This window comes from Chanos chanos, chromosome 3 (genome assembly GCF_902362185.1).
Source record: "Chanos chanos chromosome 3, fChaCha1.1, whole genome shotgun sequence".
NCBI classification, from domain to species: domain Eukaryota; kingdom Metazoa; phylum Chordata; class Actinopteri; order Gonorynchiformes; family Chanidae; genus Chanos; species Chanos chanos.
The window spans coordinates 18986969-19054678 of record NC_044497.1 but is presented as its reverse complement, the minus strand read 5'-3'; the positions used below and the strand labels follow the sequence as shown (position 1 = coordinate 19054678).

The window sequence follows — 67710 nt, the reverse complement described above, 5'->3', positions numbered from 1 at the left end:
AAAACACAATGTTCGATCAGCAGTAAAGTGCGATGCTAAATCAACTGCTGCACTTTAAGTGAGCGCCTCTCATCATCAGTACCAAGGACGCAACTTAACAGTCTGTGACTATCCCGCCTTCCTTACTCCATTCCTTACCTTGAGCTTGCAGAGCGATCTGAGCACACCTAAACATTTAAAGATGACCAGAGATCAATTAATTGTGAATCGAATTGAATGTTTGTCTTCCCCCAAGCTTTACTTAGCATATATTATAAGCATGTAAATATTCAGAACTGTTGCAGAATCACACACAACTCTTTATTACAACTTAATCCTTAGAATGATGCACAGTTAAAAGTGATGCACAGAAAAACATCTATCAATAAAAGTTGAAGTGTAAATGTAAGTATCAGTGCTCAAAATATGATCAAACAACTGTTTATATACAGCAACAACAAGTAATTCTGTGAAAGCAAGCCAGGAGCTACGTCAGATTATGCCAGTGTTGATTTTTTCAAACGTAATCAAGTTTGAAAACAGTTCACAGCCCTGTTTGCCTTGCAGTGTCTCCTTCATTTTGTTTTTCTCCAATATCAGCACACCTAGAGATCTGTTTCCAAAATCTGACCATAGCCATTTATGAATTTGGTCAGTGTTACTTTCTTAAACACGTGCAAATTAAATAAGAATTTTGTTTTGTATCAGCATAAAGCTATATCAGTACACCTCTGTAGGCAGAACAATACTTGCACATATTTTTAGTGCTGATATACTGATCATTAGCACTTATGAAATACCTCTTATCCAATCAAATTGCTCGACTGGAACTAAGTGTAAAAGAAGAACAAACAAAGAACAATAACAATAGCAACAACACACACACACACACACACACACACACACAACACGTTACCATTGCCATATCTTTATTTAACAAATAGTTTTAACAATCAAGGACATTGATGGAAAAAGTCTGTGAACTCTTGTATTTGGAACCATCATTATTGGCAATAACCTCAACCAAATGCTTTCTGTAGCTGCCGACCAGACCTAGAAGTATTCTGGGCCATTTCTCTGTAAGGTAAACCTCTTTTGAGTTTTAGATCACAGTGAGACACCCTGACGATCTGCTGAAGAATTTCCTGATAGAGCTTGAAACCCATTGGTCCCTCCATCGCTGCAGGCCGTCCTGGCCCTGCAGCATCGAAGAAGACCCACACCACCACACTCCCTTCACCGTGCTTCACAACTGGGATGAGGTGTTGGTGTTGGAATGCTGTGTTTCATTTTCTCCAAACATAACACTGTGTACAGTTACTAAAGAGTTCGACTTTTTGAAGTCTTTTTGATGGGGGCATATTGCACTGTAACAGAATTCTGTTATGAAGGTAACCAAAACTATGTTTTTCCCCATATATATGGCAGAGCAGGTCAAGCCCATACCTGGGTTGACTGACACATGTGACTCATCAGATGGAATACCTGAACCCAGTTACCCCAGTTGCCCAGTTTCAAGATGTCATTGTCCTAGAGATTCACATACTTTTCCATCAATGATCTTGACTGTTCAAACCACTTGTTCAATAAAGATGCAGTAGTGGAATATTTTTTGTGTGTTGTTTGTTAAACCAGACAGTCTTTATTTCATAATTCTGCCTTAAATGAAGATCAGATCACATCTTAATAGCTGCTCATGCAGAAATACAGATAATTCCTAAGGGTTCACAAACTCTCTCTCCCAATTGTAGATATCATCAGTGCTGGATTAAAAAAAAACTTTGTGAAAAAAAGTACTAAATATGCTAGCTTCTTGTCATCTTCTCAAGATTCAAGTTATCAAAATGTACCCACACTACGACAGAGTGCCAAAAACAAGGAAATGCTCTTCTGTCTTTGGATGTCCTTGACAAGTCCCTAAAGACACATTCATGTATGTGTTTTCCATTTGCATTCCCAGTTAGCATCAAAGCATGTCTTAACAGGGATCTGTGGGTGGTATTAAAGTGATCCTTCACCAAGGCCAGCTGACTTAGACAGTATGATCTACTGCACAGTGCACCCCAGTGCTTGTAAAGTTTACTCAAGGCCCTGCTACAGAAAGGGATCAGAAGGGATGAAGTGGTATTTTAGCAGTGACCCTGCTAAGCACTGTAAAAGGGACCCATGCTCCTCAGCTGGTGTTGAACTCTGCAAAAAAAATTTGGAGGCACATAAGTTGAACCTGCAGATACATTCTCATTGATACAGTTAAATTGGAGAGTTTTCATACCCTCTAAGAAAAATAGCTGCCCTAATTAAGCACACATGTTTATCAAAATTGTAATACAAAGCAGAAAGTATTTTTCACTTAGTGGTGATTTTATTTTCACTACTCATTATGGGCCTTTGTTCATCTCTGGCCATACATGTTTTTTTTGTTATACTCAATGTTTTTGCATTATATTCTATTATATCCAAATTTTATATTTAACATTGTCTGAGTAGAAAATGTTTCAATACATAATGTAATAGGTTGTTGAGTTTGAAGTGAGATATATTCCTGAAGGTCAGAGGAAGGGCACAGAGGCCCTGAGACCATTACCTTTTATGGCAAAGCAGCTATATATTTCTCTCACTCATGTTTTGATATGGGCAAGCTGGGCTCCCTGCCATGTTACGTCTATGACTGTCTCTTTGTTCTCTTCTAGAGCACTACATATTCCTGCTATTGATAGGATTTTGCTCTCACAACACTCATCGTCACTCAGCATCAATTCACAAACTGAAATTTGTCAGCGGTTGATAATGTTAGTGTATTGGTAAACCAATATACCTGCTAATCTCAATTTGTCAAGAGTCATCAAAACAATGACATATAAGTGAGGTGACAATGAAAAAGAAGAACGCATGTGAATTGTGTCCAGCAAATTTCAGTTGAAGTCAAGGTAAGATGGATGTCCAGTGATGTGGACTGTTCAAATATATATGTTTCAATGACACAAACATCATATAATGTCATATACTATACTATACTATACTAGTCGTATAAGCGTCATATATCTGATTAATTCTATATAGGTGAGGGGTTTTTTTCCCCCAGTATTTGCTATAATGGGAAACAGTAAACTGTGAACTGTATATTTGAGTGTTCTGTATAGTTTAATTTAATGAAGAAGCCCTCTGATGAGCTCACTTAGAGTGAAATGAGGTCAGTTATTACTGACAAAAAAAAAGGGCATGTAACGCTAACAACAACAGATAATTTACTAGTGATTTTCTACAGAGAACTGCTCTTCATGATCAACTGGTCTCAACGTGGACTCCCTGTGGGAGAAAAGACATCGCAAATAGACACAATACGCCAGCTGCATCAGAGACTGCAAGATCAAAACAACGTCAATGGCAGACTGCTTGAAACATTAGCCCCTGACATCCATTTGCCCTTTATAGCTGTAGACGGGGGGAGTCAGGTGTGTTCTGACAAGGCGAGTAATGGTGTAGCAACCTTAGTGCTCTACATAACCGTTTGTCAGATTCACAGCAGCCGCTCAGATCAGCTCAGTATAAAACAAAACGACACGGAAGTATAGACTCATACCCGTCATTAAGAAAAGGAGTCGATAAGAATAATCACAATGGTCATCTCAGCAATGTGTTTGCACAAAGTGACTAATTTTCTTTACGTTTCAACGTTAATTAACGTCACATTAATGCGTTGTCTGTGATAATGATTTGGATAGCCAAAGATCTCTAAAAACTAAGTGAGAACAATTGTTCCTATTAACAAGGTATCTTTATTTGCTGCACTAACATTGTTTGGATAAGGCCTAATGATGTGACTGCAGCTTTAGACACCTAGATTAAAGTAATGCAATACTGCTATTTGCAGTTGCTATTTATCTATTTTATTTATTTGTAGTTTAGTTTTACGTGTCAATACATTAAACCACCATAGTGTATAATCCAGTGTTTCCTATATCCCGACTTGATTCCTTAGTCCCGTACATTGTTTGTGAATAATTTTTCTCAAAATTCTTTAATCTCATATATCTAATTTGTTGCTCTCAATTTACCAATATTCTTTTTGGCACTTCTGTTTACACCCCTTTCGTCACTGTTGTTAAATGTTTTAACTGACGATGTTAATACTCTTAACAGGGTCCTGTCGGTCATCTATGGACTTAACAGCCTTCCTGAGTGATCCATTGCACCCTTTGAAGAGGCGTTGAGAATGGGAGCAATCTTCACACTCGTCACAGACTCTTACACCTTGTTAAGTAGCCTGACCTATGCTCCTTAGCTGTCTTCACTTGGCACGGTTCCCACATCATTTAGATTAATGCAACAGTGCTTTTACGTCTCACTTATTTTAACAAGCATCTGCGGCAATGCTGATATAAGATGTGACAGATTCCATTGTCTAATAATAATGCTGTTTCTGCTGTTATACGATAGCAAATCGTATGTGACACCATGTGATTGAGCGCTCAATGCCATATAATCTGAGAAGCATTGCTGTGTCGGGATTCAGTTTAGTATTCAATATTATTGATCATGTCTAAATTAGATTTTTTTCTTTTTACCGCCGAATCAAGATTTGTGGTATGAATAAGCCCTACATAGTATATATCCTTGGAACTTTAAAATATAGAATGTCCCTTAGAAATATCTAAAGGAGATATGCCTAAAACTCATTACATACATCATGACAACAGCGTATAAACCCCCCCCCCCCCCCCCCCCCACACACACACTTGAAAAACCACAGACTCAGAGGACCTTTTCACATTCTCATTTAAGTATATCACTTTACATTAATCTGTATGGTGGCATAACCATCAGAGCTGAAAGGGCACCCAAATGTATGTCAACACCCCAGTAAGACAAAACCTTCCTGGGTTAGAGAAACATACACTGTGAGATACCACACTGGTCCCATGACTGAAGGAGCATGCAGAGGATGGTAAAATGACACCGTCACTTGCTGATTACTCACGGCTCGAGGACTGTCTGAGTAGCGCTGACCTTAAAATACATTGAGGTGTTCATAACACTTGTCTTTATTTATATTTTGAGTTCACTGAGCCTTTCCACAGCCTTACATAAATGGAAGTGTTCCAGTCAACTGTGCAAGCTGTTCTTCCCAATCAAAGACAGGCACTCGACAGGAATTTCACAGGGTTATCTTTATACTCAAGGACAAAGGCAAGTTGACAGTCCTGTGTCAATGAGGAGAGGAGTAGTTCCACCAGCTGGCTGCTGACCTCCCAGCTATGATTGGTGATACATCTGCAGTCACTTTTTTTTTTTTTTTGGTCAGTCTTGCGCTGATAAAAACCCATGCTGACATATACTGTCAATCTGTAAAACTAAAGCACAGATTTATATGTGACACTTTTTTGAAAAGAACAAAAAAGTCCCAGGTCTCATAATTGTCTATCATTAGTCTGGTCAATCTTAGACTCGGTCTAGAAATAGTATTTTAAGACTGGTGTAGACTGGTCATGAAGAACATCCTGTATAACTGAATTTATTCTTTAGTTATTCATTTTTCATAGTGAGTACCCTATGTCCAGATGAACTGCAGTGAATGGTATGCAATTTAAACCTACTGATGATCACATTTGTCAAGGGTGATGAGCATCTCATGGCTTCTGTCAGACTTGCCTCACTGCAATGGTGTGAGAGACCAGTTAATAAAAAGGTTTCATGGGGACAAGCAACATGGTAGTGTCTAGTGAATAACAGGTATATTTATGATCATTTTTATAATATAATAGACAACGATTTGTAGCAACAAGAACAGTGGCATGTAGTAATACATTTACAATATAAAAGAAGGAACCCAACACTTGAGATTTTATTACAAATGTGATTTTATTGGCATTCCTCATTAAAAGAAAAACAGAAAACATCAGATCGACAACAGATCAATGTACAATAAAACATTGCAAACAAAGCACCCTAACAGGATGGTGGTCATTCCATGCACACCTGGTGTGATGATAATATGATAATAACTGATAATATGTCTGTATTTTGTCACTACAGCTGGATAACTGCAGTAATAGCTAATGGCTTGAGGTTATTATGGGTATAATACAAATATTTTTTTTAGTTAGTGTTGTTTTGTATGAGTTGACACATCAGAGTGATGTAAAGGTGCCTCTACATTTTATAATAGTAGTGTCAATGGGAAGGTCACCACTATGTAATTATGTCCCAATGCAGATCTAATGTACATCTCTCTGCCTAAAATCCCCTGCAGCAACCTTGCTCTCTTTTCCACACACTGAGAACAAATAAAATATTATTAACCCCACCCTTCTGCACTTCATCTGAAAAAAATAACAATGGAGTTGACAAAATGCCAGTTTCCTTATTTAGAGGGTGAGTGGCTTTATAAAAGACCAAGAGACGGGTGAGACTGTTGACAGGATCTTGAACTGCATCATCCAAAGGTAAACTGCTGCACAAAGGAAACAGCTTCTCACTCACTAAAGGCTGTTGTCTTTAGTTTGATGATTCTAAAATGGTCATTAAAATGACCCAGTAATATAATGACACTTCTATATGAATTTATACAGGAATATGGTCCACAGGAACTTAAACAGTTGAAGGATCTCATTATATGTAAATGATTTTTCAGTCTTCTTCACTGTACTATTTCCAGGGCTAAAAACATCAGTTTTCTCTGAAGCCGTGAACCACAGAGGTAAGAATCATTTATCAAAATGTCTCCTCACACAAACCATATATTTTACCTTTTACAATGATGTTCAAACCCATTACAGAAGTAGGGTGTTTAACTCGAAGATGTCCTTGTTCATTGATAAAAATCTAAAACATGAGAAAACAAGTTCACATGTAACTTAAAAAGAAATCTAAAGTTCAGCATAGCCTAAAATAACATTAACTCTCTTCTGGTAAAGATAAATTTTAGAAACTGAAAATATCTGTTTTTCAAAGAAGGACAGGATGGATGTTAGGATGTAGTCATATTTAAATTTTTTACCCTGTTCACCAATGACCCCTGTGGCAGGGTGAAAGATGGGGGATGTGGCGATGGAGGAGTTTGGGGCTGCAGCCCCATATCTGAGAAAGTCAGACAGGGAGCGTCTAGAAGCCCAAACTCGCCCCTTTGACATGAAAAAGGAATGCTTTGTTCCTGACCCAGAGGACGAGTATGTGAAAGGAACTATTATTAGTCGTGATGGTGACAAAGTCACTTGCGACACTGAAAAGGGGAAGGTAAGAGAGTGAATGAACTAATATATGAGAAGACATGAATTTAGCATGGAAACAGTTAAATCTGTCTCAAGCATTTAAGTATGAGTTCTGCATATCAAACACTCTACATGGAAAATGACAGATAAATGACAGTTTATACAGACCACTTTAGACATATGTTCAGTTTACTCTATTAACTGAAGTGCAATTCATTTTGATTAATTTGTGATTAACATGTATCCGTCTACTTTGTGCTGAGTTACCCTGAATTGTTAAAGGTATCTCTGAAATCTGGGATTTAATTTGTTTCAATAACCCCCTCCAGACAGTAACAGTGAAGGAAGCTGATATCCACCCTCAAAACCCACCAAAGTTCGATAAAATCGAGGACATGGCGATGTTCACCTTCCTGCACGAGCCTGCTGTGCTGTATAATCTCAAAGAGCGTTATGCAGCCTGGATGATCTACGTATGTTCAAACCCCCTGTCTCTGACTGGATATAATCATATAGCACACACACACACACACACACACAACCAAACCAACTATGTCTCTTTCCTCCTGCAGACCTACTCTGGGTTGTTCTGTGTGACTATCAACCCCTACAAGTGGCTGCCAGTGTACAACCAAGAAGTTGTCGTTGCCTACAGAGGCAAGAAGAGGAGTGAAGCTCCTCCCCACATCTTCTCCATCTCTGACAATGCCTATCAGTACATGTTGGCAGGTAAACACAGTATTGAAATGCCATCCAGAGATGTTCTAAAACTTTGTCCCTGTCAGCCAAATGACGAAATGATAGCTAATGTATTACCACCAGACTCAAGATGAACGTGTAAACAGACAAACTGAAAGACCTGCCGTGACCCAATACTTTTTAAAAAGCCCCCCAATGTAAATGTCTCGTGATTCACAACTGAGAACAGTCTGGATAAGCAAGGGACTTACACCAAAGCAAGCGTCAGTGTAGCCTCCACATGCCAACTTACCTCAGCGCATTCAGTCAAATCAACCAGAGGAGGGAGCTATTTAGAACTGAACTATAAAAATCTGAATAATATCTTAAGATGTTGAAATACTTTCATGAAATTAATTTTCACATTTAATTTCTCCTAGACAGGGAAAATCAGTCTATTCTCATCACGTAAGTCTTCATTATACTGTTGGCTACTTTAAATTGCTACATTAGGCTAGCTTTTATTTAACACTTGCGCAATTCTTTTTCCTCTGCCAAGGGGAGAGTCTGGTGCTGGGAAGACTGTGAACACCAAGAGAGTCATTCAGTACTTTGCCAGCATTGCTGCTGGAGGCATCAAGAGAGATCCAAATGACAAAAAGGTGGGTCACAAGGACAATAATGTTACAGTTCAGCATTTTTTTTTCTACATTAAGCCAAAGAATTCAAAGAATTGATACAAAGGCCACATATTTCTTTCCAGGGTACTCTGGAAGATCAAATCATTCAGTGTAACCCTGCTCTGGAGGCTTTTGGGAATGCCAAGACCATTAGGAATGACAATTCCTCCAGATTTGTAAGTGCTTCATATCATCATTAAGAAAATGTAATGGCTGCCATTTAAGCAACCTGATACAAATTTTTGAATAATGTGAACAGGGCAAGTTCATCCGAATTCACTTTGGAGCCAGCGGCAAACTAGCTTCTGCTGACATTGAGACCTGTAAGAATGTTTCTTAATCACTTAGTATAATTTTTTTTCTCGTACAATCTGTCATACATATCTATCATTTTTTCTATCAATTTTAAAAATATATCTGTCTGAGTATGCCACTATTGTGTGATAATTCATTTGATGATTCCAAATGCAGACCTCCTAGAGAAGTCACGGGTTACCTTCCAGCTTAAGGCTGAGAGAGACTATCACATCTTCTACCAGATTCTGTCTCAGAAGAAACCAGAGCTGCTGGGTTGGTAACATGTCTTATTATTAACAATATTAAAACACCAGGATTCAGACAGAGCAAATAACAACTTTTAATCTTCCTCTTACAGAGATGCTGCTTATCACCACCAACCCCTATGACTATGCCTTCATCTCCCAAGGAGAGACCACCGTAGCCTCCATTAATGACGGTGATGAGCTGATGGCTACTGATGTGAGTACTTGTTGAATTGTCTCTTTGGAGAAAAGTAAGGTGTTCCTGATATTCAAAAACTGTTCTGGAACACTGGCCAGTACAAGAACTTTGTAACAATGACTCACCTACCAACTGACAAACAAAAATATCACCACAGTACCACTATGTGTGTGGCACAAATTCAAACACAAAAATAGAGCTGTTATTTCACAAGGAAACTTACAATAGTGACTGCTGTAATGTCTAAATGAGAAAACAAAATCAATCTTGTAAACCCCCTTACAAGTCAGCAAGAATATCCCATATTTTCAATGCAGGAAGCATTTGATGTGCTGGGCTTCACTCAAGAAGAGAAGAACAGCATCTACAAGCTGACTGGTGCCATCATGCACTATGGGAACATGAAGTTCAAGAACAAACAACGAGAGGAGCAGGCAGAGTCTGACGGCACTGAGGGTGATCATGATTTAAAGCTTAATTATGTAATCCCAAGTCATGATATGACCCCATCTCACAAAGCGAGGGGTGTGGACGCACGGATAGAAAAGAACACTGCCGCAGAAAATATAGAGCCCAGAGCTACAGTATAGTGCACACCAGGATTAACTGGAATGCAAAGCTAAAGAAAGTTCATCAAATGCTTATAAAAGACTAATTAGAAAGGGGTGAAGGAAAATATCACTTGAAGTGCTTTACTTGAAGGGCCTTATTTGGTACTGAAATCTTTTTTCTTGAATTATTCTCTCTAGATGCTGACAAATCAGCATATCTGATGGGTCTAAACTCTGCTGATCTTATCAAAGCTCTGTGTCACCCAAGGGTCAAAGTAGGCAATGAGTGGGTCACCAAGGGACAGAATGTAAATCAGGTGATGCTATGTGCTGATATAGTTGTATGACAGATGAACAGGACTTGAACAAACACAATTACTGAATCATTTCTTTGTCTCTATCAGGTGTATTATGCTGTTGGTGCACTGGCTAAGTCAGTGTATGAGAAGATGTTCCTCTGGATGGTTGTGAGAATCAACCAATCTCTGGACACCAAACAGCCTCGCCAGTACTTCATTGGTGTGCTGGACATTGCTGGTTTTGAGATCTTTGATGTAGGTTTTTGATAAAACTGACTAACCCTTGGGGCACTAGGTAAAGTCTTTTGTTGAGTATTTACTACAATAATAGTGCACTCTTTTCCAATTATTTGATGCAGTTCAACACCTTTGAGCAACTGTGCATCAACTTCACTAATGAGAAGTTGCAGCAGTTCTTCAACCACCACATGTTTGTGCTGGAGCAAGAGGAGTACAAGAAGGAAGGAATTGAGTGGGAGTTCATTGACTTTGGTATGGACCTGCAGGCTTGTATTGACTTGATTGAAAAGGTGAGTATATAACATAAAACTAATGTAAAATGGTCTACAAAGTAGTCAAACAAATGTTTTTTTTTCACAGAAAAAAAATGTGGTAAGAATCATGGTGTATATTCTAAGCTAAATCTAATCTCCCTGTTTGTGTGTGTGTGTGTGTGTGTGTGTGTGTGTGCTTTGGTAGCCCATGGGTATTATGTCCATCCTTGAAGAGGAGTGCATGTTCCCCAAGGCCAGTGACACTACATTCAAAGCCAAGCTTTATGACAACCACTTGGGAAAATCAAACAACTTCCAGAAGCCCAGGATTATCAAAGGAAAACCAGAAGCCCATTTCTCCCTGGTTCACTATGCTGGCACTGTTGACTACAACATCAATAACTGGCTGGTGAAAAACAAGGATCCCCTCAATGAGACCGTTGTTGGGCTTTACCAGAAATCCACAATGAAACTGCTGGCCCACCTTTTTGCAAACTATGCTGGCGCAGATTCTGGTATGTACAAGTTTGATTTGTGAAGAAATTCAAATATCTCTAGAATTATTATTGACATACCGTAGATCAGTGTTTTCTAGTCCTTAGTCTTGGAGATAAATTCTTCAGTGAGGCTCCAAAGCTGAATTTGAAAAACAGCTGTAGGTCCTACTTGATTTATGTCTTTTTAAAATACAACTTGGTTTCTAAATGGTTGCTTTTACTGCTAATCAAATGAAGATATCACCCTCATGTGTTGAGTTTGAGCATAATCTCTGCTTATGTTTTAAACCTACGTTTTAAATTATCTGATTGATGAACTATTAGTAAAACAAACTTAATTTTAAAGAAGACAAAAGGGACTTTTCCAAAATAGCAGTGTTTTATAAAGCAAGAAACACATAATGGGAGTTCGACCAAATATCAATATTTTTTCCCCCTTTGTTTCTTTGTAGCAATGCAAGAAGGTACTGGTGGAAAGGGTAAAGAAAAAAAGAAGAAAGGGGCCTCTTTCCAGACTGTCTCTGCTCTCCACAGGGTAAGGCAGCACCAAAGCTACAAGATGTTGTACGAATTTTGAAGAGCCAGTACTCAATACAAGCACTGTACATGCAGAGAATAAAACATATACAAAGATATATCTCTAAAGTAGAGTGCTTCAATGTATCACAAAAGTTGTGAAATGTTCTGTCTTATCAAAAGTATATTACACTGCTTAACTCATTCTTTTATAAAATGGTTTGTGCTCACAGGAGAACCTGAACAAGCTGATGACCAACTTGAGGTCAACTCACCCACACTTTGTGCGATGCATCATCCCCAATGAGACAAAGACTCCTGGAGCCATGTGGAATCCTCTTGTCATGCACCAGCTGCGCTGTAACGGTGTACTGGAAGGCATCAGGATCTGCAGAAAGGGCTTTCCCAACAGGATTCTGTATGGTGACTTCAAGCAGAGGTATTACTTCTATAGTTTGAATTAGTTTAAAGGAACAGTTCACAAAAAATCCATGGAAAACATGACAAAGCTTTAGGTTTGATTGTACCTCTCTAATTTTTCCTTTACAGATATCGTATCCTGAATCCTGCTGCTATCCCGGAGGGTCAATTCATTGACAGCAGGAAAGGAGCTGAAAAACTGCTTGGCTCTCTTGACATCGACCACAGCCAGTACAGATTTGGACATACAAAGGTATGATTAAAAATAAAAAAGACCAGACTCATTTCCAAAAAAGCATAAGTTAGGTAGCCTGTCATGAACATTCTTATAGAGTAATAGAAAACAAAACGATGGACCAGTGCAGTTATTGGATTTTGATATTTCAAAACAAGTTAGCACCATGAGGTCTCATGTTCTAGTATTTCATTAAAGTAATTTCATATTCTGTTACCCTTCAAGGTGTTCTTTAAGGCTGGTCTCCTGGGTACACTTGAGGAGATGAGAGATGACCGTCTCGCTCTCATTATAACTGGAATTCAGGCTAGGTCACGTGGTCTTCTTGCAAGAATTGAATTCCAGAAGATTGTGGAACGCAGGTTAGCTGTATGGTTCCAGAATTTCTGAATATTTTTTGTATTGATAGCGTTAATTAATTTAATTTAAACCGAATATTTTATGTAACTTCACAGGGATGCCTTGCTTGTGATCCAATGGAACGTCCGAGCTTTCATGGGGGTCAAGAACTGGCCTTGGATGAAGCTTTACTTCAAGATCAAACCATTGCTGAGGTCTGCTGAGGCTGAGAAGGAGATGGCCAACATGAAGGAGGAATTCTTGAAGTTAAAAGAGGCTTATGCAAAATCTGAGGCCCGACGAAAGGAGCTGGAAGAGAAAATGGTCACCCTTCTCCAAGAGAAAAATGACCTACAACTTCAAGTTCAGACTGTAAGTTCTTAGTTAAAAGCAAATTTAAAAGACAAATGATTACAAGGATACAAATGAAGAGCAAAAACTCTCCCTTTTTTCTGGTGCATGTTAACAAAAACAGGAGCAGGATAATCTCTCAGATGCTGAAGAGCGATGTGAGGGTCTAATCAAGAATAAGATCCAACTTGAAGCCAAATGTAAAGAGCTGAATGAGCGACTGGAGGATGAGGAGGAGATGAACGCAGAACTGACTGCTAAGAAGAGGAAGCTGGAGGATGAATGCTCCGAGCTCAAAAAGGACATTGACGATCTGGAGCTAACTCTGGCCAAAGTGGAGAAGGAGAAACATGCCACTGAGAACAAGGTTCACCTTTACCATTATCACCGGCATGCTAATATATTATTATAGATTCTTTTACTGATATTTGACATACTTTGACTGTTTGTTTAAAGGTTAAAAACCTGACTGAAGAGATGGCAGCTTTGGATGAGATCATCGCCAAGCTCACAAAGGAGAAGAAAGCTCTCCAGGAGGCCCATCAGCAAACTCTGGATGACCTCCAGAGTGAGGAGGACAAAGTCAATACGCTGACCAAGGCCAAAGCCAAACTGGAACAGCAAGTTGATGATGTTAGTGTCTAGACCATAATTTTCAAACTTTGCATCGATCATATGTTTAATTTTAATAAAGACAACACAAAGTAAAAACTTCAGTGAAGTGAAGTGAACATTCTCATTCACACCTTCTTTTCCAGCTTGAGGGATCACTGGAACAAGAAAAGAAGATCCGCATGGATCTTGAGAGAGCAAAAAGGAAGCTTGAGGGAGACTTAAAGTTGACCCAAGAGAGTGTGATGGACCTGGAGAATGACAAGCAGCAACTAGAGGAACGGCTGAAAAAGTAAAAGAAAGTTCAGAGGAAATAATAATTAAGTCAATGCTTGTAACATATACTTACAAAGATTTTTTTTTTTTTTTATCATAGGAAAGACTTTGAAATCAGTCAGTTAAACAGCAAGATTGAGGATGAGCAGGCAATGGGAGCTCAACTCCAGAAGAAACTGAAGGAGTTGCAGGTAATGTGAAGATTACAAGAAGGGGATCTCTGCAGAAAATTTGCCGCGCAGAGCTAACAATGAGTGCTGTACTGTATTGTTCTCTTGTTAGGCTCGTATTGAGGAGCTGGAGGAAGAGCTGGAGGCTGAGAGAGCCGCCCGTGCCAAAGTGGAGAAACAGAGGGCAGACTTGTCCAGAGAACTGGAGGAAATCAGTGAGAGGCTGGAGGAGGCTGGCGGTGCCACCGCTGCCCAGATTGAGATGAATAAGAAGAGGGAGGCCGAATTCCAGAAACTTCGCAGAGACCTTGAGGAGTCCACTCTGCAGCATGAGGCCACTGCTGCTACACTGAGGAAGAAACATGCTGACAGTGTGGCTGACCTGGGAGAGCAGATTGACAATCTCCAGAGAGTCAAGCAGAAGCTTGAGAAGGAAAAGAGTGAACTGAGATTAGAGTTGGACGATGTGGTCTCCAATATGGAGCAGATTGTTAAGTCCAAGGTAAGAATAAACAGTTTACTCTCATTTTTGTTGGAATTTGTCACAATTGTGTGATGTCTGATTCTTATGATTTTTTTTTAGACCAACCTCGAGAAAATGAGTAGAACTCTTGAGGATCAAATGACTGAATACAGGACAAAATTTGAGGAGGGCCAGCGTAGCATCAATGACCTTACCATGCACAAAGCTAAGCTGCAGACAGAAAATGGTATGCTCTCTGATAAGGTGACAGTACATACGCTTTTTCCATTCTGATGAATACTGATGACATTTCACCTTCAATTACATTCTGCCCATAAAGGTGAGCTGGCCAGACAACTTGAGGAGAAGGACTCTTTAGTGTCTCAACTGACCAGAGGCAAGCAGTCCTACACTCAGCAGATTGAGGACCTAAAGAGACAACTGGAAGAGGAAGTCAAGGTACCTCTAGAACATGTTCATTCTCCTCCAAAAACCATACAATTAATTACATACACTAAGTATGTGCAATAATTTCTTTGTACAGGCTAAGAATGCATTGGCCCATGCAGTGCAGTCTGCTCGTCATGATGCTGACTTGCTGAGAGAACAGTTTGAAGAGGAGCAGGAGGCCAAAGCTGAACTGCAGCGCAGTCTGTCTAAAGCCAACTCTGAGGTGGCTCAGTGGAGAACCAAGTATGAAACTGATGCCATCCAGAGGACTGAAGAGCTGGAGGAGGCAAAGTAAGTATTTTACTTACCTGAGGAAATTAATCTCCTCAATGTATCTAAACAGATCTCTATATTTTAAATACTGGCTACAGCAAAAACTCCTTTCCAAAGCCCTTTTCAAATTTGTTTTGTAATAATTTTTTCTATAGGAAGAAGCTGGCTCAGCGCCTACAAGATGCAGAGGAAGCTGTGGAAGCTGTTAATGCCAAATGTGCCTCTCTGGAGAAAACTAAACACAGGCTTCAGAACGAAATTGAAGATCTCATGGTTGATGTTGAAAGAGCCAATGCAGCTGCTGCTGCTCTGGACAAGAAGCAAAGAAACTTTGACAAAGTACAGTTTGTCTCCCGTAACATGTCGGCAACAAAATCAGCCTCACAGTGGTTATGATATGAAACATTCTTTCGCATGTTTTTAGCACATTTTATATTCCCTATTCATTTCATCATGCCATACCGACTTCCCATGGTAATTAAAATGCTTTTTAAAAGGACCAAGACAGAAAATGTATTTGCTGGTGTGATTTTGACAGGTCCTGGCTGAGTGGAAACAGAAATATGAGGAATCGCAAAGTGAGCTGGAGAGTTCTCAGAAAGAGGCCAGATCACTCAGCACTGAGCTCTTCAAACTGAAGAACTCCTATGAGGAGTCTCTCGATCACCTAGAGACCATGAAAAGGGAAAACAAGAACCTCCAAGGTTATTTTCATCTTTCTTTTGGAGGAATTCAAAGCAGTAGTCATGTCTCTGTCCTCTACACATATTCAACAACATTTTTTTCCAACAGAGGAAATTTCTGACCTAACGGAGCAACTTGGCGAGAGTGGAAAGAGTATCCACGAGTTGGAGAAAATCCGTAAACAACTGGAGCAGGAAAAGTCTGAGATCCAAGCGGCCCTGGAGGAAGCAGAGGTATACTAATATTCCAGTCCTAAATAGTTTGTTATCCCTCCTGTAGGTCAGGAAAAGAACTGTTGGAGTCTCTTAATTTACAATATCACATTCTTTTAACTAGATGTGACTCTGAAAGCAAATTATTAGGGAATGTATTGCATATTCATTCAAAACACTGTCCAAACACACGACACATTATTATTTATACATTAGATATCTCTATATTTAGTGCTGAATTACTGAGTACTGCATTTATACGGACAGAAAAAACACATCTGCCATTTTGTACTAGTGTCATCATTTGGTTTCCACGAGCACTGAATGGCATTTCTTTCTGCAATCAAGGCCTCCCTAGAGCATGAAGAAGGAAAGATCCTGAGAGCTCAGTTAGAGTTCAATCAGGTCAAGGCTGATATTGAGCGTAAACTGGCTGAGAAAGATGAGGAAATGGAGCAGGCCAAGAGGAACCAGCAGAGAATGGTGGACACCTTGCAGAGCTCCCTGGAGGCAGAGACTCGCAGCAGGAATGAGGCCCTTAGGCTGAAAAAGAAAATGGAGGGAGACCTCAATGAGATGGAGATCCAACTCAGCCAGGCCAACAGGCAAGCAGCAGAGGCTCAAAAGCAACTCAAGGGTCTCCACGGACATCTGAAGGTACCATGAGCTAAAGTTATGTCAAAATGAATGTAAAGCTGAGTCACCTCATAAAATGAAATTACACCTTTACTTCATAAAATCCTTCTTTTGTAGGATGCTCAACTGCAGCTTGACGACGCTCTTCGTGCTAATGATGATCTGAAAGAGAACATTGCTATTGTGGAGAGACGTAACAATCTGCTGCAGGCAGAATTGGAGGAGCTGAGGTCCCTGGTGGAGCAGACTGAGAGAGGCCGCAAACTGGCTGAGCAAGAGCTGCTGGACGTCAGTGAGAGAGTTCAGCTTCTGCACTCTCAGGTGAAACTTTTCTTCCTCATTTTTTTATTAGTGCATAAGGAATGACTATCCAACGTGAAAATATCTTTATTCGTGTACAGAACACCAGCTTGCTGAACCAGAAGAAGAAGCTGGAGGCTGACACATCCCAGCTTCAGACTGAGGTGGAGGAGGCTTTGCAGGAATGCAGAAACGCTGAGGAAAAAGCTAAGAAGGCCATCACTGATGCTGCCATGATGGCTGAGGAGCTGAAGAAAGAGCAAGACACCAGTGCTCACCTGGAACGTATGAAGAAGAACATGGAGCAGACCATCAAGGACCTGCAGCACCGTCTGGATGAAGCTGAACAAATCGCCATGAAAGGTGGCAAGAAGCAGGTCCAGAAGCTGGAGGCCAGGGTAAATTTTGTTAATCTGAATAGACACTGGAGTAGAAAACACACAAGATATTTCTTGTTCATGTTTCCTTTTCAAAATGTCTATAGGTGAGAGAGCTGGAGGCTGAGGTGGAGATGGAACAAAGGAAGAGCGCTGATTCTCTGAAAGGAATTCGTAAATACGAGAGACGCATTAAGGAACTCACCTACCAGGTCTGTTCACTTCAACAGCAAAGTAGCTGTCATTGCAGTCACCTTCAAGATACTTCAAAATAACAAATAGTTTTACCCTGCATTTTACTTTCTAGACTGAGGAGGACCGTAAGAATCTGGCTCGTCTGCAGGATCTGGTGGACAAACTACAGCTGAAAGTCAAGTCCTACAAGAGAACAGCAGAGGAGGCTGTAAGTTCATTAAAGAGCACTTAAACTGATGGTTCCCAATATGATCGTGTTACATCTACCTCAGCAACTATGCAATATTATGAATCTTACAGGAGGAACAAGCCAACACAAACTTAGGCAAGTTCCGTAAGCTGCAGCATGAACTGGATGAGGCTGAGGAGAGAGCTGATATTGCTGAGTCTCAGGTCAACAAGCTGAGGGCCAAGAGTCGTGATGCAGGCTCCAAGGTGAGTGATGCTCACATAGAGACGACCTTCTTTGCTCAGGTAAGGTATGAAGATATTGGGCCTCTTGTAACTTACATGTTCTAACCAGTGTCTTCCTGACTGAAGAGATCTGTAATACTGAGGCTTCCTGGAGATCTGCTGCTGTAATATGGCACTACGGTTAAGGAAATTTAAAATTAGAATGAAACTAACAATATCAGATTTTCCTGTTATCTGCGTAATATAATACTTAGCTTGATTTATGTACAGGTATGTATAATCTTATTTACAGTGTAACATACTTTTTAACCAATGACTTGAGATGAAATAAGTTTCTGAAGCATGTAACTCCAGAAGAATTGTTCATTCACAGATTTTACAAATTTCCATTTCACAACATCCCTACATGACAAATACAGAAATTACAAACAAACACATAAATTACATACATTATGATATATTTGAGTGTCCTGTCAGAATTTTCGCTCTGTTTCCATAGGAATTCATACCTAATGACACAGAAAAAGAGAAAGAAAGAAAAAAACAACAAACAAACCCTCCTTGATGCTGAAAAAGCTAACTAACTGACACATTACTTCAGATTTCATAAGCTATAAATATAAAATAGATGTCCATAAAGTTGCTGCAAACATAATGTAAACTCTAGCTACTAAATATTTTAAATAAACACACACACACACACACACACACACACACACTTCTGTACAAAATTGACTTTACCAAACTCTGCTTTCTCTCCCACAGAAAGGGCTTGATGAAGAGTGAAGCTCTAATTTGGTCCTCTGAAAATTTGACAACTGCTGTGGTTTAATAATTTAATAATCATTGGTTCCCATCACTATGAATCAGTAGAATAAAGTGGATGAGCAAATGAATCCTGCCATGTAACGTTTTTTGTGTTTTGACAAAATGATGATATTGCACTCAATGTTGAAGCATTTGTTTATTAAAGCAAATATTGTGCAAATTTCTTAAAAAACAAAAAAAAAACAAGATATATGCTCAGATATTGGCATAAACAGTGACTGCTGTCAGTTCTATAAAACTGAAGCAAGTTATAGAAGAGCCCAGTGAAAAACAGTGCATTCAAGTGCAAGTCATCATTTTGCAATGGAACATGCACTGAAAAAGCATGGAATTAAAAAACAAAATAAAACTGAGTAAATAAGTAAATTTTACAGTCAAGCTGATTATATTCATCTAAAAATTTACATTGCAAAAATAAACAAACAAACAAACAAACAAACAAAGAAATACATATGTCTACCTGCATACACACTGGTCCATTATAGCTATGAAATCAAATGTTTTCTCCTTACTTAAAGCATTGGGGGTTCATCCTGTGGCTTCTATCATTGTTCTTACATTGAATTTTAGAGTTCCAGCTCTGACTAAGAAGGCTGTCATTTAAAAAACCTACCCATCAAATTCACTTCTACAATCAAAGTCACAACAGATGCTGCCACACTACAAATGTGATATTAGGTTACACCACTAGTTTAACAATATTAATTCTGAGAGCGTATTTTTTCAGTCTTACTCTAGATGAGTACAGAATATTATAAATGTCTAAAACTTAGTTTAACATTGGTGAATCTACTGTGTCCCTTCTTTTTAGTTGCAGTTACTCCTTTCATTGAATGGCAAGAAAACAGAGTTTAATAACTTTACATTTTAAATTTGTATATTTGAACTCTGCTATATTATGGAAGTTGCAAATGCACTGCATATATATAGCACCTACAAAGACTTCACAAAATTTGAACTCTTTCAACACTTCATTTAAGTGTTCCTACCCTTCTGTTTCTCAGTGCAGTAAATACACAGACACAATGTCTTTGGCCCACATCAACTTTGAAACATACCTGCACACAATCAGTTCTTCCTGATATTCAGCACTGCCATCACCTATGTAGATATCCTGCTAGTTTAACCTTACCAAGACACAAAAAGTCAATATACAAAAGTCTAATTTTTTTCTTAAGACAAACTGCTGACTCACCTTAATCTCAGTCTTCTGATACAGAAAAAATGGCACAGCAGTGCATCTTGATCATATCAAAAGGAAAAAGACAAAACATTTGATTTGTTATGGAGTAATGCACAAAAGTCTATGTGTGGGTGAGAGCTAGGGTACTAAAAAGTAGTGTGTGCTTAGGCATGCTGGTCAAGGTGATGAAGGTGCCAGCACGACAGCGCTCATAAGAGGAGGAGTCTGGGCCGAACAGCTGAGAATGGGGAGGGGGTGTTCAAAGGCTCATTGAGGACAATCAATTTGGAAACCTTAAACCATTGTACTTGAGCTATATTAGGAATTGTGTTGTGTGCTAAACTGAATCATTAAAACAGAGGTCTTTGGAAGGTCAAAGTTTAAAGGATCGAAATCTAACAGCAGCCTTTACAAATGTTAACGTACATCTTAATTGGTCTCAGGATCTACTCAGCATCTATTTTGCATCATGTCAGCAAACTGTGAGTTCAAAACTTAGTAAGAAGTATACCATAAAACTCATACCAATAAACACCCTTTCTATACCACTCCTTGAAGTGCCAATCACACCATTAGCATTTGTTACAAATTTTTCAAACATTATATTGGTTTCCATCACTGCCATTTGCTATTCTTCAAGTAAGACAATAGCCTAGTTAATTGACAAAGCTAATAATATAAGTAAACTTGTGACTGAGCATGCATTGTTTTCCCACAATTGGCCATGTAACTTAAGATGTCTATAGTCTGTAGGCAACAAGGGTGCCAAAATCTATGACCGTGTGCCTTTATTTATGCACACAGGGACCTTTACAAAGGAACATCTGCTGCTGTCTAGATCTCATTTTACCCTGCATGCCATCCCTCTCCGTCAGGGGGGCACTCGGTCGGAATTTGACAGGTTTATCTTTATACTCAAGGACGACAGCGAAGGAAACAATGTGGCATAAGCATAACTGGTAAAGGGGATGTCCTTGTGTCAAAGTGAGACAGCTACCATCTCTCTCAAATCTGTGCATACGCAACCATCACTTTGGTTCTTGAACCTGAGCTAGAACATTGGACGACAGTAGTCTTAAAACAGAGGCTGGTCTGACCAAGACAACATTCTCTCTCAAAAAGGTGAAAAGAAAATATCAAATAACACCAGTTATCAAACGTGTGAAATATGCCCCTTGGATTTTAGCTTATATAGAGTGAGTTTCACAAAAACACTCCAAACACCATGAATTAACCTGTAATTATGTAATTAACCTGTAATGCCATATGCTACTGTAACCACTGAACAGCAGGCCAGCATAGTCTAAAACAGATTCCAACTGGAATATATAGTCATATTTTTGATAAACATGCATTCACTTTGCAAAACAGCTTAAAAAAAATAACGCATGAATGCTATCAATAAAATGATACTGTGTATGCATATCCATCAAGCCATCAAAACTTAAATTTAAAAAGACCAAAAAAAAAATCACATACTCACTTTTCACACATACTCACAACAAAACTTTTGATGAGGACAGTTATTATATAGCAAGAGATATACTTTTCATCTAAAATGCTTGTCAATTACTTTCCCCTGTCTCTTTAAGATAATTAAGATATTAAATAAAAAACACTGAAAGTTCAGACTGGGGTTACTGGGTACACATATACCACTTAATCCCACATGTCTGTGAGTTTATTTAAGAAATTTTCACAACCTCAGATCAAACATCAACAGCACATGTTATGAACAACTGTTGGACATTAAAGCAAACAATTAAGCCCTCTTAATAATTCTCCAGGTTTTCACTGAGTTTATTATTCAATAATGTGACTGTGCTCAGCTTTCATTTGACGTTCCTGATGTAATCTGTCTTTTTGCAAATCAGATGATCTTGTCTTTTTCTCGTCTTTTTTTATTTTTCTCATCATCTTTGTCTTTCTTGTGTATTTTAATGTATTGTTATTGTGCATTTTCATAAAAACAGGAGAGCTGATGAAAACTGGAGACACAAACTTCAGATTGTTTGGTCATGGCATGGGGAGCTTAACAGGGACAACAGTGTAGGATAAAACAATCCAGTCACTGACATCTCCTTATGGGTTTTGAATATGAAAATAGCTTGGGTTATGGAATATTTCATTTTCAACAACATAAAACAGTTCATTTGTTTCACTTAGCTATAATGATTTTGTCTGAATTAACTGCAATCATAAAGAGCTTTTTTGATATTCTGTGCATTTAAAGTGCTCCAAGTATAAATACTAAATTTAGAAAACATCATTTAGACTGTATAAATATTCACACAACAGCCAACTCCTACAACTATGTTACTTCTTCATTGTCTTCACCAAAATATATGTATCCCTTTGTTATCTAGAACCATGCACTATGATCCTACCATAGTTGTTCTCATTTTAATGCATTATTTTAGACTGCGGTACTTGATTGTCTCCAAAAAAAAATGCAGTATGTTCAGAGGAAGCAAGTCCATTGGCTGAAATAGCAAGCACTTTTTAAATCTATCTCTCATTTTTTAATTTTCATAAAAGGAGTAATGGGCTTGATGTATACATGGGCTTAATTGGGGCACTGACCATCTAACATTAAGAGGTCAAAACAAACTTTCTATCAAACAACTTACTGCACAGTTACCCATGGCACCTCCAAAACAACCAATGGTGATTAATTCATTATCACCAAAGCCAGTGCTCACTTCAACTCCTTAGAACATGTAAATATTTCAGGAGTGGATTGTATAATTTATTCAGTGACTAGTAATTGTATCACCAATGACTGAGTGTCTACAGCAATATGCAGCGAATGATAAATCAATTGCAAATAAAACCTGTGCAGGTCAAATGTTGGGGAGACCTGGATAACCTGCCTCTCAGTAATTACTCATTATATATATGTTATGATTAGAGGTGCAACAGTTGACCCAATTCACAGTTCAGTTTGCACCTCAGTTTTTGGGCCACAGTTTGTCCTAAGGCTGGCTTGAAAAGAAATTGAACCAACTCAGAACTGATGTTTTTCTTTCTTTTTTAATTTTAACATATACAGGTTTGAGACAAAAGAACAAATTTAATACTAACAGCTACAAAGCTCTTCAAAATGATATAAAATGTTCACTAAATGCTCTGACCTTTCTCAGACCAATGCTATTTCGACATAAGAAAACAAGGTTCTTACTAAGAGGATTCCAGGGATTAGATCTACTTTATCTGTTTACATGGATTCATATATTTCAATAAAACATATTTATATTCTTACGATTGACACCATGTCTTGTGTTATTATTTAAAATAATTACTTGGTCAACATTGCCATTAAAGCTGTTGTAATGCTAAAGCACACATGCACCCAGTAATATATTAGGGGGCATATATCTTCTCACATTGAGAAATGAAAAGAAAATGATAAAGTATGGTGGCTTCAAAGCTGAGTTGAGGTGAGAAAAAGAAAAGAAAAAAAAAAAGAAATCCTCTACACATGAAGGGGTACAGAGCTGTAGTCTTTGATTTTGATACATAAAGGTTACACTCCTAGTTGTTATCGCTTTTATTGTAAAATAGCAGCAATAAAATTATTAATTGACTGATTAAACCATGACTGATTAAACCATGACTGATTAAACCAGCTGGCAACATCACTCTTTAAAATCATGAATTTCCCATATTGAATATGGATGCAATAAAGTGATAAACTTTCTGAATCTGTCTGTGTGGCCCAATAGCCTGAATTGTCAGGTACATGTGCATTGTAGCGTTCCACAGTTCATAGTTTGTGAGGCACCTGAAGTGAACTGAGCTATGCAGATACTTGAACATGGATCCCCTATCGAAAGTGAGTCCTATTTTTTCAGTTGCACAAGATTAACTCTCTCCTGTCTGAAACTGCACTATGTCGCCACCATATGGTGAGCTGATTTTACTACAGATATGGAAGCAATACACAAATCCTCCATGGCACAAAGCACAAGAGCCCTCCCTGTCTTCAGCTGTGGCTAGCAAGTGCATATATCATCACAAATATCGTTTTGTTTCAAATTCTGGACATAATTCATTCAATTAACTATGTTCTAGAATAATGTAACTGTATTCTAGTATACAATATTTATTTAGTATATTCTAGTACAGTCTAGCGTTATTCCAGTATGCTATACGTGCTAGTGATATAACATTTAACTGTAACAAAATGAAAAACACATCCTGTCACAAACTTAACACCAGACCTGGGGGCTCACATGATCCAAACCATACACCTACCAGTATGTATGGCAGTGTGTATTTTTAACTGCTGTGGCTAACACTTGGTCGCAAGTCCTTATCTTAGACCACAGGTTCAATGGGACTCAAGAGGGTTAAGGGTTAAATATTTCACACCTTCCGAAGGACTCTGGACTATATGAATAAATGCAGTATTGACAGCTGCTGATGACCTCTTGTATCTTATTATTTCTCTTGACCTGTGCTCCTCTGACTGTCTACACTTTACTTCACTTTCTCTTCGCACTTGGACCAGCTGAGTGAATTCAGGATCAGTTATCTCATCAGTGCCTGGGCAATGATGAAATGTCATGTATTCAAAATACACAAACAGTCCTGAAATTTAAAAGTAATAAGAAATAAGAAACCTACAACAATATATTTCAATCCACTCATTTGTAAGTAACTAATTTTCTGTATGCAATACACCCTCTTAATAATGACAGTGTAATTTCTGCATTTTGCTACGTTTTCTACCTTAAAATTTGTTTCCAGTGTCTACTATTTATGTTTTTGGCATTATCAGATACTTTTGAGATCTTTAATCTGAGTGATACAATCTCACCATTTGCATATTGCCTCCCTTGGGTCTGATGAACTTCATAACTCCTATTAAACACAGGGGTCATGCAACTGAGTACAGCTTCGGCCCTTATTTACATACAGTGCCTTAACCAAGTCACCTGCCTTTTTTGAGGAAACATACAAGCATGAGGTAGGGTAGAACACGCAAGCTGTCCTTCTCAATCACAGACAGGCACTCAGTAAGAATTTCACAGGGTTATCTTTGTACTCAAGAGCAAAGACAAAGAAACAATGTGGTGTCAACAAGACAGGGGCAGAGTGAAGCATTCACACCAGGTGGAAACTGACCTTGGCCTCACTTGCCACACATACTGACAAATGTCTACAGCTTTCAGTGTTGATGGATGCATCTGTGAATGTCTGAGCACACTGACACTTGACTTACTCCCGTGTGATAAAGAGAGATTTGAGATGGTACAAAACCCATGAATTATTGTCAGTTATGTACTCTGTACTTACTATATAACTATATAATTAAATTAAACATCAATATCTTTTATATAACCACCTTTTATTCTTTTCAATGCAGATGTGTAATCTAACACGTATTCAATATTTTAAGACGCACTTTCAATACAAAGACAATGATCAGGGAAGGATGGAAATATTTTTTATTGGAAATATTTTTATTGGATGTAAAATTTACCCAGATGTAACATACAGCATAAAATACACTTTCGGGTTATCAAAACAAGATTAGGCATCGTCATATCACCACTATATCGGCAAACAAATTCTCTCCATATAAATTAGCAAATACAAAATAGCAACTCATTTAAAAACTGCCATCCCAGCCCAGTCTGTATAAAAAAGCATCAGTAAAGTCTGTTGTACAGAACTCCAATTTATTTACCATTGTTAAATCTGTGATAAACTGCATTCATCCAGTACCTCTATCTGGAGTCATGTGCATCTCCTTTTTGCAGAACTAAGGCAGACAGATAAATCCATTGCTAATAAAAGTTTAAAGCATTGTTAAAAAAGACATCATTTCATCTTTTTTTTTTTTTAGGAAGAGAGGGGAAACGTATGTTCCCTGAAAGTCTATTAAGTTTCCCACCCTTGTGTGGGATCTGCTCCTGATGATTCAACCCAGTCACCACACAGCAATTGTTTCCTCAAAAGGATTAGCCATGATGTGTATGTGATTCTCTGTGATCCTCCAAAGGTCCCTTACTGGCAAGTACTGTAGGCAATCCAAAAGAGCCCCTCACCCTCCCCATCTGCATCCAGCCAAACTGAGGCTGTATTGCTGGTGGTTTATAAGATGCCAGATACCATATTTAGTAGACTGCCAACGTTATAAAGGCGACACTGGGGCGTGTGCCTCCAGACAGGCTTTCAGTGGTGGCATCCTACGGTAGGCTGTCAGCTTTGCTTTGGAATACTGAGCAAGTCTTTACTCCACTGTAATTCTAAATGGTTTAAGGTTGAGGTTGATTTGGCATTAGGTCATGAAATGGTTGTGTTTAAGGATATGTCCTGTTTTCCAGGATTATAAATTTAATACAACTTCAGTTCTGTAACTTCTAAGCTGCTAAAATGTTTTCTCTCTTCCTGTTGCTCTAGGGCAACAATTCCAACAGACTCTGGAAAGAAGAACAAGAGGTAAGAGTATCTCAGCTTTCCTACAGAAGAACATAATGATGAACTGAAAATGAACCATCTCATTTATTTGTGCTGAGGTATTAAATGGTGCATCTACTAGTAATTACTTTTATTTGTATAATATGGAAGTTCAGAATAATGACAAATTAATCAAATAGTTTCAAATCAATCATGCTCAAAGCACAGTGAAAGATGGGGGATGTGGCGATGGAGGAGTTTGGGGCTGCAGCCCCATATCTGAGGAAATCAGACAGGGAGCGTCTAGAAGCCCAAACTCGCCCCTTTGACATGAAAAAGGAATGCTTTGTTCCTGACCCAGAGGAGGAGTATGTGAAGGCTACTATTACTAGCCGTGATGGTGACAAAGTCACTTGTGATACTGAAAGGGGGAAGGTAAGAAAATTGGACTCTTCATCAATTTTGGATTGAAAGCTTCTCCAGTAAATGTAAAGTAAACTGAAAATGGATTGAAATCTTTTTGGGTGAATGAAAAGTCAGTCGTTCGATGTGACCAATAAATACACTCCTAACTGATTAAAATAAATATTGCAGCAATGGCTTTAATAAATCACAATAAACTGTTCATCTTTACAAAAGATAAGCACAGGGGTCTCAGAATATTTTATTCTTATAGGGAAAACATGCTGAAATATATGTAATATTTTTTGTTTTCTAGTTTGTAAAGAGTCACAGATAATTAAAATTTACAAAAATCTCCAAGAAACAACAATCTCCTTTGTTTCTGTTCTATAAATCAATGTAAGTACAACTTATTTGTTTATCCCCCCCACCCTAAAAGACAGTCACTGTGAAGGAGGCTGATATCCACCCTCAAAACCCGCCAAAGTTCGATAAAATCGAGGACATGGCGATGTTCACCTTCCTGCACGAGCCTGCTGTGCTGTTTAACCTCAAAGAGCGTTATGCAGCCTGGATGATCTACGTATGTTCAAAACCCCTGTCTCTGACTGGTTATAATCATATTGCGCACACACACACACAACCAAATCAACTATGTTTCTTTCTTCCTGTAGACCTACTCTGGATTGTTCTGTGTGACTATCAACCCCTACAAGTGGCTGCCAGTGTACAACCAAGAAGTTGTCATTGCCTATAGAGGCAAGAAGAGGAGTGAAGCTCCTCCCCACATCTTCTCCATCTCTGACAATGCCTATCAGTACATGTTGGCAGGTAAATACAGAATTGAAATGCCATCCAGAGATATTCTAAAACTGTCCCTGTCAGCCAAATGAAGAAATGATAGAATATAATGATATAATGTATTACCACCAGACTCAAGATGAACGTGTAAATAGACAAACTGAAAGACCTGCCGTGACCCAATACTTTTTAAAAAGCCCCCCAATGTAAATGTCTCGTGATTCACAACTGAGAACAGTCTGGATAAGCAAGGGACTTACACCAAAGCAAGCGTCAGTGTAGCCTCCACATGCCAACTTACCTCAGCGCATTCAGTCAAATCAACCAGAGGAGGGAGCTATTTAGAACTGAACTATAAAAATCTGAATAATATCTTGAAATGTTGAAATACTTTCATGAAATTAATTTTCACATTTAATTTCTCCTAGACAGGGAAAATCAGTCTATTCTCATCACGTAAGTCTTTATTATACTGTTGGCTACTTTAAATTGCTACATTAGGCTAGCTTTTATTTAACACTTGCGCAATTCTTTTTCCTCTGCCAAGGGGAGAGTCTGGTGCTGGGAAGACTGTGAACACCAAGAGAGTCATTCAGTACTTTGCCAGCATTGCTGCTGGAGGCATCAAGAGAGATCCAAATGACAAAAAGGTGGGTCACAAGGACAATAATGTTACAGTTCAGCATTTTTTTTTCTACATTAAGCCAAAGAATTCAAAGAATTGATACAAAGGCCACATATTTCTTTCCAGGGTACTCTGGAAGATCAAATCATTCAGTGTAACCCTGCTCTGGAGGCTTTTGGGAATGCCAAGACCATTAGGAATGACAATTCCTCCAGATTTGTAAGTGCTTCATATCATCATTAAGAAAATGTAATGGCTGCCATTTAAGCAACCTGATACAAATTTTTGAATAATGTGAACAGGGCAAGTTCATCCGAATTCACTTTGGAGCCAGCGGCAAGCTAGCTTCTGCTGACATTGAGACCTGTAAGAATGTTTCTTAATCACTTGGTATAATCTTTTTTCTCATACAATCTGTCATATCTATCTGTCTGAGTATGCCACTATTGTGTGATAATTCATTTGATGATTCCAAATGCAGACCTCCTAGAGAAGTCACGGGTTACCTTCCAGCTTAAGGCTGAGAGAGACTATCACATCTTCTACCAGATTCTGTCTCAGAAGAAACCAGAGCTGCTGGGTTGGTAACATGTCTTATTATTAACAATATTAAAACACCAGGATTCAGACAGAGCAAATAACAACTTTTAATCTTCCTCTTACAGAGATGCTGCTTATCACCACCAACCCCTATGACTATGCCTTCATCTCCCAAGGAGAGACCACTGTAGCCTCCATTAATGATGGTGATGAGCTGATGGCTACTGATGTGAGTTGTAGTAGTATTGGCTCTTCTGAATTGATATTCTGAATGAGGCAATTTTCAGACCAAAAGTAAGTGATTCTGTACTTCAGAAACTTGCCCTGAACAGATACTTTTATGGAAGACCAGGGAATATGAAACTAATAGATTTGTCTTAATCACTTTGCAAAAACATTAATACAATAATATTTAGGCTGCAACAGATAGCAATAAAAGTCTCGAATTGTCAATGCAGGAAGCATTTGATGTTCTGGGCTTCACTCAAGAAGAGAAGAACAGCATCTACAAGCTGACTGGTGCCATCATGCACTATGGGAACATGAAGTTCAAGCAGAAGCAGAGAGAGGAGCAGGCAGAGGCTGATGGCACTGAGGGTCAGCATTAGCTAAATCAAGAATACAGAACAACATTAAAATTTCTAAATAAAATTTATAATTGTATATCTGCTATATAATGAAAAAATCAAGTAATGTGATAATGAAATTTTCACACTTTTATTAACTACAGATGCTGACAAATCAGCATATCTGATGGGTCTAAACTCTGCTGATCTCATCAAGGCTCTATGTCATCCAAGGGTCAAAGTAGGCAATGAGTGGGTCACCAAAGGACAAAATGTCCAGCAGGTGAGATATTCTGTATATTTAAGTGAGTGTATAACAACCTGCTCTTCTCATGGAATTCCATACTCTGGTCATTTGAAGCTGACATTTTTCTAAAATGCTATTTTTATCATAATAACAAGTATCATTTCAAAAATGCTACAAAGAAGGTTGTAAAAAAAGGAACTAATGATTAGGCTTTCATAATCTGAAAGTAATTTGTACCTCATCATGTGATTGTTTGATAATCTGTACAGTTATGAAACAAAAATGTCAGGCCTTACAAATCTAATACTGATCATTTTCCAAACATCAGTCACTGATGACCTCTTTCTCATGACATCAGTTTGATAAAAAAGACAGCATTAGTTTTCACTGCTTTGTTTCAGATTTAAAACACTTTAATTGCTGTCTTCCTATTAGGTATACTATGCTGTTGGTGCACTGTCCAAGTCAGTGTATGAGAAGATGTTCCTCTGGATGGTTGTGAGAATCAACCAATCTCTGGACACAAAACAGCCTCGTCAATACTTCATTGGTGTGCTGGACATTGCTGGCTTTGAGATCTTTGATGTAGGTTTTTGATAAAACTGACCAAACCTTTGGCACTAGGTGAAGTCTTTTGTTAAGTATTTACTACAATAATAGTGCACTCTTTTCCAATTATTTGATGCAGTTCAACACCTTTGAGCAACTGTGCATCAACTTCACTAATGAGAAGTTGCAGCAGTTCTTCAACCACCACATGTTTGTGCTGGAGCAAGAGGAGTACAAGAAGGAAGGAATTGAGTGGGAGTTCATTGACTTTGGTATGGACCTGCAGGCTTGTATTGACTTGATTGAAAAGGTGAGTATATAACATAAAACTAATGTAAAATGGTCTACATAGTAGTCAAACAAATGTTTTTTTTTACAGAAAAAAATGTGGCAAGAATCATGGTGTATATTCTAACCTAAATCTAAACTCCCTGTGTGTGTGTGTGTGTGTGTTTGTGTGTTTTTGGTAGCCCATGGGTATTATGTCCATCCTTGAAGAGGAGTGCATGTTCCCCAAGGCCAGTGACGCTACATTCAAAGCCAAGCTTTATGACAACCACTTGGGAAAATCAAACAACTTCCAGAAGCCCAGGATTGTCAAAGGAAAACCAGAGGCCCATTTCTCCCTGGTTCACTATGCTGGCACTGTTGACTACAACATCAATAACTGGCTGGTGAAAAACAAGGATCCCCTCAATGAGACCGTTGTTGGGCTTTATCAGAAATCCACAATGAAACTGCTGGCCAACCTTTTTGCAAACTATGCTGGTGCAGATTCTGGTATGAACAAGTTTGATTTGTGAAGATATTTAAATATTACTAGCATTATCATTGACATACCATAGATCAATGTTTACTAGCCCTGGAGATGAATTCTTTGTTCAAACCCATCACTTGCATTCTAGATTTGCCCGCTATTTACTGTCCTAATTAGCTAAATATGTAATGCTAGCACTGAGCTGTGATAAAAATGTGCTATTTAATGAGGCTCTAGAGTTGGCTTTAAAAAAATACTGCTTTAGATATTGTATGATTCACGTCTTTTGAGAAAACAACTCAGTTTCTAAATGGTTATTTTCAATGTTAACATTTCTTGTACATTTTCATCAAATGAAGATATCACCCTAATGTGTTCAGTTTGAAAATTACCTCAGCTTGTGTTCTAAATGATCTAATACATGAACTATATTGTATGATTCACATCTTTTGAGAAAACAACTCAGTTTCTAAATGGTTATTTTCAATGTTAACATTTCTTGTACATTTTCATCAAATGAAGATATCACCCTAATGTGTTCAGTTTGAGCGTAACCTCGGCTTGTGTTCTAAATGATCTAATACATGAACTACAAGTAAAAGATTAAACTTCATTTAAAGTAATACAAAACGACTTTCAGAATGGCACTGTTAAGTAAAGCATAGCTATAAAGCACACAAATAGGGTTCTCTTTTGTTTCTTGGTGCAGCCCAAGAAGGTGGTGGAAAGGGTAAAGAAAAAAAGAAGAAAGGATCCTCTTTCCAGACTGTCTCTGCTCTCCACAGGGTAAAGCAGCACCAAATTTACAAGTCTGTACAAATTCTGAAGAGCCAGTACTCAGTACAAGCCCTGTACATGCATACAATAAAACATATACAAAGACATATCTCTGAAGTAGAGTGCTTCAATGTATCACAAAAGTTGTGAAATGTTCTGTCTTATCAAAAGCATATTACACTGCTTAATTCATTCTTTTATAAAATGGTTTGTGCTCACAGGAGAACCTGAACAAGCTGATGACCAACTTGAGGTCAACTCACCCACACTTTGTGCGATGCATCATCCCCAATGAGACAAAGACTCCTGGAGCCATGTGGAATCCTCTTGTCATGCATCAGCTGCGCTGTAACGGTGTACTGGAAGGCATCAGGATCTGCAGAAAGGGCTTCCCCAACAGGATTCTGTATGGTGACTTTAAGCAGAGGTATGACTTCTATAGTTTGAATTAGTTGAAAGGTTCACAGAGCATCCATAGAAAACATGACAAAGCTTTAGGTTTTATTTCACAAGATGAAATGAAAAACTTTGAGATATGAGCCAAAAAATCCCTCTATGTTTTGTATTCTAAAAGTTTCCATAAGAAACATTTTATATTTACATACACACACACACACACACACACACACACACACATATATATATATATATATATATATACACATATATATATATATCAAACTGTATTTTTATTTGACTGTCCAAAGCATAGTCAATATAAAAAATTTTAAAAGTAGCATGACAAATTACTACATTATCTCTCTCTAATTTTTCCTTTACAGATATCGTATCCTGAATCCTGCTGCTATCCCAGAGGGTCAATTCATTGACAGCAGGAAAGGCGCTGAAAAACTGCTTGGCTCTCTTGACATTGACCACAACCAGTACAGATTTGGACATACAAAGGTATGATTAAAAATAAAAAAGACCAGACTCATTTCCAAAAAAGCATAAGTTAGGTAGCCTGTCATGAACATTCTTATAGAGTAATAGAAAACAAAACGATGGACCAGTGCAGTTATTGGATTTTGATATTTCAAAACAAGTTAGCACCATGAGGTCTCATGTTCTAGTATTTCATTAAAGTAATTTCATATTCTGTTACCCTTCAAGGTGTTCTTTAAGGCTGGTCTCCTGGGTACACTTGAGGAGATGAGAGATGACCGTCTCGCTCTCATTATAACTGGAATTCAGGCTAGGTCACGTGGTCTTCTTGCAAGAATTGAATTCCAGAAGATTGTGGAACGCAGGTTAGCTGTATGGTTCCAGCATTTCTGAATATTTTTTGTATTGATAGCGTTAATTAATTTAATTTAAACCGAATATTTTATGTAACTTCACAGGGATGCCTTGCTTGTGATCCAATGGAACGTCCGAGCTTTCATGGGGGTCAAGAACTGGCCTTGGATGAAGCTTTACTTCAAGATCAAACCATTGCTGAGGTCTGCTGAGGCTGAGAAGGAGATGGCCAACATGAAGGAGGAATTCTTGAAGTTAAAAGAGGCTTATGCAAAATCTGAGGCCCGACGAAAGGAGCTGGAAGAGAAAATGGTCACCCTTCTCCAAGAGAAAAATGACCTACAACTTCAAGTTCAGACTGTAAGTTCTTAGTTAAAAGCAAATTTAAAAGACAAATGATTACAAGGATACAAATGAAGAGCAAAAACTCTCCCTTTTTTCTGGTGCATGTTAACAAAAACAGGAGCAGGATAATCTCTCAGATGCTGAAGAGCGATGTGAGGGTCTAATCAAGAATAAGATCCAACTTGAAGCCAAATGTAAAGAGCTGAATGAGCGACTGGAGGATGAGGAGGAGATGAACGCAGAACTGACTGCTAAGAAGAGGAAGCTGGAGGATGAATGCTCCGAGCTCAAAAAGGACATTGATGATCTGGAGCTAACTCTGGCCAAAGTGGAGAAGGAGAAACATGCCACTGAGAACAAGGTTAGCCTTTAGTATTATCATGTTAAAACTGTACTGAAGACATTATTATTGCTATGTCGCTTACATTGGTTCTTTCCTCAAAGGTTAAAAACCTGACTGAAGAGATGGCAGCTTTGGATGAGATCATCGCCAAGCTCACAAAGGAGAAGAAAGCTCTCCAGGAGGCCCATCAGCAAACTCTGGATGACCTCCAGAGTGAGGAGGACAAAGTCAATACGCTGACCAAGGCCAAAGCCAAACTGGAACAGCAAGTTGATGATGTTAGTGTCTAGACCATAATTTTCAAATTTTGCATCGATCATATGTTTAATTTTAATAAAGACAACACAAAGTAAAAACTTCAGTGAAGTGAAGTGAACATTCTCATTCACACCTTCTTTTCCAGCTTGAGGGATCACTGGAACAAGAAAAGAAGATCCGCATGGATCTTGAGAGAGCAAAAAGGAAGCTTGAGGGAGACTTAAAGTTGACCCAAGAGAGTGTGATGGACCTGGAGAATGATAAGCAGCAACTAGAGGAACGGCTGAAAAAGTAAAAGAAAGTTCAGAGGAAATAATAATTAAGTCAATGCTTGTAACATATACTTACAAAGATTTTTTTTTTTTATCATAGGAAAGACTTTGAAATCAGTCAGTTAAACAGCAAGATTGAGGATGAGCAGGCAATGGGAGCTCAACTCCAGAAGAAACTGAAGGAGTTGCAGGTAATGTGAAGATTACAAGGGGATCTCTGCAGAAAATTTGCCGTGCAGAGCTAACAATGAGTGCTGTACTGTATTGTTCTCTTGTTAGGCTCGTATTGAGGAGCTGGAGGAAGAGCTGGAGGCTGAGAGAGCTGCCCGTGCCAAAGTGGAGAAACAGAGGGCAGACTTGTCCAGAGAACTGGAGGAAATCAGTGAGAGGCTGGAGGAGGCTGGCGGTGCCACCGCTGCCCAGATTGAGATGAATAAGAAGAGGGAGGCCGAATTCCAGAAACTTCGCAGAGACCTTGAAGAGGCCACTCTGCAGCATGAGGCCACTGCTGCTACACTGAGGAAGAAACATGCTGACAGTGTGGCTGACCTGGGAGAGCAGATTGACAATCTCCAGAGAGTCAAGCAGAAGCTTGAGAAGGAAAAGAGTGAACTGAGATTGGAGTTGGACGATGTGGTCTCCAATATGGAGCAGATTGTTAAGTCCAAGGTAAGAATAAACAGTTTACTCTCATTTTTGTTGGAATTTGTCACAATTGTGTGATGTCTGATTCTTATGATTTTTTTTTAGACCAACCTCGAGAAAATGTGTAGAACTCTTGAGGATCAAATGACTGAATACAGGACAAAATTTGAGGAGGGCCAGCGTAGCATCAATGACCTTACCATGCACAAAGCTAAGCTGCAGACAGAAAATGGTATGCTCTCTGATAAGGTGAAAGTGCATACGCTTTTTCCATTCTGATGAATACTGATGACATTTCACCTTCAATTACATTCTGTCCATAAAGGTGAGCTGGCCAGACAACTTGAGGAGAAGGACTCTTTAGTGTCTCAACTGACCAGAGGCAAGCAGTCCTACACTCAGCAGATTGAGGACCTAAAGAGACAACTGGAAGAAGAAGTCAAGGTACCTCTAGAACATGTTCATTCTCCTCCAAAAACCATACAATTAATTACATACACTAAGTATGTGCAATAATTTCTTTGTACAGGCTAAGAATGCATTGGCCCATGCAGTGCAGTCTGCTCGTCATGATGCTGACTTGCTGAGAGAACAGTTTGAAGAGGAGCAGGAGGCCAAAGCTGAACTGCAGCGCAGTCTGTCTAAAGCCAACTCTGAGGTGGCTCAGTGGAGAACCAAGTATGAAACTGATGCCATCCAGAGGACTGAAGAGCTGGAGGAGGCAAAGTAAGTATTTTACTTACCTGAGGAAATTAATCTCCTCAGTGTATCTAAACAGATCTCTATATTTTAAATACTGGCTACAGCAAAAACTCCTTTCCAAAGCCCTTTTCAAATTTGTTTTGTAATAATTTTTTCTATAGGAAGAAGCTGGCTCAGCGCCTACAAGATGCAGAGGAAGCTGTGGAAGCTGTTAATGCCAAATGTGCCTCTCTGGAGAAAACTAAACACAGGCTTCAGAATGAAATTGAAGATCTCATGGTTGATGTTGAAAGAGCCAATGCAGCTGCTGCTGCTCTGGACAAGAAGCAAAGAAACTTTGACAAAGTACAGTTTGTCTCCCGTAACATGTCGGCAACAAAATCAGCCTCACAGTGGTTATGATATGAAACATTCTTTCGCATGTTTTTAGCACATTTTATATTCCCTATTCATTTCATCATGCCATACCGACTTCCCATGGTAATTAAAATGCTTTTTAAAAGGACCAAGACAGAAAATGTATTTGCTGGTGTGATTTTGACAGGTCCTGGCTGAGTGGAAACAGAAATATGAGGAATCGCAAAGTGAGCTGGAGAGTTCTCAGAAAGAGGCCAGATCACTCAGCACTGAGCTCTTCAAACTGAAGAACTCCTATGAGGAGTCTCTCGATCACCTAGAGACCATGAAAAGGGAAAACAAGAACCTCCAAGGTTATTTTCATCTTTCTTTTGGAGGAATTCAAAGCAGTAGTCATGTCTCTGTCCTCTACACATATTCAACAACATTTTTTTCCAACAGAGGAAATTTCTGACCTAACGGAGCAACTTGGCGAGAGTGGAAAGAGTATCCACGAGTTGGAGAAAATCCGTAAACAACTGGAGCAGGAAAAGTCTGAGATCCAAGCGGCCCTGGAGGAAGCAGAGGTATACTAATATTCCAGTCCTAAATAGTTTGTTATCCCTCCTGTAGGTCAGGAAAAGAACTGTTGGAGTCTCTTAATTTACAATATCACATTCTTTTAACTAGATGTGACTCTGAAAGCAAATTATTAGGGAATGTATTGCATATTCATTCAAAACACTGTCCAAACACACGACACATTATTATTTATACATTAGATATCTCTATATTTAGTGCTGAATTACTGAGTACTGCATTTATACGGACAGAAAAAACACATCTGCCATTTTGTACTAGTGTCATCATTTGGTTTCCACGAGCACTGAATGGCATTTCTTTCTGCAATCAAGGCCTCCCTAGAGCATGAAGAAGGAAAGATCCTGAGAGCTCAGTTAGAGTTCAATCAGGTCAAGGCTGATATTGAGCGTAAACTGGCTGAGAAAGATGAGGAAATGGAGCAGGCCAAGAGGAACCAGCAGAGAATGGTGGACACCTTGCAGAGCTCCCTGGAGGCAGAGACTCGCAGCAGGAATGAGGCCCTTAGGCTGAAAAAGAAAATGGAGGGAGACCTCAATGAGATGGAGATCCAACTCAGCCAGGCCAACAGGCAAGCAGCAGAGGCTCAAAAGCAACTCAAGGGTCTCCACGGACATCTGAAGGTACCGTGAGCTAAAGTTATGTCAAAATGAATGTAAAGCTGAGTCACCTCATAAAATGAAATTACACCTTTACTTCATAAAATCCTTCTTTTGTAGGATGCTCAACTGCAGCTTGACGACGCTCTTCGTGCTAATGATGATCTGAAAGAGAACACTGCTATTGTGGAGAGACGTAACAATCTGCTGCAGGCAGAATTGGATGAGCTGAGGTCCCTGGTAGAGCAGACTGAGAGAGGCCGCAAACTGGCTGAGCAAGAGCTGCTGGACGTCAGCGAGAGAGTTCAGCTTCTGCACTCTCAGGTGAAACTTTTCTTCCTCATTTTCTTATTAGTGCATAAGGAATGACTATCCAATGTGAAAATATCTTTATTCGTGTACAGAACACCAGCTTGCTGAACCAGAAGAAGAAGCTGGAGACTGACACATCCCAGCTTCAGACTGAGGTGGAGGAGGCTTTGCAGGAATGCAGAAACGCTGAGGAAAAAGCTAAGAAGGCCATCACTGATGCTGCCATGATGGCTGAGGAGCTGAAGAAAGAGCAGGACACCAGTGCTCACCTGGAACGTATGAAGAAGAACATGGAGCAGACCATCAAGGACCTGCAGCACCGTCTGGATGAAGCTGAACAAATCGCCATGAAAGGTGGCAAGAAGCAGGTCCAGAAGCTGGAGGCCAGGGTAAGTTTATACAACTTCAATTCACAAATGATTTATTCTTTCTAAAGCAATATTTGCAATGTAAAACAAAAGAACATTGTTTTGAATTATAATATTTGTAATAGGTGAGAGAGCTGGAGGCTGAGGTGGAGATGGAACAAAGGAGGAGCGCTGATTCTGTGAAAGGAATTCGTAAATACGAGAGACGCATTAAGGAGCTCACCTATCAGGTTCATTTCTTGCCCAAAAGCAATTCAGTTTTTACAGAGTTTTAATAAAAAATGATACCAATGTAAAAATACTCACTTATAAAATTTATAGACTGAGGAGGACCGTAAGAATCTGGCCCGTCTGCAGGATCTCGTTGACAAACTACAGTTGAAAGTCAAGTCCTACAAGAGAACTGCAGAGGAGGCTGTAAGTCAAACTTATGTCTTTGCCACATAGTACAATCTAATGTACCTGAAAAGTTTTTAATCAGATATTTGACTCACATTGTCTTACAGGAGGAACAGGCTAATTCCAACCTGACCAAGTTCCGTAAGCTGCAGCATGAACTAGATGAGGCAGAAGAGAGAGCTGATATTGCTGAGTCTCAGGTCAACAAGTTGAGGGCTAAGAGTCGTGACGTTGGTTCCAAGGTGAGTAACATGAAATAGAGGCAGCCCAAATCAATCAGTCAAACATTTTCACAGGTCAGCTCAGACAATAGGAGAGTTGCACCGAGCCGAATTATTGCACATATGCAAACTGCTGACCTTTCCAAGAACTTCTCTTTCATAAACATACTTCGCTGTCTGGTAACATCATATGTTTGAAATGGCATACTTCAAATACTGAGTACTGGGGTCCATAACAGTACCCTATACTGTTAAGAGTATGAATGTTAAGCATCAGAACAGTTTTATAAAAGCAGAAAAAATAGCAATATAACATGTATTCTCCAAAAATGCTTTCTGCATTCAAAATTTCCAATAACCGTTGACTGAGACTTGTATATTTGACAGTATATTTGTACCTGTATTCGACTAACATGGTGAAATCTAACAGTTCTGCTTCCTGCACATTTCTCTTTCTATTGATGTCACAGTTTTGTTTTTGGAAACTTTGTAGACTGTGATATCATTTATATTCTGTTAAAAAAAAGATATGCAATATTTTGACCCTGTGGTCCAAATAGCTCTTACTGAGGTAAATAAATCAAAGGCTACTGAACATTATGTTAGGCTCCGATCAAACTGATAGTCATTACCCATTCTCCTACAATGTGCTGTTAGTGCTATTACCAAATGTTGAGAAATTAATCTAATTTTACCATTAACATCCTGTCCTGTCTTCTTTCTCTTCCCATCTGTCCTCCTTGCAGAAAGGGCTTGATGAAGAGTGAAGCTAATTCTTGGATCTGGCTGAAAAGCTTGTGTAGTGGTCTTGTGCCTCTTTGTGTCCCATGCCTGTAGTTCTGTGAAATAAAGCAATCAAGCAAATTAAACTTCTCACATTCTATTATTTAAGAATATGATGTTTATGCATCCTTTCATCCTTCACATGCACTGTTGACCCAGAAGATGATAATTCTTATTGTGCAAGTCACAGCTATCTCTTGATTATATAGAGAGAGACCACTCTAATTCTTCTACTTAGTTAAGAAAATCCAACAAAAGTTAACTGAACCAAAAAGAATAAAGGAGCTGTGATCAATTTATTCTCCTGAAGATCTAAGGGAATGAAATGGAATGGCAATTTTGCTGGTAACAGATAATAGTAAATTGGAAAAATAACCAAACAAACAAATAAACAACAACAACAACAAAAAAACCAACTAAAAAAACAAACAACAGCAACAACAAGGATTCTTCAGAAATACAGGAATATTCTGTATCTGTTCTCCAACTGAGCAATCATGACCGCTGACTATAAGCTTTCTGTAATTATGCAGCTGTTCCCCTGCCCTGGTATTAAGGGGTAGATAAAAGTGTGAGGTGAAATCTTGGGATGTCCAGTATGTTGATAATCTGTTTGGTTTGTCAAGCAGGACTACGTAGAATGTTTTCTTTAGTTATAGAATTAGACACACAAACTCCTGTGGATGCACATATCCTCACGTTTGCATGGCCACCTGCACATATGATACATATGCATCCTCATATGCGTATACCTACACATCCACCCTTTCACAGAACTAAATAGTAATTCGCACTAATTGACATGAACCAGAGGGTCAAGCAGAGAACATTTGTTCGTCTCGGGTGTGGGTCAAAGGTGCTTGTCATCTGTGGAAGACAAGGTCAGAGGTGATTGTAGTGCCTGTGTATATCTTTGCTCAACAAGTTGTTTTCTTTAGTCACAGTAATATTGTAGACACAGTAACATCTCTCCTTCTTTGTCTGTAACATAACTTCTCCTCAATAAAAGAAGACTTCACCAAAATCCATCTCTGCGCCTTTTAATTATTTTTAGAAACACAAATGCCCAACAGTCCCCAGACTACAAGGTTTACATGGAGGACCTCTAAGTATTTCAGTAGCACTGGTACAAAGTGTTGTTAAATGTCAGCTTCTGAAGAAAGTAGTAAACAATGAGGTAAGTTGAATATTTGGTCAAACATTTAAAGAAACTACTGATATCAGGAGAAGTCTAAATCAGTACTTGGTGAACAGACCATATGGAGGGCATGTAAAAGAACAGTAGTGCTACCTAATTCACCATTTATTACAGTTATTAATCATTGGTGCAATTCTTCAGAAAATGACAGCATTTGGTCAATGCAATATTGAATCAGACAGATGTGGTAGTAGCCAAAACTAAGCGTTAACAACTAAAACAAGTGTAGTTATTAAAAAGTACTTAATAAATAGATTAACTAAGGCAACAATAGTTTTCAGTTAAAAGAACTAACTGGGAGACACAACTGTCAATCAAGCTCTACATACCATCAGTGCTTTCTGAAATACTTACAGGTTGTCCAACAGCCTGAATTGCCTGAAACTGGGTATAGGCTGTTTGAATATTGCAGACTTCTACCCTAAAGTGTTTCACAGGACTCATGAACGCTACTAAAAGAAATATTGTGAAATTGAGGATTGGGCATTGGTTAAAATGTGCCAAGGCATACAGACCACATATTTTGTCTAGCCACTCCTTAAGCAACCATATTACTGCTTAAGGGTGAGGCTCAACATAAGGTGCAACAAACCTGATAAACCCTACATTCTGAAAGGCAGCCTTGGTTTTCCTGCATACTTCCACAGTGAGGACAATAATCTACTAAATGAGAGTCTTCACATCACCCAAGATTGTGGCTGGATAAAGCACACCACCTTCAATTCCAACATCTAGGGATCTTTCCAGTATATTGAAGACATCTGAAGAATTAATTGTTGAGCGTCAAGTGCCGTGATAACTATAGCTGAGTAAGAATCCTTGCTGAAAGTCAATGGTCTAGTGTAGTAAAAGGTAATGGATTGTACCAAAACACCATTTGTATTGTACCAAAACACCAGTTTCAACTCAATAAAGAATCAATTATCTGGCTAAACCTAAAATGAAAAATATGCCGCTTGAAGTTTGACAAATATGCCGCTTGAAGTTTCACAAATCATGCAGTGGTTTTTGCAACTACTTAATGCAGCCAGTGAAACATTGGGCACATCTTACTATATTTCACACTAACCAATCACAGCATACTTGTGCAATGTTTATTCTTTAATTCCGGGGCCTTAAATCTAAAATCTGTTATATTTTGCTGAACATATTTACACATCATCTGAATTCATATGCTCCTCCACTCAAACATAAAGTAAACGTTTCAGAGAGCACTAAAAACAATACCATCTCAAAAATTCATTAAAAATTGTGTGTTTGATTAAAAAACAAAGAGCAAACAGAGCGATAACCAAAACAATAACAAATGATAAGAATACAGTATTTGGAAAAACTGAAATCATGGTAAAAATTAAGGTATTTAAAAAGTACACACAACTGAATTTGTTAGATTAAACTATATCTCTGATTAAGAGTTCCTACAATCAATTAGGAACTGCTCAATTAAGTAATCCTTCACATGTCCTGGGTTCTATGCAAGTGAGCATGCTAACCGGATTCATGTAAACATACAGAGAACACACACATTCAAAGTTATCAATGTCCAGACAGTCTGACAAACTAACACTCACCCTAGAATAAATCCTTTAAGTCAAGCAGATTTCTTGCCTTCCTGTCAATCTGTGTGATTTTCAAATGGTGTGAAAAGTAGCAAATCTTTTCAGCATGGAGACCTATGAGTTTCAGAAGAGATGCGGCAAGAAGCACAAGAAGTACTGTGCATTTCTAGGGCTGGTCAAGGTAATGAGAATGTCAGCACAACAGTGATGACAAGAGGAGGAGTTTTGACTGAACAGCTGAGAATGGGGAGGGTGATGCTCAAAAGCGCAGTGAGCACCAGCAATTTTGCAACCTTAGGCCACACCATCTGGGCTAACTTAAGTAAAGTTTTGACATGGAAAGCTTTGTTTAAGTAAGTCTTAACCTCTGACAATCAATTACGATTTGTATGGAAGCCCAGACAAACTGTCCACATTGTGAAAATTCCACTTTCATGGAAACTTGTGGAAACTTTGAATCATTTGAGCTGTTTTTAACATCTAAATCAGAAACCAAGTACTGAAATTTCAATATCTACATAAAAAAAAAACAAAAAATGTCAGAGAATAGATAATACAGCTTTCATGCATCATATTTTCACACGGAATCAAAATATTCAAATTTGTTGTTTGACAGTTAGTTTGAGGGCATAACTGATTAGATTTTCCTCAGATTTTTCTCAGGGATATCAGAGTTTACTGAAGGTGCTCCTTTGGGCCAGCAATTAAAAAAAATGAAAAATAAAAAATAACCCTAAACGTTCACTAAATTAAGCATGTTTCTCAACAGGCTTCAACTGGTTTATTTTCCTAAAAATCAAGATTTTTTTGGAGCTTTTTCCAAAAGCAAATGCCAGTGACATCTGTACGGATTATCATGGTCGCAAAACATTCCGTCATTTAGAACAATCTGAATTTCTTAAATTTTACGTCAGGCTACAATTTTAAAAAAGCATCAAAAATAGCCCTTCCCCTCAATGATTAGTGGATATAAATTACAGTGACATACTGGAACCTTTTTCTTTTGATTTCTGCTTGTACTGGTGGTACCAGCAAATTGAAAATAAGCACATAACATCTATCCTATGGAGATATCTTTGCCCGATCAAGGAGGCTAAAAATACCTGTGACACATGGAGCGATGGCAGCATTGTTTTACCCCAATTGGCAATGTAACTCAAGTAGTCTATAAGTCCCAAAAGGGTGCCAGAATTTTAAAGTGACAAGATGCCATTATTTATAGGAGACCTTTACAGATGGACCACCTGACTCAACCTAGATCTCAGCGTACCACACCACTATAGCTGTTCTCCTCAATCAGAGCTAGGCAGGCAGGAGGAATTTCACAGGGTTATCTTTGTACTCAAGGACAAAGCCGAGGAGAAAATGTTGCGTAAACAAGACAATAGTCAGGTTATAGTCTCTGGCTACAACACTCAGAGATAACCTCCTCTGGCCTCTATCAGTTGAACACCAATTTAATGTAACACTGGCCCCGCATTCTCGCATTTTATACAGCAAAACACTAAAAAAAAACCCAAAAAAAACTTCACTCAACAATACCAACTAATGGGCTAATGACCTCTTCAATGTTTTTACAAACACATATACAGGCAAACACAGCAATACACATATTCGCATACACATAATATAGGCATTTTTCTAATGTTTTAGGGGTCAGTTCTGTATCTTTAAGGAGTCTCCTCTCTAAGAAATCCCACAGACATCCTGACATGTTAAAGGAGAGGAATTAAAGACTTTTGTTTGCCACTTTTGTCAACTTGACAGCATGTACAACACATTCAAACTAGAGGAATATTACTCTAAAATAAAACCTTTAACAGATTTTTTTGAGTTGGATTTGCTTTTTATGTCTACAGGAGGGGCCTCTAAATCTACCTAATCTGAATGCAAATCATCATTTTTTCATACATTGTATTTTACAACAAAGACGTTAAGGACCAGCATCTTAACTTAAGTATGGAAGAAATTAGTAGAGAAATGGTTAAAACAGCACATGAGAGGATATTCTTCTTTAGGATGTGTTCAAAATTAGTTTCTTCATAAATTTAAACCTGAGACCTTGGTTCTTCTGAAATAAATACATGATTTGACAAGGGAGTGGTGCCGGTCATTTGTCCGCAGAAATCAATGGCAAAGAATGAGGTATAATTTCCTCTCTAAAAAGCTTGAATATGATTTCGTTGCTCTGCACGGCAGAACGTAACAGTTTAGTATACACACACCTTATAGGTTTAGGTCACAGAAAAGCAGTGTATGCCAAAGTGTGTCACAAAGAACCGTATCTCACTGTCAGTGGAATTTCAGGAGAGTTCTTTATCAGCTGGATTTGCTCTGAACACACATATCTTTACTGAATGAGTGAACTGGCTGACCACCAAAATGATGATTATATTTATTATGCATATATTATATTACAAATGGTGCATATTTGTAGCTTTGATGTCATACTTTAATTTTTCAATCAAGAAAAACATGCTGCTATACCAAGGTTCACTCTGCAACTGAGCAGAAAACCATAAACATTTCTTCCCAACATGATTTGCTTTCCCAGCAAATGAGCAAAACCAATAAACATGCATAGCCTTAATAACACAGATAATTAATCTGTCTTAATCTTAGTCGACTATCTTATGCAAACAAATAAGTGCAAATCTATGTGTGGCACATGCTCAGGCGAAATTAGTTTCTAGAGCATTTAAGAACAGAACAATGTGTCAATATTCCTCTTCTTCAAGGGCAAATCTTGAGTGGAGAATGTGAGGCATTTCTAACATCTTTATATGCTAACAAGAGTTTGCATTTTTTGTCATGATACACAATCAATAATTACAATGGAGTTAAAGGTTTCACACAGATCTAGAGATGGGCACTGGACAAGGACTTGCTGGCTTTGGCAAATTTACTTTAGACATGCTTATAAACTAAATAATTTTGCTTCTGGTAAGACATGTTCCAAATTGACAAATGTGATGCAGTTAGCAAATTTTGATTTTAGCAAAATAGCTATACTATTAAGGTTTGAAGGTTTTGAATAATGTTTTAAGCATGATTAAAAGAATATTCAGTTGTGATAATCTGAGCAGGCTAGCAATCCACAATCCTGGACAAGGCACTGTCAGCAACAACAAATTTTAATGATGATAACAGCATCAAGGGACTACATTCACTCACTCACTCGCTCTCTCACTAGATCATTTTTCATTATTCATGTATAACTATCTGGAAATTGCATTGCATGTACACTGTTTACAAACAGTAAAAGGAGCTAGTCATCACTATCAAAAGAAAATAAAGCAGATCATGTGAAATTAAATTCAATAACAATACAAATAAAATTATGGGATGGTCAAAGCCACCCTCTTACCTGATATGCCCTCCAGCTGGTCCCACACACTGCTGTCATATATGCAGGTACTCCTGTTGGAATCTAGGCACTTAATTAATTCTGCAGGCCAGAACGAAGGGATGAACTGGAAAAAAAACATGGGAGCAACAGAGTTTAAATGGATAAAAACTGAATAAAGATATTCCAAGAACATCACTTTTGAAGATAATTAAACAATATTTCAACACTGTCGCCATGTAAGTGAATAAAAAGTCAACTAGTAACACAAAGTTAAAAAGCACAGAATTAAAATACGGTTATTAAATTATTCTATTTTATCCCCTAAACAAACATTGTACTAAACTAGCCACCATGAAGCTTCTTTAATCTGCTAAAACCATCTTACATGGGATGCCTACATGCATCTGAAAGAGCAGACAGATGACCTGAATAACAGGCGCCAAAGTGGATCATTCAACCAGACAAGATCAAGGATTACGGGACAGTTTAAGGTGAGTCCATGTGTTCAAGTTAATCAACAAGTAACAACCTTCCATCCCCACAATAGCCTGCTCAGTGTTCAGTGTATATGTACAGTCAAATGCATAACATTGCACCAGCAAGAGTGCTGAACACAAGAGCAACATGGACAGCTGAGAATGGACTGCTTAAGTTACTGACAAGCCTGGAATGGAATTTTCTGCTTCATGCAGTCAATTAAGGACCTCAGTAAGAAGTTGGAAGGGGCACATAGAGCATCGTGCTAATCTAACAAAGAGGTCTTAAAGAAGTATAGACATTTCCCATACTACATGTTGGCAGCCTCAAGAAGGATTTGCACATTCCTTAGCTAACAAATGATATCCTGACAACTTTCCTGACCTCTGTAAGTGGCTCTTAGCAGAACAGCATCCAAAGACTTAAGAAAACTTAGCACCTCCTTGGTTTTCAAAGGTGCTAACAGAGTCATAAATATTAATGGTTAGCAAACACTCAGTATGGTGAGAAGATGTACAAGACACACAAAAACAAAGAGCTGGCCTATTTGGGAAAAAAAAAAAGAAAACAACCTTGGACAATTGCAAAAACTTTCTTTGAATTGTCCTGTTGCAGTTAGCATATGTGCCCATCGATGGGTGAATAAGAATATATTCAGTTATGACAATGAAGGTGTTATTAGGACATTGACTGAAAAGGCAAAATTATACCTCTAAGAAAAAAAAAGTACTATATTATTTCCAACAGCATTGCAATAGGAAAACAAGAATAATAAAAAGAGGAAAAAAAGAGCAAATTAAGGTCTCTGTGAGAAACTGTAGCCTTCCTTTCACAAAGTGGTTAACATCTACCACTATGACAGCAGTATAAAAAAAGGTTTATAAAACAAACAAAGAAAACAATCTAAACTTTGATCTACCGGTAATCCTTGATCTGGCATACAGTTATTACATATACATTATATGAAGTACTTTCACTAAAAACATGACTCAGTCTAACTAAAAAGACAAATCATAGCAGGTGTTCTCAAGATAAACTGGATCATCTAACACTGTAGCACATTCCTAACCAAGGGGAAGCAGTTATAAAATTTCACAGGAAGGAGGTACTGACCTCGCTGCAGTTGATGAAAGAAACTTGAGAACAGTGTCACAGGGTTATCTTTTTCCTCAAGGATAAAGAAGGGAACAAAGCCATGTCATCAAGAAATGCATGGTGTCTGGATATGGTGATAATGGGAGGGCAGGCCTTAACTTACCTTGTATATTGTATTGAATGACCCATCATGCAGAGACTTAACATCTCACTTTAACATGTGCACGTCTTTTGACACTTTGCTTGTATACATTCAACCTGTCATTAATCTCAAGTAGTGGCCATTCCAGGTTTTCCTGTATTAAAATAACCAGACTCATTCCATAATGTAAGTGGTGTTCCATAATGCTAACCTTATTCAGCAAGACAACTTTCTCAATACTTCAAGAGATTAATGCTTCATACATTATTTTTTAGACTTACTACAACAATATTCATTCCTGAGTGCGTGTATGCTGCTGACACTATCCATTTTGCAATATAGTGGTGTATCCAAACATCACCGGCAACTGTAGAAAAATATCGTTACGTTAAAAAAGAATGCCTTATCAACAAGGCACCACACACGGCTTCCTGTGAAGCTCACCTGTCAGGGAGCAGTAAACATTCTGCTAACCTACCATGACATGTTGACATTTCTTTGATGACCGTCAATGTCATTTCTTCTATGACCTTTGATGTAAGTCTCCTCCTTCTCTCTCATCCTTCCACGGCTATTATTACACCCAGCCATGAACACTATGTTCACTTAGGGGTGCTGACCACCCCTTTTGCTTAATTTACAGGGTTCTTTGTCAAATTAGCAGGGTCAAGGTTAGCCTTCCATGGCCAGTGCCTATTTTGGGTTAAGGAAGCACACTTAAAAAGAGGAGAACATATCTGGGGAGAGACAGTATAGAGTAACCTAAAGATAAGCATCCGATGTGGGCTACCAGAGAGAGAAAGGAAACAGTCTCACACAGGGCATGTGAAGATCAGAGAATGTGAGATGAGATTTAAACCTAATTGCAAAGATGTTAGGATCTAGATGGTTCAGAGGGTTTTCTAGATTAAAAACAAACTTGACTCTGTAGAATACAGCACAGATGAGGGTTAATTAGCATGTGATAGAGAAGAATTTTTGAGGCAAGTGATTTGATGGCTTAGATAAAGCTTTTACGTAAAAGGCACTCTACAGAATAGGAGACCAGTACACCTAATTACCATAAAGATATACTAGATTTTGGAAAGCCTTGAGACACGAGTGTATGTGAAAGAAACAGGGACTGAGAACAAGTGAAAGTTACTTTGTGATACGTGTGCTGGAAAGATCCTGAGAACTCAGCATGAGTTCAATCAGATGAAAGATATTGGGTAAACTGGCTGAGAAAGGTAAGGAGATGGAGCAGGCCAAGAGGAATCATCATGGAGTAGTGGATACCGTGCTGAGCTCTCTGGGGACAGAGACTCCCAGTAGGAATAAGCTCACAGGCTTAAGAAGGAGACCTCCCTGAACGTTGCAAGGTAACACAGAAAATCAAGCATTCATGATTGCCTGTTCACAAAGTAGATTTAGTCCAATTCAGAAAAAACAGATGTAAGCAATGTGCTGCCTACACAATATTACTCCTCTTCTAAGATGCTCCATTATAGTGTAAACATAATTTAAACTGCCTCTGTTTGTCACTTATGATCTGAAAGCCACTGGAAGAGACAAAACTACTGGCTGCAGGCTTAAACTGATGAGCTGAAGGAAGTGGATTGTGACATAGCCCAAATCTGAACACAGCTGGAGGAGGCTGCAGATGAGAACAGGAGGGAAGAAGAACAGGAATTCAAGAAAAGCACCACTGATGCTGCCATTAAAACGAAGGAGCTGAAGAATGAGGAGGACATCAGAGCTTGTTTTGAGATTATAAGGAACGTAGACAATTAAGGACCTGTAGGAATTTCTACATGAAGTTAAACAAACTGGCATAAAGAGGTGACAAAGAACAAGTATATATATATATATATATATATATATATATATATATATATATATACACATACACATACACACACACACATACACACACACACACACACACACATAAATATATATATATATATCAATCATAAACTGGGCTACAATGAAAGCTGTTTGTGAACCAACCTACTATATTAACAATTCTTCATGTAATATTTGCCATCAAACTACAAGTAATTTCTTTAATGCAATGTCTTCTGTGTGTGGAGCAGGCCAACACAAAACTGTGACAAGTTTTGTATATTGCAACATGATCTGGGTGAGGCAGAAGAAACAGCTGATACTGCTGAGTCTCAGGTCAACAAATTGAGACCCAAGAGCCATGATTCAAGGTGAGTAAAATAAAGTAAAGTCTGCCACACCCCTCCAGTGAATTAATTTGATTTACTAAAACAAACAGTGCAGCACAATTATATATTGTATTTGTTTTCTGCATTGGAGTCAAGAGGCAATCACCATTATATGATGGATATGATGCTTTGGATGAAAATGCAAAATGTCTGTCCTTCAAAAGAAAAAAGGCTGTCCTTCTAAGGTACGACAGATTAGCAGAGTGAAATACCCCCAAAGTAATAATATAAGTAATAATATTACTTTAATCAGACTACTCATCTGTTACACATACATCACCAACCAGTAGCCTGTAGACAATTTAATGCAATGGATTAGTATCTAAACTGATAACTGAATTTAATTAAATACACATTCATCTCAATCTTACTTTTTTGATTTTTGTTTTACAATTCTTCTTCATTACACCCCTGTCACGGAGAGGCAGTGATAAAAATTTGAGATCCTAACATGGGCCTTTCTGAAAAGTTCTTTAAACCAGTTATACAAACTGGTGGTTGTTGCCTTTCACGCTACTGATATATAGCTACCACTGTCTAAATGGGTATTATAATGCCAGCATTCACACTGAGAGGGTCCTTTCGTTTATACACATTAATGTTTCTTTTCTCCCCCTTAATCTTATCACACCCCTAGGGGATTCTTTCATGTCAAGACCACATATTCTGACAAAGACTTACTTGTAATCAAACAGCCAAATTAGCAACAAAGTGATTTTCTGCCCAGATGTCCATCTAACCAAAAATATCATTCATGTATGGTAAAGCACTGTGTTTAAAAAGGTCAATCCACTTTATGTCCTTCATCTTGCTTCTCCTAAATTATTACCCTGTAGGGTTATGTTAAAGTACTCACTGAGAAAGACAAAAGTAACTGTGAATTTAAAGGAGTCGCATGGATGCAAACTGTCATATCTACAACTGAAAACAGCCCAAAACATTTCAGGCAGTACGAATGATAAACATACAAGTTACTGTGTATACATGAAAATTCACTATTTCAATATACTGAGGCATATTAAACAAAAATATGTTGGTCTAATGTTTCTCTGCAGTGTCAATCTCTAGCCCTAGTCTAATGTGCCAACCTTCCAGAGAGACCTAAAGATGTATGACTATTAAAACTTCTTATTTCTACGACAAGAGAAAAAAAAAGTTTTTACTTTTGCTATGGCTATTGCTGTGAATAACCTCAGTTAATATACCAAGATGGCCATGTAGGTGTACTGAAAGGTGCTATTATGCCAAACCACTGAGTAAATCTTGGTCTACTAAATGTCATTTTTTTTTGGCTCCTTCAGTTTTCATGATCACAGAGACATAGTTGAGACGGGGGTCTCACTCCACTAATTTAAACGATGCCCCCTACGTTCTCACCTTCGCCAACCCAGGCTTTCTTGCCATGCTGGCAGATTAGTAGCCATTCATACGAATCGTTTTAATTGCATTCCCATTGCCTCTGGTAATTTTTCCTTGTTTGACTCACTCAAATTTGCATTTAAGATGGCTGTTGGGTTCTTGGATTTTTTTTTTACCCACTTCAAAAAGGTAGTCCAGTCATGTTTTCAGGCTATCAAATTTAGCACATTATAACACTTAAGTGACTTTTAGTGACTCTGTGAAGTTATTCATGCTTTTATTTCCTTGTTTTTAGATTTGTGATGTGTTTAAATGAATAGCTACAAGTCTTTCTGACTACATCTAATTAGGGCTAGGTGATATATTGTTGTTCACAATATTGTCAAATATTGTCTGTCCAAAATATTTCAAAGGCATTATCTAGCATAGGCAATACCACACTGTGCAGTGTTGATAGGTCATTTCCACAATGATGGGAAACAACTGTGATCTTGTTGAGTCTAAGAGGGTGGTGGTAGTTTTATAGATTTCAATCATGACTACTGCAGAGAAATTTGCTGCCAGTGCAGCAAACTGCAGTGAATCATCTGGTGAACATACTCAATGACACGCAACTTCTATAGACTTCATAAAGATCAACAGATTATCAAAAAGAATCTAGGTTGGTAAATAAGCACTACAATAAATGTTTACTTCTTAATGGCTTCCTTCACAACAACAGTTTGTCATGGACAGTTCACTGTCTGAGAATCACCTTACTGTTGCTAAGGGGGGCTGGGTGTATTGAAGTAGGGTCAGACACAGAGAGGAGCTGAGGCAAGTCCTGTCTAAGCGTTTGGTCATGACAGATGCAAGACCATCCTAATAATAGAGCTGTCTTTAACAAAAGGAGGATCAGGTTTCTAAGGGGGTCAAACGATAAGGTGGCCCACTACTGTTTCTTCCATACTTGCTCCTATATATTGGTATCACGCATACAGGAGACAGCTGAGAATGGGCCTCCTGTAAAGAATCTAGAACCTAGAATAGACTATGCAAGTGCTAAGGCTAAGTAAGGATCTTGATGAGAGAGTGGGGAGCAGTGAGGGATTGTGGGGTCAAGGCAGGCATAGTAACACACACAAAGGGTCTTGAGTGATAGCTGACAAGATGCCAGCAAATTACAAAGCCATACTGTCAATTACACTCTAATGCATACAGTACATAGAAGCCAAAGCTATTACTGCAAGTTTGACCTCTTGAAAAAAGAGTCCCATGCCCAGCATCAATTAATATCATCTTCTTGGTCTATTCATGAAGGAGGTGACTGTAAGTTTTTCAGCGTGCTTAAACATTTGATGGGAAACATGTTAATAACATTTGTGCATGTTTAAACTAGGGTTAGGCTAGTTTAAAAACAAATGTACACTCCTATATTTACAACAAGGATGAAGGACACAAGCAGAACTTATTTGTTTGTGCCAACATGATATTATTATATAACTTTAAAATTAAATAATTTGGAGACTGGTGGTGCTTTAAAAAGGCATTTAGGGTACATCAGTTCAGTAAATACAGAGAAAAAAAAGTACGAAGCTTGGATACTGAAAGGAGCAGCATTGCTGATGTACACTTGTGACAAGGAGTGGCAGCTGTCTCTCATTGTGGTCTGGAGGTAAATGACAAGGTCACAGGCACAAAGTCCTCCATTATCACCTTTACTTACGTCTACTGAGGGGTCAACAGTACCCTCAGCGGCATCTTTTTTATTCAGCATTGTTTCCTTCCTTTTATCCTTGAGCACAAAGATAAACCTGTGAAATTCCTATCGAGTGTCAGTCCCTGATTGAGAGGACAGCTTGCATGGGACACAGATATATACACCAGTCCTGACAACAAAGATCATGTGCAGCAGGTGACAGAGAAAAATGTTTATTGTCCTTAGAGCAAAGACAGGCAAGGATAAAGTTGCACTCTGGGTCAAACACAGACCCATCAATCATAGGCGACTTATCAGTTGGCACAAATCCATGTGTAATTACCCAAACATATGAAGATATATGAATGACCTCAGAGAGATAGATTTATGCAGTAATGTTCATCAGTACAGCAACATAAATACAACTGTGGCCAAAGCAACCACACACAACAGCATTACTTAGAAATAAAACCTGCAATAAACACGGAGCGACTGACTGCTAGGATTTCAGTTTACAGTATACTCCAAATTTTCAAGTCTTGCGAATTGTTCATTAATCAATTGAATTATTTTGCATATATAGGTGATACGCAATATGGCTTTGTTGTTTTAGTGACTGAAAGTCATTTTTTTTTCAAATGGTAAATGAATCAAATATTCAATAATAAAGTATTCAAGCATGAATCAACAATTCAATAAGTTAGCATATGAACATGAACTTACTGAATCATGTATACACTGATTATACATGAAAAAAAAAAAGAAACAAGAGGTGCATACCCAAAAACAAATACACATGAATAATGAGCAGAGCAGCACGCTATAAATCCTCACTTGACAGCACCATTTTGATTTAGCATGTTTTTGAACTCTAATTTAAACAGTGCTTTCCAGGTGCTCTGCCACTGCCCCACATACATATTTCTGCTACCCAAAAAGAGCCACACACACCACCACCAGCCCCAACCAAATACAGCAAGTCAACGTCATGGCCCTGTCGATTCCAAACATTCTGCCTCTGTCCTCCCTCTATATAAAGAGATTCAGAGGGAGGCTCAGCAAACATCATATGCCATTGTACCACCTCAAGGTAAGCCATAGTTTGTATGTTTCCGATTTGTATGTCTCAAAGCTGTAGAAACAATGTTCCAATTAAAGGAGGATGAAACATGTCCATGTCAAACTTGGTATCAAAAAAAAAGTCCAAAAATGGCCAATACATTATAAGAGATACATTAAATGTGGTGTCTAAAATGTTTTCTTTGTTGTTAGGACTAGCACATTACATTTCATTTTGGAATACAGCAAGAAAAGGTAAGTGGGTACAATCCAAGAAATATTCCACAAATAGATGTTTTCTTTGCCTCCTTAATTCACTGTTGTGCAAATCTTGATACAAAACAAGTAAAAAAACCCTGGCACCACCAGACTTGACCTAACGGTAATGATGATGGAAAAAGTTAAGTGTAAAACAGTTTAACTAGTTAACTTTTTATGGCTGCTCAGACTACCAAAGGTAAGTACATACACTTCTGGCATCATACTTAAACAGGGAAACAAATATAATTAAATATCCAAAATTTAGCAAAGTTGAGCAGTGTAACTTAATGTTTGATATTGTATGGAAAGTGTCGTGAAACAGTTAAGTGTGTTTGTTTTGTAGTCCACTTAAAGGATGGGTGATGCGCTCATGGAGGAGTTTGGGGCGGCTGCCCCCTACTTGCGAAAGTCAGACAAGGAGCGTCTGGAGGCCCAGACTCGCCCCTTTGACATGAAAAAGGAATGCTTTGTGCCAGACCCTGAGGTTGAATATGTGAAGGCCTCCATTGTCAGCAGAGACGGTGACAAAGTCACTGTAGAGACTCAGCAGGGGAAGGTAGAGATTTCAAATTAATAAATTATTGTATTACATTAATGTTTAAATGCACTAAGGAAAAATGAAAATTAAAAAAAAAACAAAAAAAACTGTAGATCTACATCAAATAGAAGCAAAATTGTCTCATTACTATGCCAGCATTGTACAAGAAATTAAAAAACAAAACAAAACAACTGTTCATGTCTACAGACAGTAACTGTGAAGGAGGCTGATGTCCACCCTCAGAACCCGCCAAAGTTTGATAAAATCGAGGACATGGCGATGTTCACCTTCCTGCACGAGCCTGCTGTGCTGTTTAACCTCAAAGAGCGTTATGCAGCCTGGATGATCTACGTATGTTCAAACCCCTGTCTCTGACTGGTTATAATCATATAGCACACACACACACACACACACACACACACACACACACACACAAAACCAAATCGACCATGTCTCCTTCCTCCTGCAGACCTACTCTGGGTTGTTCTGTGTGACTGTCAACCCCTATAAGTGGCTGCCAGTGTACAACCAAGAAGTTGTCATTGCCTACAGAGGCAAGAAGAGGAGTGAAGCTCCTCCTCACATCTTCTCCATCTCTGACAATGCCTACCAATACATGTTGGCAGGTATGAAGCACATGTTCAACTTTACATGTAGTTAAAAGAATCAGCTAAAGTAAAAAATATAACGTCACCGAAATGTATATCAAATATCCCCTAAACAGTGAAAGCAATCCCATATGTTTTCCAGCTCAGCTCAAACTAACTGCATTGTTTCTCTTTGATTCAGACAGGGAAAATCAGTCCATTCTGATCACGTAAGCATCTATGAACATTCTCTTGTATCTATGTATTTTTAAACTGTTTATGTTGCACTGATTCAGTAAAAAAAATAACACTACACTTTTAACTGCTCTGCTCAGTGGAGAATCCGGTGCTGGGAAGACTGTGAACACCAAAAGAGTCATTCAGTACTTTGCCAGTATTGCCGCTGGAGGGAGCAAGAGAGATGTAAATGACAAAAAGGTGGGTTACAAAGGCAACCATTCCAAATCAACAAATAAAAAACTTTTGCCTTTTTTTAGAGCATTTTTTAAATATCACAGAACTTTGTATGTCTTTGATGCAAAACTGGTGTGTCCATTCAATAAAAAACATTAATCCAGCCTGTGTTTCTGTCTAGGGCACTCTGGAAGATCAAATCATTCAGTGTAACCCTGCTTTGGAGGCCTTCGGTAATGCCAAGACCATTAGGAATGACAACTCCTCCAGATTTGTAAGTACTAGATTTGGGCATTGCTACAAAATATCCCAAAAAAGCTGTCTTTTGAGCAATTTGATCATTTTTTATCATCATTAACAGTGCAATTTTGAAACAGGGCAAGTTCATCCGAATTCACTTTGCAGCCAGTGGCAAGCTAGCCTCTGCTGATATTGAGACCTGTAAGGATATTTCTTGACCCATTAATACAACATTTACTTTCATACAATCTAAATATGCCACTACTGTCTGATAAATTATGCTGATGAGAGATGATTCAACCTGCAGATCTACTGGAGAAGTCTCGTGTGACTTATCAGCTTAAGGCTGAGAGAGACTACCACATCTTTTACCAGATTCTGTCTCAGAAGAAACCAGAGCTGCTGGGTATCATTACCAAATTACATTAAACCACCTAGATCAACACAAAATGAATGACTTACACTTTTGCTATGAATTGATGTTAAACCAACAAGATCAACAAAAAATGAATGACAGCTTTTGTTTTCTGCTTACAGAGATGCTGCTAATCACCAACAACCCCTATGACTATGCCTACATCTCCCAAGGAGAGACCACTGTAGCCTCCATTAATGACGGTGATGAGCTGATGGCTACTGATGTGAGTTGGTAGACATGGCTCTACTGATTTGATATTTTTAAAGAAGTTGTAGTCAGGCCACAATTAGGTGCTTCTGTACTTCAGAAATGACCCTGACTGAATATGATTATGAAACACCAAGCAATATCAGGCCTAGACAAGATATTTGAAACAATCACTTCACAAACAGATTAACACAATAATATTTAGGCTGCAAGAATCAGCAAAAAAAAGTCTTGAATTGTCAATGCAGGAAGCATTTGATGTGCTGGGATTCACTCAAGAAGAGAAGAACAGCATCTACAAGCTGACTGGTGCCATCATGCACTATGGGAACATGAAGTTCAAGCAGAAGCAGAGAGAGGAGCAGGCAGAGGCTGATGGCACTGAGGGTCAGCATTAACTCAAGCAAAATATCAAGAACATAGAAAAAGTTCAAATGTTGTAGCAAAGTTAAAGACTATGCAGGCAGTGTAAAATGAAATGAAAAGTGTAAAAGTAAAGCGAAAAAAAAAGATTAAGTTGACGACAAAATTTCAACACTTATTGCTCCTTAGTATACATCCACCAAACATGCCCTGATAAATTACTGCTGATGCAATTCCATTTTTTTTAACTACAGATGCTGACAAATCAGCATATCTGATGGGTCTAAACTCTGCTGATCTCATCAAGGCTCTATGTCATCCAAGGGTCAAAGTAGGCAATGAGTGGGTCACCAAAGGACAGAATGTGCAGCAGGTGAGACATATTGTACTACTTATTCAAATGAGTGCGTAACAACTAGCTGGTCTCATGAAATTCTAAACTTCAACTGCTCAAGGCTGCAATTTCATTTTCAACTTAACTACCAATGCCATTTCAAAATGCTACCAACAAGGTTCTAAAATAAAGGTGACTAATAACTGAGGTTTGGACGTGGAGTAGTCACATTATATGCTTTTGTGTCACTGTACACGGACAAATATGTCATGACTTAAGGCATCTAGTGCCATGATTTTCCAAACGTGAAATTTGACATGTTTTCATGACATCGATAACAAAGGTAGTACAAAGCGTTTTTTTTTTTTTTTTACTTTTTTTTTTGTTTCAGACTAAACAATTTTCTATTGACTCTCCATCAGGTCTACTATGCTATTGGCGCACTGTCCAAGTCAGTGTATGAGAAGATGTTCCTCTGGATGGTCGTGAGAATCAACCAATCTCTGGACACAAAACAGCCTCGCCAGTACTTCATTGGTGTGCTGGACATTGCTGGTTTTGAGATCTTTGATGTAGGTTTTTGATAAAACTGACTAACCCTTGGGGCACTAGGTAAAGTCTTTTGTTAAGTATTTATTACAATAATTGCACACTCCCTTCCAATTATCTGATGCAGTTCAACACCTTTGAGCAACTGTGCATCAACTTCACTAATGAGAAGTTGCAGCAGTTCTTCAACCACCACATGTTTGTGCTGGAGCAAGAGGAGTACAAGAAGGAAGGAATTGAGTGGGAGTTCATTGACTTTGGTATGGACCTGCAGGCTTGTATTGACTTGATTGAAAAGGTGAGTATATAACATAAAACTAATGTAAAATGGTCTACAAAGTAGTCAAACAAATGTTTTTTTTTTACAGAAAAAAATGTGGTAAGAATCATGGTGTATATTCTAACCTAAATCTATTCTCCCTGTGTGTGTGTGTGTGTTTGTGTGTTTTTGGTAGCCCATGGGTATTATGTCCATCCTTGAAGAGGAGTGCATGTTCCCCAAGGCCAGTGACACTACATTCAAAGCCAAGCTTTATGACAACCACTTGGGAAAATCAAACAACTTCCAGAAGCCCAGGATTGTCAAAGGAAAACCAGAGGCCCATTTCTCCCTAGTTCACTATGCTGGCACTGTTGACTACAACATCAATAACTGGCTGGTGAAAAACAAGGATCCCCTTAATGAGACCGTTGTCGGGCTTTATCAGAAATCCACAATGAAACTGCTGGCCAACCTTTTTGCAAACTATGCTGGTGCAGATTCTGGTATGAACAAGTTTGATTTGTGAAGATATTTAAATATTACTAGCATTATCATTGACATACCATAGATCAATGTTTACTAGCCCTGGAGATGAATTCTTTGTTCAAACCCATCACTTGCATTCTAGATTTGCCCGCTATTTACTGTCCTAATTAGCTAAATATGTAATGCTAGCACTGAGCTGTGATGAAAATGTCCTATTTAATGAGGCTCTAGAGTTGGATTTAAAAAATACTGCTGTAGATATTGTATGATTCACGTCTTTTGAGAAAACAACTCAGTTTCTAAATGGTTATTTTCAATGTTAACATTTCTTGTACATTTTCAAATGAACAAGAAATGAAGATATCACTCTAATGTGTTCAGTTTGAGCATACCCTGTGCTTGTGTTCTAAATGATCTAATACATGAACTACAAGTAAAAGATTAAACTTCATTTAAAATAATAAAAAATGACTTTCAAAATGGCACTGTTAAGTAAAGCATAGCTATAACTATAGCTATAGCTATAAATAGGGTTCTTTTTTGTTTCTTGGTGCAACCCAAGAAGGTACTGGTGGAAAGGGTAAAGAAAAAAAGAAGAAAGGATCCTCTTTCCAGACTGTCTCTGCTCTCCACAGGGTAAGGCAGCACCAAATTTACAAGTCTATCTGAAGAGCCAGTACTCAATACATGGTGTGCACATGCATACGATAAAACATATACAAAGACATATCTCTGAAGTAAAGTGCTTCAGTGTATCACAAATGTTGTGAAATGTTCTGTCTTATCAAAAGCATATTACACTGCTTAATTCATTCTTTTATAAAATGGTTTGTGCTCACAGGAGAACCTGAACAAGCTGATGACCAACTTGAGGTCAACTCACCCACACTTTGTGCGATGCATCATCCCCAATGAAACAAAGACTCCTGGGGCCATGGAGAATCCTCTTGTCATGCATCAGCTGCGCTGTAACGGTGTACTGGAAGGCATCAGGATCTGCAGAAAGGGCTTCCCCAACAGGATTCTGTATGGTGACTTCAAACAGAGGTAAAAATGCCAAAAATAATGTATGACATTTCCATTTCCATATATAAATCAGGAGAAAAGGATCCAAAATGGCAAAAAGAGTGAAAAAGTCCTGATAAACCCAGGATCTACCGCTTTCAACAACATCGGTGAGAGGCTGTCTGATCATTTACAGATATCGTATCCTGAATCCTGCTGCTATCCCAGAAGGTCAATTCATTGACAGCAGAAAAGGAGCGGAAAAACTACTTGGCTCCCTGGACATTGACCACAATCAGTACAAATTTGGACACACCAAGGTATTGTGTTTTAGCTGAGAGTCTGCTGTTGATATAAATATAAGTTTCACAGCTGAAGTGTATAAATGTATTGCCAGTATAAGCCAAGGCGGAACTGGGTATAAACACTCATTCATCTGATATAGTCTCATGTAATTTCAAAAGGTGTTCTTCAAGGCTGGTCTCCTGGGTACGCTTGAGGAGATGCGAGATGACCGTCTTGCTCTGATCATTACTGGAATTCAGGCCAGGGCCCGTGGTTTGCTCTCAAGAATTGAATTCCAGAAGATTGTGGAACGCAGGTAAGCTTCACGGTCTAAATATTTATAAAACTTCTTTTCTTTTTATTACTAGCACCAACAAACTTCAATAAAATATTCTACGTTTTCATCAAAGGGATTCCTTGCTTGTCATCCAGTGGAACATCCGTGCTTTCATGGGGGTCAAGAATTGGCCCTGGATGAAGCTCTACTTCAAGATCAAACCACTGTTGAGGTCTGCTGAGGCTGAGAAGGAGATGGCCAACATGAAGGAGGAATTCTTGAAGTTAAAAGAGGCTTATGCAAAATCTGAAGCCCGACGAAAGGAGCTGGAAGAGAAAATGGTCACCCTTCTCCAAGAGAAAAATGACCTGCAGCTTCAAGTTCAGGCTGTAAGTTCTTAGGTAAAAACAAATTTAAAAGACAAATGATTACAAAGATACAAATGAAGAGCAAAAACTCTCCCTTTTTTCTGGTGCATGTTAACAAAAACAGGAGCAGGATAATCTCTCAGATGCTGAAGAGCGATGTGAGGGTCTAATCAAGAATAAGATCCAACTTGAAGCCAAATGTAAAGAGCTGAATGAGCGACTGGAGGATGAGGAGGAGATGAACGCAGAACTGACTGCTAAGAAGAGGAAGCTGGAGGATGAATGCTCCGAGCTCAAAAAGGACATTGATGATCTGGAGCTAACTCTGGCCAAAGTGGAGAAGGAGAAACATGCCACTGAGAACAAGGTTAGCCTTTAGTATTATCATGTTAAAACTGTACTGAAGACATTATTATTGCTATGTCGCTTACATTGGTTCTTTCCTCAAAGGTTAAAAACCTGACTGAAGAGATGGCAGCTTTGGATGAGATCATCGCCAAGCTCACAAAGGAGAAGAAAGCTCTCCAGGAGGCCCATCAGCAAACTCTGGATGACCTCCAGAGTGAGGAGGACAAAGTCAATACGCTGACCAAGGCCAAAGCCAAACTGGAACAGCAAGTTGATGATGTTAGTGTCTAGACCATAATTTTCAAATCTTGCATCGATCATATGTTTAATTTTAATAAAGACAACACAAAGTAAAAACTTCAGTGAAGTGAAGTGAACATTCTCATTCACACCTTCTTTTCCAGCTTGAGGGATCACTGGAACAAGAAAAGAAGATCCGCATGGATCTTGAGAGAGCAAAAAGGAAGCTTGAGGGAGACTTAAAGTTGACCCAAGAGAGTGTGATGGACCTGGAGAATGACAAGCAGCAACTAGAGGAACGGCTGAAAAAGTAAAAGAAAGTTCAGAGGAAATAATAATTAAGTCAATGCTTGTAACATATACTTACAAAGATTTTTTTTTTTTTTATCATAGGAAAGACTTTGAAATCAGTCAGTTAAACAGCAAGATTGAGGATGAGCAGGCAATGGGAGCTCAACTCCAGAAGAAACTGAAGGAGTTGCAGGTAATGTGAAGATTACAAGAAGGGGATCTCTGCAGAAAATTTGCCGCGCAGAGCTAACAATGAGTGCTGTACTGTATTGTTCTCTTGTTAGGCTCGTATTGAGGAGCTGGAGGAAGAGCTGGAGGCTGAGAGAGCCGCCCGTGCCAAAGTGGAGAAACAGAGGGCAGATTTGGCCAGAGAACTGGAGGAAATCAGTGAGAGGCTGGAGGAGGCTGGCGGTGCCACCGCTGCCCAGATTGAGATGAATAAGAAGAGGGAGGCCGAATTCCAGAAACTTCGCAGAGACCTTGAGGAGTCCACTCTGCAGCATGAGGCCACTGCTGCTACACTGAGGAAGAAACATGCTGACAGTGTGGCTGACCTGGGAGAGCAGATTGACAGTCTCCAGAGAGTCAAGCAGAAGCTTGAGAAGGAAAAGAGTGAACTGAGATTGGAGTTGGACGATGTGGTCTCCAATATGGAGCAGATCGTCAAGGCCAAGGTAAGAGTGAACAATTCATCTTCACTTGTTGTTTTGTCACAATTGTGAGATGTCTGATGGCTATTACTGTTTTAGGCCAACCTGGAGAAAATGTGTAGAACTCTTGAGGATCAAATGACTGAATACAGGACAAAATTTGAGGAAGGACAGCGTAGCATCAATGATTTTACAATGCAAAAAGCCAAGCTGCAAACTGAGAATGGTATGTGTTCCTACACGTACATATTGCACAATGTGAGGTTCTTTGAGAGGTACTGATCAAACTGATGTTTATTGTAACAATAAAGGTGAGCTGGCACGGCAGCTTGAGGAGAAGGACTCTTTAGTGTCTCAACTGACCAGAGGCAAGCAGTCCTACACTCAGCAGATTGAGGATCTAAAGAGACAACTGGAAGAGGAAGTCAAGGTACCTCTAGAACATGTTCATTCTCCTCCAAAAACCATACAATTAATTACATACACTAAGTATGTGCAATAATTTCTTTGTACAGGCTAAGAATGCATTGGCCCATGCAGTGCAGTCTGCTCGTCATGATGCTGACTTGCTGAGAGAACAGTTTGAAGAGGAGCAGGAGGCCAAAGCTGAACTGCAGCGCAGTCTGTCTAAAGCCAACTCTGAGGTGGCTCAGTGGAGAACCAAGTATGAAACTGATGCCATCCAGAGGACTGAAGAGCTGGAGGAGGCAAAGTAAGTATTTTACTTACCTGAGGAAATTAATCTCCTCAATGTATCTAAACAGATCTCTATATTTTAAATACTGGCTACAGCAAAAACTCCTTTCCAAAGCCCTTTTCAAATTTGTTTTGTAATAATTTTTTCTATAGGAAGAAGCTGGCTCAGCGCCTACAAGATGCAGAGGAAGCTGTGGAAGCTGTTAATGCCAAATGTGCCTCTCTGGAGAAAACTAAACACAGGCTTCAGAATGAAATTGAAGATCTCATGGTTGATGTTGAAAGAGCCAATGCAGCTGCTGCTGCTCTGGACAAGAAGCAAAGAAACTTTGACAAAGTACAGTTTGTCTCCCGTAACATGTCGGCAACAAAATCAGCCTCACAGTGGTTATGATATGAAACATTCTTTCGCATGTTTTTAGCACATTTTATATTCCCTATTCATTTCATCATGCCATACCAACTTCCCATGGTAATTAAAATGCTTTTTAAAAGGACCAAGACAGAAAATGTATTTGCTGGTGTGATTCTGACAGGTCCTGGCTGAGTGGAAACAGAAATATGAGGAATCGCAAAGTGAGCTGGAGAGTTCCCAGAAAGAGGCCAGATCACTCAGCACTGAGCTCTTCAAACTGAAGAACTCCTATGAGGAGTCTCTCGATCACCTAGAGACCATGAAAAGGGAAAACAAGAACCTCCAAGGTTATGTTCATCTTTCTTTTGGAGGAATTCAAAGCAGTAGTCATGTCTCTGTCCTCTACACATATTCAACAACATTTTTTTCCAACAGAGGAAATTTCTGACCTAACGGAGCAACTTGGCGAGAGTGGAAAGAGTATCCACGAGTTGGAGAAAATCCGTAAACAACTGGAGCAGGAAAAGTCTGAGATCCAAGCGGCCCTGGAGGAAGCAGAGGTATACTAATATTCCAGTCCTAAATAGTTTGTTATCCCTCCTGTAGGTCAGGAAAAGAACTGTTGGAGTCTCTTAATTTACAATATCACATTCTTTTAACTAGATGTGACTCTGAAAGCAAATTATTAGGGAATGTATTGCATATTCATTCAAAACACTGTCCAAACACACGACACATTATTATTTATACATTAGATATCTCTATATTTAGCGCTGAATTACTGAGTACTGCATTTATACGGACAGAAAAAACACATCTGCCATTTTGTACTAGTGTCATCATTTGGTTTCCACGAGCACTGAATGGCATTTCTTTCTGCAATCAAGGCCTCCCTAGAGCATGAAGAAGGAAAGATCCTGAGAGCTCAGTTAGAGTTCAATCAGGTCAAGGCTGATATTGAGCGTAAACTGGCTGAGAAAGATGAGGAAATGGAGCAGGCCAAGAGGAACCAGCAGAGAATGGTGGACACCTTGCAGAGCTCCCTGGAGGCAGAGACTCGCAGCAGGAATGAGGCCCTTAGGCTGAAAAAGAAAATGGAGGGAGACCTCAATGAGATGGAGATCCAACTCAGCCAGGCCAACAGGCAAGCAGCAGAGGCTCAAAAGCAACTCAAGGGTCTCCACGGACATCTGAAGGTACCGTGAGCTAAAGTTATGTCAAAATGAATGTAAAGCTGAGTCACCTCATAAAATGAAATTACACCTTTACTTCATAAAATCCTTCTTTTGTAGGATGCTCAACTGCAGCTTGACGACGCTCTTCGTGCTAATGATGATCTGAAAGAGAACATTGCTATTGTGGAGAGACGTAACAATCTGCTGCAGGCAGAATTGGATGAGCTGAGGTCCCTGGTAGAGCAGACTGAGAGAGGCCGCAAACTGGCTGAGCAAGAGCTGCTGGACGTCAGCGAGAGGGTTCAGCTTCTGCACTCTCAGGTGAAACTTTTCTTCCTCATTTTCTTATTAGTGCATAAGGAATGATTCTCCAACGTGAAAATCTATAAGGGAAAGCATTTTTATTCGTGTACAGAACACCAGCTTGCTGAACCAGAAGAAGAAGCTGGAGGCTGACACATCCCAGCTTCAGACTGAGGTGGAGGAGGCAGTACAAGAATGCAGAAATGCTGAGGAAAAAGCTAAGAAGGCCATCACTGATGCTGCCATGATGGCTGAGGAGCTGAAGAAAGAGCAGGACACCAGTGCTCACCTGGAACGTATGAAGAAGAACATGGAGCAGACCATCAAGGACCTGCAGCACCGTCTGGATGAAGCTGAACAAATCGCCATGAAAGGTGGCAAGAAGCAGGTCCAGAAGCTGGAGGCCAGGGTAAGTTTATACAACTTCAATTCACAAATGATTTATTCTTTCTAAAGCAATATTCGTAATGTACAACAAAAGAACGTTGTTTTGAATTATAATATTTGTAATAGGTGAGAGAGCTGGAGGCTGAGGTGGAGATGGAACAAAGGAAGAGCGCTGATTCTGTGAAAGGAATTCGTAAATACGAGAGACGCATTAAGGAGCTCACCTATCAGGTCAATTTCTTGCCCAAAAACAATTCAGTTGTTACAGAGTTTCAATAAAAAAAATGACACCAGTGTAGAAAAGAAAAACCTCACTCATATAATTTGCAGACTGAGGAGGACCGTAAGAATCTGGCCCGTCTGCAGGATCTCGTTGACAAACTACAGTTGAAAGTCAAGTCCTACAAGAGAACTGCAGAGGAGGCTGTAAGTCAAACTTTCATATTTTCCTCATAGTACAATCTAATGTATCTGAAAAGTTTTTAATCAGATATGTGCCTCACACTGTCTTTCAGGAGGAACAGGCTAATGCCAACCTGACCAAGTTCCGTAAGCTGCAGCATGAACTAGATGAGGCAGAAGAGAGAGCTGATATTGCTGAGTCTCAGGTCAACAAGTTGAGGGCTAAGAGTCGTGACGCTGGTTCCAAGGTGAGTGCCATGCGACAGAGGCAGCCCAAATCAATCAGTCATACATTTTCATAGGTCAGCTCAGACAATAGGAGAGTTCCAGCTAGCCTAATTATTGCATATAAGCAAACTGCTGACCTTTCCAAGCAGTATTTCTTTCACAAACATACTTCGCTGTCTGGTAATACCACATGTTTGAAATGGCATACTTCAAATACTGAGTACTGGGGCTCTTAAGAATGGATTTAATGTTAAGTATCAGACTCATTTAATAGAAACAGAAAAAAAGGAGCGATACAGCTTTTTTTCACATAATTGTTCACCAGATACGCTTTCTGATTCCACAAATCCCAGAACTGATTTGATTAAACAGAGCAATAGTGCAACAAACCAGATAGCAAAAGTAAAGTTTTAAAATGAGAGAGATGTGTTTGTAAAATGAGTTTGACATTTTCAGGTGACACTGACTGACACTGTATTTGCAACTGTATTTGTTTGAATCAGTGAAATCTAACAACGTTTCTTCCTCATGCATACTTCTCTTCCCATTAACACTGCAATTTTGCTTACAGAAACTTTCTAGACTGTGCTATCATTAGTATTATATTAAAAAAAACAAAAAAAGTTGCAGTGCCTTGGCTCTGCAGTCCCAATATTGTGGTTCAGAAGAACGGGCAATGTTTCCTTGGGCTAGTGTGTGTCCATGTTCCCTCTCTTTCTGACTGTCTGTCAGTGGCCACAGCTGCTCAGGTGCCTGTTAGTTACAGCTACAGGTATCATTGTCCAAGTGCATTAGGCTGCTTGCTGATGCAAAACATGAAAAAATGCCTAGACTGAAGTGGCTCCCAGTGAGTGTATAATTACGTACTCCAAAGATCCTTATCCCACAAAAATTTTTTAAGTGTCATAAACTTGCTTTTTGGAGACTAAATTATGTACTTCAACCAAAATTAAGATAAACATTCACCTAATTGTCAGTCTTGCTGAGGTAAACAGGACAAAGGCTTATTAACATTATGTTGAGCTCTTATCAAATAGACAGTCATTACCCATGCTCCTGCAATGTGGTCTATTAATGCTATTACCTAACTTTGAGAAATTAAACTAATATCAACATTAACTTTCTGTCCTCTTTCTCTTCCCATCTCTCCACCTTGCAGAAAGGGCATGATGAAGAGTGAAGCTCATTCTTGGATCAGTATGAAAAGCTTGTATGCAGTGGTTTTGTGCTTCTCTAGTTCCCTTGTCGGTAGTTCTGTAAAATAAAGTGAACATGCAAATGAACCTTCCCTCGCTTCTTGTTTTAACAATCTCGTGTTCTTGCATCCTTCCATTCTTTACATGCATTAAAAGAGCAGTTAGGTGATGGCACTGATTAGTATTGAAGTCATTACCATTTATTTGCTAGCTAGCAATCTTAATTTATGCTGTGGTGTTGACAATTTGACTGTCCTCAATGAAATTCCCCCTAAGTGCACGTCTGAACGTTGGTGTATTGTATCACTCTACTCTCTAGTTTATTCCTTGAAGGAAACTGATGTAGAATTGGTCACATTTAAAGTGCAAGGGCATTCCATTTCTCTTCACCCATTGAACAATCCCGAGTTTTGACTGCAAGTTTAGAATAGTTTTCCAGCTGAGTAATCTTGTTTGTGGTGAAATTCTGTGTACTTCTGGTATCAACAGTTTAAACATTTTCTTATATCAGGCCTTTCAGCAGCTGCACTGGCTAAAGACTTTGTAACACAAAGCTAAAGACTAAGGACGTTTTCACACCTGAAAGTCCGGACCGAGGTCCAAACCAAGGTTTTTGTTAAGAACAAGGAAGTTTGACCACGTTACACCTGTGCTGGCTTCCCTTCACTGGCTCCAAATTCATGCAAGGGCAGATTTTAAAGTCCTCTTATTGACATATAAATTCCACATGGGCTTGTGCCGGCCTACCTATCTGACTTAATTACAACCTATAACCCTGCTTGCACCCTGCACTCTCAAGATTCTGGATTATTAGTAATTCCAAGAGTTAAAAAGAAGTCCGCTGGCTACTGAGCCTTTTCCTACCACTCTCCCTTCCTCTGGAATGGTCTTCTTACAAAAATTAAGGAGGCAAACTCTTATTACCTTTAAAACTAAACTAAAGACCTTCCTATTTTCTTTAACTTACGGATAATATAATTTTAATTTAACTTTGTTGTGGACATGTAATGCCCTTTGAGACTATAAAAAGTGATACTGGGCTATAAATAAACTTGCATTATTATTATATCATTTTTAATAACCTATAAAGCAGAACACAGATAAGATTATATTTTATTAGAAAAACAGAATCTAAAATATTTGTTTGAAAAAGAATTAAATATACTGCTAATTAATAAAGCACTAATAAATGCATTAACCACAAAAAAAACCAGCTACAATTTCTTCATTGAGGTGAATTATTCAGTACTGACTTTCATACTTTTAGTACATCCTATTGTAATGATACTGAGCACACTTCAGCCCAACAACCTAACTAAGCATATTTCAGCCTGACAAAGAATGAATTAGCTATGTTTGTAAATTGATGAAGCAGTAATAAAAATTCCTTTAACAATCAAAACATTTTTCCAGGCTTTACAGTCTGCTGAACTACTAAAATCTGACTTTATTCACTGACATATGTCAATATAAAATAAGTAACAACTTCTGCTTATACAGTCAGCATTGTGGAAATATATAAACACTATGACTGGGCAATAAAACAATCTCGAAATAG

At 38.7% G+C, this 67710-nt stretch overlaps 3 protein-coding genes across 7 annotated transcripts; all 3 read left to right on the top strand.

Moving 5' to 3' along the window:
* The first annotated feature begins 7011 nt into the window (after positions 1–7011).
* On the top strand, positions 7012–18942 carry LOC115806472 (myosin-7). Its single transcript, XM_030767179.1, has 37 exons — positions 7012–7212; positions 7517–7660; positions 7760–7916; positions 8306–8333; positions 8425–8527; positions 8629–8721; positions 8805–8868; positions 9017–9115; positions 9201–9304; positions 9604–9742; positions 10036–10154; positions 10242–10391; positions 10496–10666; positions 10836–11145; positions 11580–11662; positions 11877–12082; positions 12193–12316; positions 12524–12660; positions 12754–13009; positions 13113–13355; positions 13445–13621; positions 13747–13892; positions 13977–14067; positions 14159–14548; positions 14630–14756; positions 14850–14968; positions 15054–15250; positions 15388–15571; positions 15771–15936; positions 16025–16149; positions 16477–16785; positions 16882–17085; positions 17166–17462; positions 17549–17653; positions 17749–17844; positions 17937–18071; positions 18816–18942. The coding sequence occupies exons 1-37, from the start codon at positions 7012–7014 to the stop codon at positions 18834–18836; spliced, it is 5820 nt and encodes a 1939-aa protein (XP_030623039.1). The 3' UTR covers positions 18837–18942.
* Positions 18943–26703: 7761 nt separating this feature from the next.
* LOC115806473 (myosin-7) lies at positions 26704–39236 on the top strand. The gene is made up of 37 exons (XM_030767180.1): positions 26704–26904; positions 27311–27454; positions 27546–27702; positions 28101–28128; positions 28220–28322; positions 28424–28516; positions 28600–28663; positions 28779–28877; positions 28963–29066; positions 29296–29434; positions 29568–29686; positions 30086–30235; positions 30339–30509; positions 30670–30979; positions 31666–31742; positions 31955–32160; positions 32516–32639; positions 32847–32983; positions 33077–33332; positions 33436–33678; positions 33762–33938; positions 34064–34209; positions 34291–34381; positions 34470–34859; positions 34941–35067; positions 35161–35279; positions 35365–35561; positions 35699–35882; positions 36082–36247; positions 36336–36460; positions 36788–37096; positions 37193–37396; positions 37477–37773; positions 37878–37982; positions 38074–38169; positions 38259–38393; positions 39119–39236. The coding sequence occupies exons 1-37, from the start codon at positions 26704–26706 to the stop codon at positions 39137–39139; spliced, it is 5814 nt and encodes a 1937-aa protein (XP_030623040.1). The 3' UTR covers positions 39140–39236.
* A 14667-nt stretch (positions 39237–53903) lies between these two features.
* On the top strand, positions 53904–66136 carry LOC115806476 (myosin-7-like). 5 transcript variants are annotated; one of them, XM_030767192.1, is made up of 37 exons: positions 53904–54104; positions 54294–54437; positions 54556–54712; positions 54876–54903; positions 55009–55111; positions 55269–55361; positions 55465–55528; positions 55635–55733; positions 55865–55968; positions 56201–56339; positions 56570–56688; positions 57072–57221; positions 57326–57496; positions 57654–57960; positions 58500–58582; positions 58788–58993; positions 59148–59271; positions 59416–59552; positions 59647–59902; positions 60006–60248; positions 60332–60508; positions 60634–60779; positions 60863–60953; positions 61045–61434; positions 61510–61636; positions 61722–61840; positions 61926–62122; positions 62260–62443; positions 62643–62808; positions 62897–63021; positions 63349–63657; positions 63754–63957; positions 64052–64348; positions 64453–64557; positions 64657–64752; positions 64842–64976; positions 66116–66136. In XM_030767192.1, the coding sequence occupies exons 1-37, from the start codon at positions 53904–53906 to the stop codon at positions 66134–66136; spliced, it is 5817 nt and encodes a 1938-aa protein (XP_030623052.1). The 5 variants fall into 5 exon arrangements, with proteins under 5 accessions (XP_030623052.1, XP_030623056.1, XP_030623055.1 ...); XM_030767196.1 differs by having other exon boundaries at positions 57654–57963; positions 58512–58582; XM_030767195.1 differs by having other exon boundaries at positions 57654–57963; positions 58509–58582.
* Positions 66137–67710: the final 1574 nt, after the last annotated feature.

Excerpts from the sequence above, each read along its gene's own strand:
- LOC115806472 (XM_030767179.1), top strand. The coding sequence starts at position 7,012 with ATGGGGGATGTGGCGATGGAGGAGTTTGGGGCTGCAGCCCCATATCTG. Across the intron at positions 10,392-10,495 it reads CTGGTTTTGAGATCTTTGAT|TTCAACACCTTTGAGCAACT; the intron begins GTAGGTTTTTGA and ends TATTTGATGCAG. Across the intron at positions 15,251-15,387 it reads GAAGAGCTGGAGGAGGCAAA|GAAGAAGCTGGCTCAGCGCC; the intron begins GTAAGTATTTTA and ends TTTTTTCTATAG.
- LOC115806473 (XM_030767180.1), top strand. The coding sequence starts at position 26,704 with ATGGGGGATGTGGCGATGGAGGAGTTTGGGGCTGCAGCCCCATATCTG. Across the intron at positions 32,984-33,076 it reads CAGAAGATTGTGGAACGCAG|GGATGCCTTGCTTGTGATCC; the intron begins GTTAGCTGTATG and ends GTAACTTCACAG. Across the intron at positions 34,382-34,469 it reads AGAAACTGAAGGAGTTGCAG|GCTCGTATTGAGGAGCTGGA; the intron begins GTAATGTGAAGA and ends TTCTCTTGTTAG.
- LOC115806476 (XM_030767190.1), top strand. The coding sequence starts at position 53,904 with ATGGGTGATGCGCTCATGGAGGAGTTTGGGGCGGCTGCCCCCTACTTG. Across the intron at positions 54,105-54,293 it reads TAGAGACTCAGCAGGGGAAG|ACAGTAACTGTGAAGGAGGC; the intron begins GTAGAGATTTCA and ends TCATGTCTACAG. Across the intron at positions 55,969-56,200 it reads ATGAGCTGATGGCTACTGAT|GAAGCATTTGATGTGCTGGG; the intron begins GTGAGTTGGTAG and ends TTGTCAATGCAG.